Raw genomic sequence first — 72,089 nt, 5'->3', positions numbered from 1 at the left:
CTTTAGGCTTCTCATTTATAAAATAAAAATAATAGTAGTATCTACTTTATAAAGTTATTGCAGGATTTAATTAATTGTTATATGCAAAGTACTTCAAAAAGTAATTGGTAAGTAATCAATGAATGTCAATCAATATTTAAATTATTATTTATCACTTTCTTATATGGTAGAACCCTTGATTCCAAAACAGAGTCCTAAGAGTTACTCAGATTCTTTCACACTTCATAGCCAACTATCCCAATAGAAACAATAAAACCAAGGTGTACTTTAAGCAGGCCCATTTCATTGCCTTAACTGATTTGACTGTTTGTGTCAAAGCGAAGAAATCAAGCTGGTATAGTGAAAAATAATTATACAGCTTATTAGGCTAACATTCGAATTATGTTGTGTATCTAGTTAATCTGAATAACTCTGATTATTCTGACCAATAAAGCCATTTAAAAAAGAATGTTTAATTTACATAGGAGTGGACAAAAGTAGGTTTACAGTTGTTCATATGAAAAATAATGCAATTATTAATAAATAATAATATGAGAACAAACTCTGTGTTTCCTGTACTCACAACTGTACGCCTATTTTGCTCACCCTACTACATTGAAGAAAAAGCAATAGGCTAGGTTTCCTAGAGCACTTTAACAGTGATCTCAGATACTGATGGGAACAGTATTTTAAATTCAACATCAGATATGCTATTCCACAACTATAGAACCTGAATAGGACTTGGAGATAGACTGAAAATAATGATAGAAGCTTTGCTCTTTATATTAAAACAAGAGTCCTCACCCTGACCAATGTGGCTCAGTTGGTTGGGTATTGTCCTGCAAAGTGAAAGGTCTCCAGTTCAATTTCCAGTCATGTCTGGGTTCTGGGTTCAGTACCCAGTCAGGCGTGTATGAGAGGCAACCAATCAACATTTCTCTCCTTCTTTTTCTCCCTCCCTTACCCTCTTTCTAAAAATAAAAAATAAAAATCTTAAAATAAATAAACCAAGACTTCTCTAATAGCAATGTTGTCATTACTTTTTTTTTGTTTCTAAGGCTCCATCCAGACCCATTAAATCAGAAACCCTGTGGATGGGATTTAGTAATCTGCGTTTAAGAAACAAATCCTCTATGATTCTAATGCACACCGAAGTTAGAGAACTTTAGTTTTCAAATATTGTTATGAAACTGTTCTCTCACAAACCTCCTTGTAAAGTATCCTTTGATGGCCAATTTTCTCCTACAGACGTCCAAAGCCCTGAGACTCCCTTTACTCACCTTCCTTAAAACACATAAGTTCTTAAGACGTTTGCACCTGTTGTTTCTTCTGCCTTCAATGCTCTTCCAATGGCTTCTTCATATCTCGCAGGTGACTTCACAATGTAAAGAAGGGGCCTCCTAATATACTTTGCCTCATACTTTTTTAAAACTAAGACTAATCCTTAAGGTAAATTAGTCTCTTTTCTATGTTAAAATATAAATAAGGGAAAAAAAAACAAGAAGTCAATTGCGGTGTTTACTGTTTACTGGATGTCTCCTGTCACTCTCACGGAAGCTCCATGAGGGCTGGGGTTTTTGTTTTGTCCGCAGGTGTTTCCTAAGAGAATGGTGCCTGACACGTAGTGGATACTGAATAAATATTTGCTGAATAAATGAATACAAGGATATTTATTGCAGTATTGTTGGGGGGGGGGGATTGGAGAAAAACTGAATGCCCACAATAGGGAAAAATCAGAATACATTCCTTATCATGAAATGTGAAGCTATTTTAAAAGCATAGGTTAGATCTGTATTTGCTGATTTCAAAAAGGTTCATGACGGAGAAGGGTAGACTAATATGTATCAGGCTTCTTACATTACTTTCCTTGAGAAAAAGAGGAGGGAAAAAGAACATTTAAATAATAATAAAAAATTAATAAAATGAAAAAACGTATGATGTAATATTAAGTAAAATATAAACTGCAAAGTTCTATAATTATTGCATGATGTGAAAAATTAAAGGGATAAGATTAATGATTAGAAAATAAATTAGACAGAAAAATATTTATTATATTTCAATGGGCAATTTCTATCTCAGATTTCTTATTTAAACAGTAACATTTTAAAAGGTTATTTTAGTAAACTAACATTTGAAAAGAAAGAATGTAAAGAAATCTTGACCAGTTATATTTTCACAAAAGGCAACTAAAAATAAGCAATTTCACTGAGCTTTGTAGTAGAAAAGACTCCCTGGTTAATGAATCTTTTCCCACATACAAACACATTCAATTCTGGGATGTATCTCCTTCAGTCTTTCCATAGCATTACTAAAGAAATGAAAGTTTCCTAAAATAGACCTCTAATGTGCAATATAAATCTGCCACTTAAACCTATTTAACATTGGTAACAGTAAAAGTAAAATCACGTTTTTCTCTCAATAATATTATTATCCTATTTTATACAATCAAGATACTTTATAATTACTTTTTAAACCACTTTCATGCACTATTTCCTTATGATCCTTTCGTGAAAAAGTCCTAAGTAACTGGTGGAGCAGATATTTTTAGCTTGATCTTATAAATGAAAAGGAAAAAGTTTGAATGACTACCCAAGGTCTCTTGGCTAGTTATATGGGAACAGTGCCCAGTTACCCTGACTTCAGTGTTTTTCCATTTTTGTCGGTAAAAATGGCAGTTACATTCTTACAGTAGTTTTTAAACATACTAAGGAAACATTTTATTAAGACTCTCCTGTCTTTAGCTGAGGTAATCAATCACCAATTGCTTTTCTTTTGGGATAAAAGAAAATTGGATTTTATAACCACCAGCTCAGTCACTTCCTAAAAGTCCCCAGAGGGAATAAGGATCAGAGTATTTAGAATGGCATCTACATCTCTGCTTATATTTTATAACCACCAGGAAAAAGGAAGTTGATTGGAAACCAATAAAAAAAAGTTAATAACACAATATATGTGAATAAGCAGGCCAAAATTAGTTCTTACAAAACAAAGGAAAAACTTTCACCAAAGTATGTTAAAAATGCCCAACTTCTTTCTCATTTGTTTTTCAGTTGACAGAAATAAAAATAAATACTTATTTTTTTTCCTCTTTTTTTCCCAGAGAGAATTTAGAGAGAGAGCAAGTCACAGAAAGACTAGGAGTAAAAGATAGGAAAACACAAAAGGAATTAATGAATATGATGAGAAAAAGTTCTACGCTTAATGCTGTGTTATCCTAATTCACCTAACCTAGTCCTTTTGATGACTCTTCCCTTTAGATGTGATTGACTTGCGGCTGATGCTTTATATTCTCACTTTCCATTGGTGAAGGACGGCTGCATTTGTAAGATGAATGACTTGTCACAGAGCTACTCTCTGTGGCCACATAAAGAATAAAGAAGACTCCTCTCCCAGTGTTAAAGCCTTCATTGTCAATTGACCTCATTAGTACTACATGCTCCTGTGCCCACAAACATGAGAAAAGAGATGTAAAACATTGGCAAAGATGAGAAGAGAGCCTTGGAGTATGGAGGGTGTGTACCAATGGTTGTAACCTTCTACTGAGACCAAACGGAAACATAGCACATGTCCCAGAGTACACAGCTGACTTCTTATACCTCTGATAGCTCTGGCACAATTCCTTGCATTATTGCACAACCTGCTCTACCCACTCCCTCAAAAAACTTTTTCATCTGGGAAGTTAGATGAGTGGAGTTTGTGCTAAGCCTATGGAAAAGAGAGAGAGAGAGTGAGAGAGAGAGAGAGAGAGAGAGAGAGAGAGAGAGAGAGAGAGAGATGTGGAAACCAGAGAACTGGGGGCTCCAGAACATAAAAAATGATAAAGTGTCAGATTTTAGCCAAGAAAATGTTGTAAGAAGAATGCCTACCAAACTTACTTTGCCAGCTGCCCTGAGCATACACGCACACTCACATAAGCACACACACATTCTGAAGAGTTGGTAGCTGCTTGTGGTGGCGGTGGGTTTTAGTGGATTTGCTTTTTCCCAGCTTTGCTTTCATTTTATATCAAGAGCTGGACGTTTAAAATACCTGTAGGTTGCCCCTGACATTTTTATGAAAAAGATGTTTAGGAGGATATATTATAAATGTAATGCAAATGTATTAAATGGTCATGACAAAAAACGTATGGATTTGGGGGATTTAGTCTGATGGTGGTAATTGTTTTCATATCATATGAGTTTATGGTATGGTCAAAAAATCTCCAAAAAGTAATTCGCTGAATAATTCCTGCAAAGATAACCACTATTAAAAATTGTTCTGACAGTTACTATGAATAAAGCCAAAATAAAAACTTAATAAGATAAAAATATGAAGCTACTTCTCCGGAAAATGACACCCATGAAACTGCATGTGCTGAGACTCGGGGGACAGAGGACATCACCTAGCACAGGGCCACCCCTGCCGGACTCCATCCCCACAGGTAAGATGCTGTCCTGTCTGGAGGTTGGTGTCTTCATCTGTACAATGACAGAGTAAACAGACATAACTTCTGGGTCTGTCATAAAATTAAAAATAAAATAATTTGATAAAAAAAATTCTTTAGAAATTTATAAATTTGTCAATATTTAATATTTATTAATAAACTAATCAAAGATAAAAACCATTCTTAAGATATACAGGTTATTAAGTGCTGGGTAAAAAAATGAAATAAGAGAGCAAGGACTATTATTAGAGTCTACATTTTTACATCTTATCATTAGAAGACAGTAAAGCAGGAATCAACGATGATGGAAGGAAACTTGACTTGGGGTGGTGAACACACAATACAATATAAAGATGATACATTATAGAACTAAATACCTGAAACCTATAAATTTTATTAACCAATTCCACCCCAATAAATTCAAAAAAGAGGATTAAAAAGTGAGACAAATCACACTGTTCAGTAAACTAGAGTGATTCAGCCCGTGTACCCCATAGGTGTGTGCAGGTGTGTATGTGTGATATATCCTATTGGTTCTGCTTCTCTGGAAGTTTACTCTTTGGACAGCAAAGATGGACCTGGAGAACATTATGCTAAGTGAAATAAGCCAGAAAAACACAAGTTACCATATGACTTCATCCATATGTGGAATTTAATGAACAAACTGAACTGACAGACAAAATAGAGACAGACTCGTAGATTGAGAGCAGGATGACAGGTCTGGAGGGGAAGGGGTTGGTACAGAAGGATTGAGCAAAAAAGAAAAAGAACTCAAGGGCATGGACAATAGTGTGGTGATTGCAGAGGGAAAGAAAGTGGGCAGAAGTGAAAGAGGGTATGGGGGAATAAGTGATAATAGAAAAATATATAGAAAAATTAAATTAAATAAAAATTAAAACAAAAAATGCATACACAAAATTGTGCAGGTGGTTCATGGACTTCAGGTTGACAATTCTGTATCTAGGAATTTCTAGAAGCTACTCAGGTCTTTAAATATATGTATGTGAATTATATATCATGTAATGTAGAACATAATATAATATACATCTTCTACAACAGCTTGGGTTTCAGACTATAAAAGGAAATCATATTCTTATGCTATCATTTATTATAGAATTAAACTTACACAAAATAAAACCTACTTAAATTTTAAAAAGAGGGAACATGAAGGAGTCACATGCTGATAGTACATTTGAGTATCTTGATTGTGGTGATGGTTACACATGTGACAAAAATTGCATGGAGCTATACAGATACACACAGAATAGTACATGTATTACTGATGAAATCTTAATAACCTCTATGGATGTGTCAATGTTATATTCTTGGTTAGCTACTGTTCTGTGGTTGTATGCAATACTGCCATTGGTTTAGAAAGAAATTCATGGGACTTCCCTGTAAATTTCCTTGTAACCTCTTATGAATCTATAATTATTTCAAGTTAAACTAATGAAACTCCTTTGTTTTTAAATATCAATATAAACCATTTCTGTATAGGAAATTAGACCCTGTTATAAATAAATTCTTCATTCTAGGGTTTCTTTAACATGCATTTTCCTGGCCCACTCTAAGACCAATTTTCATCCATTTAATTTGCCAACAACTTATTTTCCAAACAATAAGTGCTATATAATGAAATAAAATTATTAGTTGGCAAGCTTACATCTATTAAAGACTGTTTACAGGTTTGTACAGTGACATGTAGCTACAGAAAAGGTATCAAACTTAATGAACACAATAGTCATTCCATTCACACAAATAATGAGATTCTATTATTTTAACAATTTATGGCCCCCTTTAAGGGAAATAAGCTTTAAGACTAAGAATTCCACAGGCTGTTTCACCAACAGAAATTTTTATTGGCTGGGTTGGTGCCCTTTTAATACCAAATTGATGAGCAATCATGGCAGACAATCTTATTAAGCTAGTTTGCATATTTATTAAGACCCAATAGCTTAATAAATTGTTAAAGGGAAATGAAAGTTTATGAAGATCACTGTAAATGTCAGAATAGCACACCAAAGACACAATAAAATTTAGTAATTCACATTTAAGTTCCAACCCAGCTAAAAATATAAAATAGTTCTTTATTATTATTAGTTTTTTATGTGTTGCTTTTTATTGTATTTTTTCCATTACCACTTAACCCCCTTATAGCACATCCCCCCTACAATCACTCTGTCTCACCCATAACAAAATCCAATTTTCTTACAGTAGTGTTCTGTTTACCTAATATTTAGTTACACTTAAGTCCTGCCAGGGGACTAGGATATGTACAATAAATTTAAGGGATTTAGGTTTAATTTCATGAAAGTTCACTTCTACTCTCTTTAGCTGTACATATAAAAGTTGATGGATAGTTAGAGAAAGAAAGGTGGAATTGTAGCTAGGATTATTAATAATACACCACACCAATGAAACTGCAACAACACTACCCCTAAAATTAAAATATTATACTATCACACTGCGGTTTGGAACTCAATGATGAATCAGATCCTCTTGTTTTAAGCAGAGTATTTCTCAACTTAGAGTTTATCTCCACAGTGATGACTATTAATGCTCAAACTAGAATTCTATTCAAGCTTTTATGATGTATATCAATAAAAAGCAACTGATAAGTTGGTAATAATAACAGCTTTTAAAAGCTAGATTCTGTAAGTTACTTGTCAGGCTCCAGTTACAGTCTGGCCCCTTTTTTCTTCCCCTTTTTGAGCTTGTTAGTCTCCGTCTTCTGTGAACAACATGGACCCATGTTCATGGCTGGCCGAGAAAAGATGGAAAATGTAAAAATTCCAAAGCTGTACTATATATCCCAGCCCATCACAACTATAGGACTATTAAAATGGTTTCTGCAGAAATTGAAGAAATTTTGCTAAAAATGTTATATGTTATAATTTTTAGTAACTCACAAACAGAGATGGGACCTGAGAAAACCAAAATGGAATTAAAATTTCTGACTAAACACATTTAGATGGACATTTTTTTCATCTAAGCTTTGATGTATTTTTTTCTGATGGACTTTCTATATAGATCTAGCCAAAAATGGTCATACTTATAAGCCAAACTGTTTCAATCAAGATCTTTTTGATATAATCACATCTACCCATCAATGTATGATGTTTGAGATAGCTAAGAGTAGACAGAAAAATATCTGGATCTAAAACAAACTAGAGGGAGTTTTGTGTCCTTTACTTCCAGCTAAAGCAGTAATTTTCTAGAAGACTCGGTTTACAGTTGATATTAGAGTGGAAGCTTTCTCCTCCATATCAAGCTTTCTTCATGAAATCACATCATGAGGCTCAGAGAAATTGATTTCCCAATCTCACACAATTAATTAACAAAAAAAAAAAACAATAAAAACTTAGCACACAGTTTTGTTCTACATTTACTAGGCTTACTCACAAATAGTCACAATTTACAAATATATATATAGTATGTTTTATTAATTATGCTGTTATAGTTGCCTCTGCCAAGAATCCCTCCTCCCTCCAGCAGTCTCATTCCCCTTAGTTCATGTCCATGGGTTGTGCATATTAAGTTCTTTGGCTTCATCCTTTCCTGAATTATTCTTAACATCCCCCTGTCTATTCTGTATCCTCCTACTATGCTTCTTAGTCCCTAAACCATTTCCATCATTCTCCCCTGGTCCCCCTCCCAGCTGACACCCCTCCACATGCTCCCAATTCCTGATTCTCGTTGTCTAATTAGGTTGTTTTTGTTTTTAGTTTTTAGATTCTGTTGTTAATAGTTGTGATTTTCTTTGTCATTTTAATGTTCATAGTTTTGATCTTTTTTTAAAATAATTCCCTTTAGTGTTTCATATAATAATGGTTTCATGATAATGTACCCCCTTAGCTTTACCTTGTCTGGGAAGCACAAATATATTTTTAAGTAAACTTTAACTTGAAAAAAAAGATTTTGCATTAAAACACAGAAATCCATAGCATATATTCATTGACTTCACTTTTAAACTTCAGTTGGATAACCCCATATGCTGTTGTTACTGTTAGTAACTGCAAAATTATCTTAAATTTATCTTTAATTAATTCAAAGTAGGAAATCTTTGAACAGACACTTTTTAATGACTTAAATTGATTCTGAAGCCAATTATGCCTTATTTTTAGTCTCCCACAGAGCCCAATTCTTAATAATCTTCCTTTTGTACAACTTAGCTATTTGCATGAATCTTATCTGACCTTTTAGAAACTGAGTGTGAATGCTCAGTGGAGGAAGTTCAAACACATAGCTACAGAGGACACCACTTCTATGGAGGCACCATTTGCATACAGAAATGGCAGAGTTATGGATTTATTAGGAAATGCTTCTAAAAGATAGCATTCAAGTAGCTTGCCCTAACGAAATCATTATGACTCAATTTTCTAACGGATGAAAATAAAATGTCTTACTGCAGGAAGACGTTCTCTATTTTAAGAAAGGTGCCTTATGGACTAGCAATGGTCCTGTATAACTCAAGTATCTATATAAAAATCTTCCAATGTTTCTAAAATGGGAGCTTTCAAAACCGAAAGGAAAAGGGGGAACAGGCCACAATGTAACAAAGAGAGCCCAGGACTTCTGGTTAAGATGGAGACGTAGACAGACACGCTGGGTCTCCCTCCACAACTAAGAAGGAATACAACTACCTCAAAACTAGAAACAACCAGAAGCTCCAGAAAATCAAATTGCATGGAAGTCCAGTAAACAAAGATATAAAGAAGAAATACTCATCCAGACAGGTAGGAGGGGCGGAGAGGACGCGGTGTGGTGGCGGCAGCAGCGGTGGCAGTGGCAGGCTGGCAGAAAGAGCAGTCACACATTTAAAAAAGTCAGGAGGGGCATCTGGAGGGTGTTCCCAGCTCCTCTCCAGACCTCACAGCTCATGGTCCCAACACCAGGAAAAATCAAGCCTCATTGCTTCTGAGTATGCAGACCAGTGGGGATCACGGTGGAGGCAGAATCTGCCGGTCTCAGCAGAGTCCGCTTGTTTAAAGGGCCCCCATGGTCCTAGAACATCCGCAGACCCACCCACTCTGGGAACAATGGCCAGGGCAGCAGCTAGAGGGACACAAGTCTGGTGTGAAAGTGGGAGAGGTGCCTGGAAAAGGGGCGAATGCTGAGCAGGTGGCATTGTTCCCTCTCAGACCCCTCCCCCACATACAGCGCCACAACGTGGTGAAACAGGTTGCCCTGTACTGACGAATCCCTAAGTCTCTACCCATTACAATGTCACAGGAATGACAACTCTACCTGGGATGCAGACGCAAACAAACACTGGAGACTGTCAGAATGAGGAGACAGAGAAGTATGGCCCAAAAGGGGAAATGGATCAAGGTTCCAGTGGGAGAACTAAGTGACAAGGAAATAACCAACCTAACAGATGAGGAGATAGACAACCTAAGAGATGCACAATTCAAAACACTGGTGATAAAGATGCTCACAGGCTTGACAGATAAGCTTGAGTATGGCAAATGCATAAGAGAAGAAGTGAAGACTATGCTAAGTGAAACAAAGGAAAATCCACATAAAACCAATGGTGAAGGGAAGGAAACTGGGGTTCAAATCAATGATTTGGAACATAAAAAAGAAAAAAAACAGTCAACCAGTGCAGAATGAGGAAGCAAGAATTGAAAAAAATGAGGAAAACTTCCCAAATTTTGCAAAGGAGATGGACATACAGGTCCAGGAAGCACGAAGGGTCCTGGGTGAGCTGGACCCAGAAGGGACTACACTAGGACGCAGCATGATTGAGATGCCAAATGTGAAAGATAAAGACAGAGTCCTGGGGGTAGCAAGAGAAAGGCAGAGAGTTGCCTACAGGGGGGTGCCTATAGGACTATCAGCTGATTTCTCAGAGGACACTTTGCAGGGAGGAAGGGACTGGCAAGTAGTATTCAATGTGATGAAAAGCAACCTATAACCAAGATTACTCTATCCATATCAAGCAAAGCTATCATTTGGAATGAAAGGGCAGATGAAGAGCTTCCCAAACAAGGTGAAGCTAAAGGAGTTCATCATCACCAAGCTATTATTATATGAAATGTCAAAGGGACTTACTTAAGACAGAGAAGATCAAAACTATGAACACTAAAATGACAACAAACTTACAACTATGAAGAACTGAATCTAAAATATAAAAACAAAATTCAACTAAGCAAACCAGAATAGGAACAGAGTCATAGGTATGGGGATCATTTGGAGGGTTATCAGCTGGGAGGGTCGAGGGGGAGAAATGGGGAAATGGTGCAGGAACTAAGAAGCATGATCAGTTGGTACAAAATAGACAAGGGAAAGTTAAAGAAAGGGTGAAGCCAAAGAACTTATATGCACAACCCATGGACATGAACTAAGGGGGGTGGGATTGCTGGAGGGAAAGGGGATACTGGGCAGAAGGGATCAAAGGGGAAAAAATTGTAACTACTGTAACAACATAATCAATAAAATATATTTTAAAAAAAACAAAGAGAGCCCATACCATTAATTTTTAATGAATACTTTTAAATGTATGAGAACAATTTTTAAAAGAATATAACTAGAAAATTATTAAATAGCACATAGAAAATGTTCAACTTCATTAGTTAGTGTTCAAAGAACATTAACAAGGTTGTGGTAAGACTATAGTACAGGTCTGCTGTTGAGGGCACTGTGAGATGGAAAAGTCCTTTTGAAAAGGAACAGAAAAGTATGTATTTCGTAAGAGACAGAAAAATATTCATGACACCTTGACTAATCATCCCACTCATGAGACTGCATGGATGTGTTGGCAGGTACTGTGGAGTCACTGGCTCCTCCCCAGTCCTCTCTCCTGTGCCATGTGCCACAGCGCTAGTCAAGGAGAATAAGACTGCTGGGAGTATTTTTCACTATTGTTTCTTCCTCCTTTAAAGTAGTAGTTGAAGCTGTAGCAGCCATCCTCTGAACATAAAAGACAGGGACGTTGGCCTTAAAATCAGTGAACCATCAAATCAATATCAACGACCATCACATAACCTTCTTGCCTATGTAGGCAAAGCAAACCCTGGTTTGTCTGAGCTATTCAATGATACACGAAGGGTTGAATTCAATAGGAGAAGAAAGTAATATGCTTTGGATTATTTATTACAAGATTTTTCTATAAGAATAAAAAAGGAAAGCAACCAATTATCTATCTGCTAAGTGGGAGATGTTTAAGAATAGTGATGCAAACAAACCAGATTTAAGTGATCAAAGTAAAAATCATGACTGTGGTGGATTAATTGTATTAATAACCCCAATTATTTTTTTAACTTTTATTAGACTCACACCCTTTGCCAGGAGACTTTGCAGGTACTCTCAACAAATAGGCAAGTCAATTTTCCTGCCCCTTGATTCTGTGTTCAGCCACAGGACTAGCCTTGGACAATGGGGTGTTAGCCAGCATGGTACAAGCAATCTTGAAAAGTACTTGTGTAGCTGTGCTTATCTACATACTTGCATCTCAGCCTTCTTCATGAGAACAATTCCAGGCAAGCCTGGTGGAGGCTGAGACATGTGGAGTGGAGCTGGGTTTCTCAGTTGAGGCCATTCTAAATGATCTAACAGTCAGGCAACTCTCAAACATACGAGGGCACGCAGCCAAGGTCAGCAGAGCTGCCTAGATGGCCCATAGCTGCCACATGACGAAGCCCAGATGAGATGAACTGAGCCCACCCCAGACCAGCTGAACTCTATAGACTAGTGAAGTACGGTCATCCCCCATATGACATGGTACTTCTATAACACAGTTTTGTTCTAACATGGTTAGAGAACTGGGGAAAACTCCCATATAACACAAGATTAGGGAAATCCCCATATAATACTGAATGTGATAAAATTTTGGACTGTATTAATCTAATAAACTCATCCATCAAAGAAATAAAATGGACAACATTAAATGCTTGTTGGAAAAACACATGGCCAGAGTCAATTCAAAGTGAAAATCTAATCAAGCCAGCAGAAAACAGGATGGATGCAATAGTAGAACTTGCTAAAACTTTAGGAAGGGAAGGTTTTGACAATATGACTGTAGAGGATATCCAAGAATTGCTGTTAGATGAAGAAATTGATGAAGAAATTTTGGTGGAAAGGACATCTGGAATGTGCCAAGATAATTTAGGGGATGATAGCACTAATGAAAATGAAGAAGTTAAACAGTTTACTCTAAAAAGCATAAAGAAAGGCCTAGACTTAGCTGACCAGTTAGAGTCCTATTTCTTAAATAAAGATCCTTGCACTGAAAGGAGCACAAAGTTGAAGAGAGAACTTAGCACCATATAACGAAATTTATAAAGATCTCTCAGCTAAAAGCAAGCAATCTAAAATAACAAAGTTTTTGCAAAAAGTAGAGCATAGAAAGCAAGATAATGCTAAAGAAAGTTCAGAGGATGAGAATATCTTGTCAAAAATAAAATGCATTTGGTTAATGGAGCTTAGTAATGATGATGAAGAAAATTAATTCATATTAATATGTAATATTTTTGATGAAAATTGCTTTAATAAAGATATTGCTTTTAATTATAAAAATATAATAGAATGCTTTTTTTAATTTTTGGAAACTAAGCCTTCTTTTTGTACTAGTTCTTTGTTTCGTATAACACAGATTCGCACAACATGGCATTTGTTAGGAACCTAACAACCGTGTTATACGGGGGTTACCTGTAAATCAGTGGTTACTGTGGCATGCCACAGAGGTGTTGTGGATGTTCCATGGTACTTATGTGGCAATAAATAACTAATATAATGCAAAAACAAATTGTGTTAAATATGTATTCATCCATTTAATATTTATTGCACATCTACAATATACCAGGCCATATGTTCAGCGAAAAGAGGCAGGACACACAACTGCATTATTCTATGAGGACAAAGTTGAAAAGAATATAACACATACAGAGAAAGGCTTGAAAGAGTGCCAATACCATACATTATCTTTATTTTCTTTGCTTGATTTTGCTTTCCTTTAAAATGGCCTGTCATGCACCATGTTTGTAGGCTGGTGGCATGCCAAGGACATAGGAGTAAATGTGAATTGAAAGAGCAGAGCAAATGAATGACAAGCACAGTGTAGAAGTGGGTAAGGAGCCATTCGGATGACTGATTGGTCGTCTGTGGTATTAAGAACACAAAACATGTTTGTAGGCTCAAGTGAAACCATTGAGGGAAAGGGAGCATTGGAAGATATGAGAGACAGGAAGACTAACTTGCAAAGTCAGTGAGGAGAGGCTGGAGGACATAGGACAGCCAGCACCCATGAGGGAGGGGCTGAAAAGGGGCTCCCTTTCTCCCTAAGACAGTGGGGAAAGGTGGGGCAGTTTTATGTGCTTTTAACTGAAGAAGGGCAAAAGGGTGATAAAGCTGCCACCTCAAGGTGTCTAATTTCTTTAGCCCCAAAGCAGCAAAATTATTTACTAAGAGTAAAGAGAGTGAGTGGGGTTGGGGCGGGGGTGGGGTGGGAGCAGGGGGATGGGCGGTGGGAGGTGTGGTTTGGGAAGGGGGGACTAAAAGGGTTTGAAAGAAATAGTAAAGATCTGTGAGAGGCTGAGTTAGGGAAACCCAAGTGACTCCTGAATTGTTTTGAAACTGCTTATTACCTGTCTTAAAAGTGAAGTTATGTTTGAGAATTTTGAAAAGCATTTTAAACTGACAGCAGAGAAAAAAAGACCTATATAAAAACAATGCCTTCATTATCATCTCGATTAGTGGCCTTTCTGAAAAGTTTCATTTTTAAACTCCATGTTCATTTATTTAGGATTCAGCATAAATTCAGTAAGGCATGAAAATTTAAGTATGAGATATAAAGAATTAAAATATAGACCAAAAATGCCCACATGAGGAAAAAGTTTAAGTTATCGTCATGCACTCAATTTACAATTATAACTTTAATTAGAACATCTTAACTGCTCCATTACTTGATGTGGTTTTTTTTTTTTCCTAATTCTATTTCTGCTGCCTTAATAGTTTCTGCCCTAAACTATATTAAAAGATTCTGTAGTTTTAAATTCCTTACTAATCTTTTGGGAATGAAATAACAAAACAAAAAAAAATTTAACCAGAAATATACATAGAAGAAATAAAGATGTTTTTGGTGAAAATCATGATTTAACTCCCCTCCCTCCACCACTATCATATTGCTTTTTTTTTTTTTTTTTTTTTTTGAGCATGCTAAAAGAAGCTGATATAAGTGATTTTAAACTCATTTAACTTTGATAAGCAGGGAATTAAAAGTCTTAAGTTTCAAGAAAAGAAGTGGAATGGGGTCCAAAGTTATTAACATCTATAGTTTTCTTGACTTCACCCAGTTGAAGCATGCCTTGAGTAAGCAGTATGGTTACTTTTGAATTCACGTATGGCTATATTTTCAGGAGGGAAAAAAAGTACTTTATATGAACAAACTCAGCAATATTTTTCCAGAAGTTCCTAACCTGCTTGGGGTTATAACCCCCTGCAACAAAATGTACCTTTGTATACACACTGAAATTGTGTACACACTGAAATTTTGCTCGTCATGCAAGGCTGACAGATCACACAAAGCCCCTCCGAGGGTTCTCTTCAAGATCTTGTTTTCGAAGGCTCAGCTGGATTAATGAATCCCAAACCAAACAAACTGCACTTTGGTCCTGTTCATGCTGTATCAGCCTCACTTAGAGGGACAGGTGACTGCTACCATATTGATATTTTACCTTAGTCACCAAAGTGTAATTGATATCAAGTCAAAATGTAGACTTACAGAGAAAAATGATGAAAAGTAGTCCCCCAACTCTAAAACCAATCAGCCGGATTAAGAATTTTGAAAAAGGGGTCAAAGAAAAGATTTTTGCCAAAGGATGCCTTTGGACAAAGCCATAGTCTCAGCCCCAACTACCCCTCATCTAACTGCTCCCTCACCTCAAGTTAGTAAGCAGGGTTTGCAGGGGCTTCCATGGGACACTCAGAGACCTGGTATGTGTGATTTCTGTTCCCTCCAGGGGGCGTTAGAATGGACTGGGAGCTGACTTCTTTCTAACCTGGGAAACCCAGAGGGACAGAGAAGTGACTACTTCAGAGGGGAATTACTGACGAGTACCGCTGCTCATTGGAACTGGCCTGTGCTCCCAAAAATTATCAGAAGAAGCAAACGTGTTCCCGTGTACCAGAGTTGACCATATACAAGTGAAAGCCAGTGTGGAATCAGCCTCGTTCAGTCCAGTAGATGGGGAAAGACTCAGCAACAAAAAGCTGAGGTGGAGTTCAGAAATTCTGAATTTAAGGATTGAGGCTCAAACACCCACTGACACTGATATGCATCCCCCTTCTCCACCCAAGGCAATGCAGGTGGGTGGTCCCTGGTGATGGGAATCCTGGACAGACCTATGAAAGAACCTTAAGAGGGTGAACCTTCAGGTTCCACCTCAGCGAGCTCACGACAGTACCATTTCAGGTAAAAACTTTATTTAATCTTTCCCCCCTCACCTCTTCTCTCTTCTCTCCTTTTTTTCCCCTGTCGGCAATAACAGGAAGTGGTGAGTTTAGAGAATAAGTAAAGAAAGAAAAGAAGGACCATAATTCTCTCCCACTGCAAGAGGCCAGCTGAGGAGAAGGGGAAGAGAGGAGACAAATCAGTTATGAAATTCTGACTGTTGTAGAGGACTGAAGACTCTAGTTTTGGAACTGAGAATGTGGCTTCAATCCATGTGGGTATGTGTTTTACTTAAGAAAAGTCTCTGAACCTGCCCACATTTTTTAGTGGGAAAGCCTTATGCCCTAAATAAAATTTTAGAGAGATCAGGGGAGACTAAAACAAAATCGTATCTTGATCATGCCTCTCAAATCATTTGTTCAACCTAGAGCATGAAATGTAACAGCATTTCAGAGGTTGCAAACTCTTGGCATACGTACGTGAGAAGGATGGAAAATGAGCTTGTTTAGCTGCTAACATGAATATTTTAAAAATTTAATGGGAATGCCTTAGGCAAAGCAGGCACCCTCCACCTCAGTCTGTTCAGCTTCCATCCCCTCACCTGCCCTTCAGAGTTACTCTTTCATGTCCCTGCCTTGTCTGCGAAGATTTTATTTTGAGATGAAAAGGCCTCCACCTTAGAGTGACAGAGATGAATTTTATTTGGATTTTAGCAACTATTAAGTCAAAATCCTGGCTCCAGTATGTATTGGCTTAGTAACCATGGACAATATATTTAATGTTCCTGAAAGGTCTTATCTATAAAATATATTAAATGTCTATCTCACCAAGTTACTTAAAAGTTAAATAAGAAAGAGTATGCAACGCAAGGCACCTACTGGAGTAATGGCTTAGTAAATATTAACTTCTTTTCCTCCTTTTTTTTTATTATTAAGTTATTAGATAGGAAAGTAAGGTTGTATAAGTAACTGTTCATTGCATGTACTGCTAGCTTTTCTTTTAGCTGTTTTGAAGACTTTAGCAAAATTACAGTAAAAAAATTTTTTACCTAATTATAAATAATAACCAAAAATTGAGTTGGCCTCAATTAAAACGATTTCATCCAATACTCTTCAAAACATTAAAGTTAAAAGATGTGACAATAGTATAATTAAAAAGTCAAAAGTCTTGTAATTGCCTTGTTTTTGCAATGAATAAAGGTAAATGCATGAACTTTTTAAATTCTCTTCAAAGGACTGTGTTTACCTTTCACTTGGCCTCAATTTTTATTTGTTTTTTACTCTCATATTAAGGTCCTTTTCAATGACTACTTCAATAACTGCAGCTTCAGGGTAATTAAGCTTTGTCTTTGAGTAAGTAGTTTCAACTGCTGGGTTTTCCAAGGAACTACACATTCTGACTGGCATTAACAACTCACCAAGTGAAGAGTTACAATGGCTTATTGATAGATTGAATTCTAAATGAAGGACCCATTTATGTTGACATGACTAGAAATTGAAGACATAATCAAAGCAGCTCAGGAGTAAGTGTAATCCAAGCAGTTACCTAGTTCAACCGTGCAGTCAGTGTGTGAACCTCTCAATCACATCTCTAATCAACAATTGCACTTCCCTGCCCCTGCCTGGGTTTGGAAACCTCCAATAGGAGCATCTAGTTAAATTTTAAGACAGGTGTAATTTTTAGAGAGTGTTTTTTTACAGGGAACTGAAATCAACTGGATTCATTAGCAGAGATCCCTCCAGTCTCTGCCAGCTTATCCCTACATACAGAGCCATCACTATTTTAGCTGCTCAGAGACCTCAGCTAAATGTCATCTAAGATGAATGTTGCCCAGCTGGTGGTATGCTGTAGTAAAGCTTGTTGATCATTGTTTCTAACAATATCAAAATTGATCTTTTTTAAAGGTGTGTGTGTGTTTAACTTCTTTATGAATGAAATCTGGGATAAGGAAAGTTCCTGGTCAGTGTGGCTAAGGGATGGCATCTAGTAAAAATGGAGTTCTCAACTTACGATAGAAAAAAAAAATCCCTTTTTCTATGTCACCTGAATGTTCTTCAAAATGAGTAAACTGGTGGAATAGAAGCTGGGGACCCCAATGACAAGCAGTAACCTTTGTGATATTAGCTTTCCTATGTAACAGACACCGTACTAAATGCCATATTCTTATTTAAACCTCCAATAAGGTAGGTACTATCATTATTGCCTTTAATAATGAGAAAACAAAGACAGAGATGGGGAAAGCAATTGCCCAAATTTATGCAACTAGTCAGTGAAGAAGGCAGGATTTTTATGCTTTCAGTTGGATCTTAGAGCCTGACCTCTCACTCTGTGCAATGAGTGGCTTGAAGCATCTCATTACCCAAACAATTTAATGCACAGTTCCTAGCCTATATTCTGTGTCTTCTTTTTCAGAGACTACCTGTGCAATCAGTAATCTACTTAAGTTCTTCAGTTCTGTCTTTCGTACGTCTTCGTTAGGGGATGGTGACATCAGAGAGCAGCTCAAGCTGATTTCCAGCAGTGAAGATGGAGCCTATACCAGGTAATTATTTCTTATATTTCTGAATCCTGAGGGAAACAATTCTGACTGCTCCTCAGCTAACAAACCAAGCAGCTTTTCTCAAATGACATCATCTAGAAGAAGGAGAACCTTGCCCACCCCACCCACAGCAACATGGGTCATTCCCTCAACACCCACGAGCAAACACCACACTCATTGATACATGTGAGTAAATAAAAATCAAAACTAAACACACTAAATATGAAATAGCATCTATCATTTAGTCTATACTCTCCAGCCCAGGCAATCTAAGAAGCAAGATAACCCCAGGAGTATATAAGTGGGCTAAATAGTCGACTTTTCTCAGACCGCTCTCAGTTGTGCCAATAAGAAGAGATAATGCGGGGAAACAAGATGGCGGAGGAGTAAGTGGAAGCTACACTAACTCCCTCCTAGAACTAGTCTGGATTTACAATGTAATTTTGGAGAAATCATCTGGAATAACGAACCGAACACCAGCTGGAGAGAAGTCTTATAACCACGGAGAGACAGAAAAGGCCGCTACATCACAACGTGACCGGTAGGGAGTGCGGAGACGTGGAAGGGCTGGCTGGGCTCCCACGGGTGGCAGCTGAAGGGGCTGAGAAACAGCTCAGCAGCCGGGGATTCCCCCTGAGAAGGGCAGGGTCTAAACCCCCAGCTGGGCTTCCCAGCCTACAGCGACAGAGTGGAAAGTAAAATAGTATCAGCTGTGAAAAGCGAAAAGCCACAGGCTTTCTTGCTAGCCGGAGAGAAACAGCAGGAGAAAAAGAGCTCTTAAGTGGATCACATACGAAAATATTTTGGCCACCACTTACCCTGGGCTCAAGCAGAGGGAAGGCAGAGAGGACTGGAGACACTTGGGGAGAATTTGGCACGGTGGCTTTGAGGGGAGAACTGGAGGAGCAGCTGACTGCGTCCCAGTGCTGACTCATCCCCAGTACTGCGGGTAGACCATTCCCCTCCAAGTGGCGTCAGCCTGAGGGGAAGCAAAAGCCCTGCCTACAGGAATTAAGCTGCCACACCCACAGTCCTTAAGCCTGACAGCTAATCACAGATTGAATAGATTAACAATCAAAGAAGACAGACAACAGCAGTAGATCCCTGGAAGTCTCCAACAGGCTGCCTAGGGCCAGACTGGTACATGATCTGACGCCACCAGAGGCAGATCCAGGAAGTGCAGATCATTCCAAGAAGCACCAACAAACAATAGGAGTCAAAAAAATGGGGAGACAGAGAAACAACCTCCCATCAAAAGGAAAGGTAGAATCCCCAGAAAGAGTGCTAAATGAAATAGAGGGGAGCGAACTATCAGATATGGAATTCAAAACATGGATTATGGAGAAGCTGAATGAGCTCAGCGGAAACTTCAAAGAACTCCAGAAAAACTACAAGGAACTCACAGAAAATTACGTGAGCATGAAAAAGGACATAGAAGCTATCAATAAGAGCCAGGAGGAAATGAAAAATACGATCTCTGAATTGAAGAACACAGTAGAAGGAATTAAAAGCAGGCTAGAGGAAGCAGAAGATCGGATCAGCGAGCTGGAGGACAACCTACACAAAAACTCCCAGACAATGCAACAAAATGAAAAAAGACTGAACAAGACTGAAGTGGTTCTAAGACAGCTGCAGGACAACATGAAACGTAATAATATCCGTATCATAGGAATTCCAGAAGGAGAAGAAGAAGAGCAAGGGATAGAAAACCTCTTTGAAAAACTAATGACAGAAAACTTTCCTAACATGACGAGAGAAAGAGTCACGCAAGTCCAGGAAGCACAGAGGGTCCCAATGAAGATGAACCCCAACAGGCCCACTTCAAGACACATCATAATTAAAATGCCAACATTCAAAGACAAAGAGAGAATCCTAAAAGCAGCAAGAGAGAAACAACTAATAACATACAAGGGAGCTCCAATAAGGCTATCATCAGATTTCTCAGCAGAAACACTACAAGCCAGAAGGGAATGGCAAAAAATATTCCAAGCAATGAAAAACAAAGGCCTACAACCAAGAATACTCTACCCAGCAAGGCTTTCATTCAAAATGGAAGGTGAAATAAGGAGTTTCCAAGACAAAAGAAGGCTAAAAGAATACATCTCCACCAAACCAGCATTGCAAGAGATGCTAAAGGGTCTGCTTTAAGAAGATGAAGAAACAGAGAGACAGAGAGGAACACGAGTACAAAGGGGGAAAATGACAATGAATAAGTACTGAAAGAAAGAAGGAACTTCTACCATTTGCAACAACATGATTGGAACTAGAGAGAATTATGCTTAGCGAAATAAGCCAGGCAACAAAAGAAAATTACCTTATGCTGTCACCTGTTACAGGAAACTAATGAACAACACAAACAAATGAGCAAAATTGAACCAGAGGTATGTAAACAAGGAATAAACTAACAGTAACAAAGGGGGAGATGGGAGGGAGAGAAGGGGTAAGAAGGGGAAGGGTCTAGTCAAAGAACATGTATGAATGACCCATGGACATGGACAACTGGGTGGGGACTGACTGTGGGGGGGGGCAGGGTGCAGGGAAGCAAGAGGGGGAAAAAAAGTGAGACAACTGTAGTGGAAAAACAAACAAACAGAAAATTTTTTAGTGGGGGGGGAATAAAAATATAAAGAATAGAAATGCAAGTTCAGTGAATATTAGAAGGACAAGGATTTTCCTTCCGATAAGACAGTCCTACAGATTTAGAGACTTGTATGTGGGTTATGTTACATAAATTAACATGTGTTTTCTGTTTTCAAAGGGCATAAGCCTACAATCTCATTACCTGAGTGATTATCTGTATGCATAGGCCTCACTTAATCCTGTCTGCATTGCTGCCTCCTGAGACTCAATGGTTTGGCTGAACTAAGTGGCTGGGTTGGTGAAGAACGGGGTGGTCTGTGGGCTTCACTTTAAAACTGGTTTCTCTTTTCTATCCTAATGGCTTGGACAGAAAAAGCCCAGAGGCCTGAGATGGGGGAAACCTAAAATATTTCCCTCAGTCCAAAATAAGTATAATGGGCAAAAGGGTTTTGGACAGGTGAGATGTACCTGGCACACCTTCCTCCAAAGAAGCCCTTCTTTTCCCTAATGTGGGACATTGAAAAATTAATACCTGTCTTTTGTCATCTAGTGGTTACGGATTAAATGATGTCCTTTAACCCTGTTGCCCCCAGAATACAACAAGGATGCCAGCCTGTCAAACCAAGCATGCCGTCGTCCAGAGACAGCCAACCAACCTGGAGTCTGCACGATCCTTCCCCTTGTGGGAAGGCCACCCTCCCCTCCACATCCCCACTCTTATTAGGGATTTCTTGACCCACGGGTAGGTAGGACGACGACCATGTCCAGCTTGAAGCAGCTAGAGGAGCTCGAGACCTTCATCCATTGTCCTTTATAAGATTGTAAAGGGTCTTAAGTCTGAGAGGGAGGAATTGTTATTTTTTATTGTTAAAATATTTAACTAATTAATTAATTAATTTTAAAAAAAGAAGAAGAAGAATATATGAAAGGGTGAGGCGGGAGAGCTTGTATGTACGACCCATGGGCATGGACTTGGAGAGGGGATTGTTGGGGAAGGGGGGTGCTGGGCGGAGGGGAGCAAAGGGGAAAAAAAAATTGGAACTATTGTAACAATATAATCAATAAAATATACTTAAAAAAAAAAAAAAAAAAAAAAGAAGAGATAATGCTACTAATGGACATTATTGGATCAACCATTCTTCACTTTCTCCTAATAGAACCCCCAACACCAGCCTTTACTGATAAAAACCTCTACTGATCCCAGTAGGTTCCTGCTTCAGGAATGGGTCCTTGATAATCTTAACCAATCATTGTAATTCCATCCCTCCTGCCAGCAATTAGTTCAGCAGCCTAAATTTAAGCCAGTTAAACACAACACACCATAGGTTCCCTTGAAGACCATTTCTGGCCCACAGATGAGCCAGGACATCAGTTCAGAAAACATACAAAAAACTTGAAGTAAACCCAATAGTTCATTATCCTTTAATATAAAATTCAGGCCTATCAGGTAGCTCTCCTTCCAAAGCAAAAAGATGTCCCAGCTTCTTCCACCTTATTGCTCTGCCATTTTTCATACCAGACTTCCATCTCAAGTACTAAGTCAACCAATGAACTCTCAGACAGAGATTTGAGAGTTCCTAGATAGATGATAAATGATAGATACATAGATAGATAGATTTATTATAGTAACTGACTCACGTGATTATGGCCACAAAGTCCTGTGATCTGATATCTGCAAGCTGGAGAACAAGGAAAGCTAATGGTTTAATTTAGTCCAAGTTTAAAGGCCTGAGAGCCCAGGGAGCCAATGGTATAAGTCCCATCACAAGCACAAAAGCCTGAGAAAGGGGTGGGAGACCAGGGTGCAACTGTACAAGTCCTGGTCCAAGTTTGAAGGCCCAGGAACCAGGAACACCAATGTTTGACAGTATCCCAGCTCAGGCAGAGCAACTTCACCTTTCCTCCTCCTTTTTGTTCTATTTGGGCCCTAATACATTACATGATGCCCACCTGCCCTGGTGGGGCTGCTCTGCTTCACTAAGGCTACTAATTCAAATGCTAATCTTTTCCAGAAACATCCTCCAGATATACCTAGAAATAATGTTTTACCAGCTATCTGGGCATCACTTAGCCTAATCAAGTTGACACATAAAATTAACCATCACAGTATGCAACAAGGAAAAATAGATATTGGGTAACAACTAAAGTATCTGACATGTTGGGGAAGAGTTATTTTCTTCTGGACATGATCAAGGAAGCATGTTTCCTTGAATGTTGCTGCCAACCATGTTAATACAATGAGAGAAGCCAGCCTGAGAATAAAAATGATGCAGAGAAGGGGGAAGAACCAAGAGAATAGCAGGGAAATATAATGAGCGTCCCAGTCTCTTTATGACTAGGGCCCACACTACCTCTTGACCACATGTTATGTGTGACAATAAGATTCTTTATTAGTTGAATTAGGCTTACCATTACTTGAAGTTGAAAAAGACCAAAATTACTACAATGGCCAAAAGACAAAGGTGGAAAAGAAGAGAGAAATAAGTGGACACTAATCACCTCATAATAATTTAATGAGGGTTTTAATTTATCTCTTTAAATATAAGATCAAACTTCTTTACTGGTTTTTACTCTATCCCCTCAACAAATTCTTAGTGGCTTCGAAAATAATGACAATTAGCTTTCTCTAGGAATGTTGTATATCATCTGTGTTTAAAAACAGAACTAATTTGATGCACATAACACATAGCAGGATGGGCTGCCCTGTTCTGAATTGTGGGTCTAAGTGTGATACAAAGCGATACTTCTTAATTAGAGGAATTCATTGTGATCTCTAAGTCTATTGAAATTGCTGAAGCCCTACATGTTAAGTAGTGTTCATTACAGCCACAGAAGTGTGAATAATAATCTAAAATCATCACTGTTCACTAAAAACAATACCTAATCTTAGCATAAAACATAAAAGTACAAGAATAAATAGAAAATACATTTTCATCATGCTATGTGATAACCTACAGTCACTTAAATAGCCACACAAAATGCACTGCAGTCAAGCTAGTCTAAGTTTTAATCCATAAACCTATAACCAAATTAAACTCATAAGTTTATTCCTCAGACAGAGCCACATTTATAGTCTCACCTCAAGGACTGATTTATATTTTTTCCACACACTGGGAAAATGACCACTCCTGTCATTTGTTAGGACAGAAATCATAGCACCTAACCACCTGGTTTTGCAAAGGAAAATCAGTTGTAAGGCACATTCTTCAACCAGACAAAACATAAAGACTCTATCAGTAATATAACAATTACATGTAGCTTAAGCTACACTACAAGACACTCACCACTCCATACCAACCACCCCCCTAAAACATATTCTCATATTTAAAGACCCATGGGTCACTCAGATCTTGCATGACTGATTAGTATTGTCATGTAAATTCTAAAGTAATGAATAACTGCCCACACATTTTTCATAAATGGATACCTCCAAATTCTTATAGTGTGAATTTGAATTTTTCCCATAGCAATCTCACCCAAGTATTTTAGATCATTACTATGTATCCACTTCTAATATCAACTCTTCTAGTACAGCATGAAAGAAAATCTTAGAACATTTCTTTTGAAACGTAGTATTTTCTAATAGCTTCTGATAATAATACTTCCGATATATCCATTTACCTGTACAAGTTGTTTTATAAAACAAGTACATAAATTATGGCAGATTGCACTGATGAGTAAACATTCACACTACCTTCTCTCACCCTTGTCCCATGGAAAAATATACTTCTCAATTATGGGTCTGGTCAAATGACTCTTTGCAAATGGAACTAGAGTGACCACAATTTTTATCTTGTCTAAGCAGAAACTTTCAAAGCCATTGAACATTTCTACAATTTGTTGAGCTTCAGCCCTTCACCATAAAGAAAACTAGCCCTAGGTAATAGTTGCCCCTTTTCCTTAGGTACCAAAATAAAACAGACTTGAACCCAGTCCACAGCCTGGAGCCCAGTCCAGGAGAACTAAGCAGAGCTGAGGAGAACTACAACCATCCTGTAAACACACGAGTGAGAAGCAATGTTGTAAACCTTTTGGTCTTTTTTAATTGTTAACAATATTATGGATGTCCCCCATCCCCTTCACCCCCCCCACCCTGCAGCCTTCACCACCTCATTGTCTGTTTGGGAGCTGTTTGTTAGTACAGAAAAAGCTGAGAAATATGTACCCAATGCTTCAGAAAGTCATTGAAAAGGATATAATAAATGTAACCTTAAACTGGCCCTTTTGAATCTGATACAAGTTATTTGATCAGAAAAGAGTCAGTTGGTAACCCCAAGGGCTCTTTTCTTCTTGACACTTTAATAGGTTTATCTTTTGTCTGCTCTGACACTTCTCAGTAGAGCTGAATAGCCCAAAACTGCTACACAAGTCTTTGAACACCTAAGGGTAAAGGATGGAAAATCCCTACTGAACCTTAAAACTAGCTCCTTCCATTTTAATCCACTTCTCAGCTTCCTTCACCTTAATACCATTTAGCTATGATGTTCCTATATTCCATTATAAGAAACTTTAAGGCTAAAATAGGGACCTTGTCACATTCATCTATGTATGACTTGCCCCAGTGTTTATTAGTACTATCCGCAAAATGGATCTCACATCAAGAGGATGAGAAATAGACAGACAAATCAATCTAGCTATTCCAGCTGTGTTAGATTTCAGCTGCAACATTTTTGGAAGAATCTCCTTCACTGGATTCTCACCAAATGCATTCCGCATGATTTCAACCATATCCCATTTCAGTTTTCCAAATTCATTACCTCTTTTTAAACTCTGTGATGCTATTTACAGGAGCCTCTAGCAGGAATGACCTTCCTTCCTTTTTCACCAGAGAAGTACTTCAGAACACAGTTTAATGTCAACTGCCCTGTCTTTCTCACTAAACATTCAGCTCCATGAGAGCAAAGACTTATCTTTTCTGTTCAAATGTGTATCCCCAGCATCTAGCACAATGCTTAGTATGAGAGAGACACTCAATAAATACTTAATGTATGGATAAATAAATTAATGCAAAATCTCCTGTAGTCCTCCCAGACTGCTTTCAACCTCTCTTTTGTATAATTAAAAAAGGCTTTAGTGAAAGAATTTTAAAAATTGCATGATTATTATCTATCACAGCACCTGACAGTAAGTGACCAGAAAATGTTCGACAAGTGGAATATTTAGGGCAGAACCAGATGAGGACTCTCAAATCTGTGCCCCCATTCTGTTTTAGCACACAACTGAGAACCGGTTTTACAATGAGACATTAAATGGTCCATTTGCTTAGGTTGGTAATCTCAGAACCATGTTTTCTTGAGGATGAGCAAAGACTGCTTGGATTTGACCAGGCACACACTTCCCTTTTTAAAATGTTTTCACTATTTTTGGTCCCTCTTTCTTATCAAACAAATTTCCTTCATTGATACTTCTTCTTTTGCTATTTTTGACCCTCATTTGCAGGGTCATCATAAATCATTCTCCTGCCCATAAGGTGTTAGACTCCACTTCCCAATCTACCACTCGCTAACTTTATAAGCATGCTTTGGAATCTCCTGGAAAATCATATTGCCATGTTGGCAGTGGTTTCTAAGACAACAGCCTGCCTGGAACACTGCACCATAATAAGGTTTCCAGGCTGATAGTAAGTCACTGATTGACAACCTTTGAAAATAGTCCTGAAACCAGTGATCCAAGGTGTTGGGTTTTTTTGTTTTTTCCCCCAGAGAGAAAGTTCTTTATTTTTTTAATAGTTCATTTTTACTGTATTTTTTCCATTACCATTTATCCCCCCATACCCTCTCCCATCTCCATGCATCCCCTCTCCCCTGCAATCACCATGCTTCTATCTGTATCAATGAGTTCTTTTTCTTTTTTGCTCAATCCCTCCACCCCCTAATACCTCCTCCTGAGAGCTGTCAGCCTCCTCTCCATCTATGAGTCTGTCTTATATTTTTTTTAATGAATCAATCCTTTGTTGATAAATTCTTTTCGCTGTTCAACAGTTCTTAAAGCTAATTGTCCCAAATTCAAAAAATAAAAATAAAATAACAGCATTGTTGGATTTCAGAGATATCAAAAAGTGCCTTTCATTGCATTCTTATCTCCAATCTACCTCAAAAAAAATGTACCATCAACATTCTCATTTCTGAAATTCCACCATCAGATATTCTGTTGCTTGGCTTTATTTCTTTGTAAAAGATAAATACCTAAGGGCTAACGTAACAAAGAATTTTAGTCACTTACATCTAAGCATTAATTTTATTTTTTGGAAGCAATGTTAGTCCTAAAAATACAGAGAACCATTAGGAAAGCTTGTGTTTTAAGTTTTGGAAACTGAGGGAAAGAATGAAAGGAAGGAGGTCCTCAAAAAACAAATCAACCCACTTGTAGAAAAAGAGAAGTGGATTAAAACTCAGGGGTTTTACAAGGCAATATAAAGAACTTCTATACATCAATAAGAAAAACAAAATAAGATTTGACAAACTAAATAAATAAAAATAAACCTAAAAACTGGGCAAGGACTTCACAAAAGAGGATGTATAAATGGCCAATCATCCTATGAAAAGATGTTCAACATTTTAAACACTAGTGATACACACAGCATCATGGATAATCTCCCAGAAAGACGGTGGGGGGGGCGGGGCGGGGGGGGAGCCAGACATAAAAGACTACAAACTGCATGATTTCATTTACATGAAGTTCGGGAATGTGAGAAATTAATCTGTGGTAATGTGTTTGTAGGGTGGTGTGATTTGACCGGATGGGGGCATAGGGAAGCCTTGCCAGGTACTGGAAATTTTCCATAACATGGCATGGTGCTGGTTTCATGGCTAGAGCATCAGTTTAAAGTCACCAAGCTGTACGTTTAACACTTGTGCACTTTTCTACAGGTACATCATATCTCAATTTTTTTTTTCTCTTTTAAGTCAAGAGCTTTGGATTGGAACGTGAATGCTACAATCTGTGAGTCTTTGGGTCAACATTTTGAGCAGCAGAATCCAGGTCTTGGATTCTCGTCTTTCAAGAGGAGGGTGATGAGGAGAATTGTCAAGGTCCTTTCCAGGCTTAGGTGAAATCTGTCTGCCTTCTTTGTCCTTGACTCTTTGCCAAGTCAACTTCCAGTTTCCCGATAGAGCTCTTTAGTCTTCTCCTGCTAGTCAATCCAAGATCTTAGAAACAAGATTTAGGGTGTCACATGGTAACACTCATTGTGAAAATGTTCTTCTTGGATATTTTGTTTACATTTTTCTCCTGCTGAGGTTGAACCTTTTGAAATCAATTGCTTACCTAGACTCTATGGGGTAAATAAGAACATCGATCAACTACCTTGCTGGATTAAGTGTTTTCTCAATTTCCTCTATAATAGCCATGGCATTTAGGTCTTTGACCATCCTTGGGACAGAAAAGATAAAACTATTGTCTTCACTTACTTATTTCTTCCATTTGACAGTGACTTCCTTGAAGACAAGAAATTATCTCCTTCATCTTCATTTCCCTGGCATCGATCCCAGTGCCTTGTACATAGTAGGTGCTCATTATTTTTTTTGAATTAAAATAAATGACTAAGACCTTCACAAAATCTTTTTCCAGAAGCAATTTTAACTTGCATTCAACATCCAAGGAGAGTGAATGTGCTGCTTTGGCAATAATTCTGACATTTAATAATCTGGATGTTCCAAAATTTTTGTCTCTCATTTATCCTCAGGGAAAAAAAAAGGAAACAGGGGAGGAATGTGTGTGTTTGTGGGCCCTGCAGACACATTTCAGACTCATCACCCTGTGAGGTGGATCAGATGAGGCAGCAGCAAGAGCAAGGCCACCTGCCCACTGCTGTCTTCTGACTACTGACATTGCCTTAATCACTGAGCCAATGCAATTTCCTGCCACTACCCCTTGCTTTGGTCCATTGGGAGGTCTCATTTGTCACTGCCATTACCTTTCAGATCAGCAAAATATCTATCTTTAGTTAGGCTCTTGTTCAGTGCCTTACTCAGGTGTATAGGAAGCTCATCGTCAGCATGGCAATCCAGTGGTCCTGGGTACCTCAATAGGAAGGTGAATCCCTTCACTCTGGTATATTACCTCTATTTGTAGTGATTTTTGAGGAAACGGTAAACCTCAACTTCATTTCAAAGGAGTAATACTTTATTTTATGTATCCTTTACAATACATTGTATTTTAGATTTTTAATAACTCAAGTATTCTACAGAAAAACCTTGATTAAATGCATGACTTCAATTCAGCCAACACTCTTCCCTCTGATACTTACACTGAGCCCAAACTAGTCCTGACTTCACCTCCCCACTTATAAGTCTATCAGCTGAAAAGCTAATGTATACCCAATACCAAAAAGGAGTATACAAAATACATCTTCTCTCATATTTGACTCAAATAAAACTAGCGTCCTTATTTAACAAACAATCTGTTTAGCACTTACTAGATACTGGGCACAGTTTTAAGAGTTTTTGAAAATATAAACTCATTTATAACACCAAAAGTTCATTTTATAGATGAGGAAACTGAGGCACAAATAATAGAGTAGGTGTCTTGCCAAAGGTAACTTGGCTAGTAAATAAAATTCTAACCCTGTTCATTTGGTTCCTGAGTCTGTGCACTTAACCACTACAGTCAGAAAACAGAGGTTCTTTGCATCTAAATATCAGGCCCAAAGCTTCCACTGTGTTATGAAATTATTAATTGAGTAACTAATTAATTCTTTCCGCCCTTACCTAGAGAAAATTGGTGGGATATGTGTGAGAGAGTATGTGTGGGTATGTGAGGTGGGGGTGTGCACATGTGTGGATGTCCAGTGAACAAGTGATCCACAAAAGTGTACCCTCTACAACTTTCTCTCACATATTACATCTCATGATCACTAATTGGGTCTCTAGAAGCAGATGTAGAAAGAAAATTTGAGGTATAAGATGTTTGTTAGGAATCAAGTGCTGTGAAGGGAAGGGAAAGGAGGCAGAACTTGGCAGGGAAGAGTTAAACTGTGGGGAAGACCCAGCAAAGCTCTGGTCAATGGGGCAGAGACTCTGCAGTAGGCATGGCCCATCCAGGTGACTAGGAAGGGCAGAGACAGCCCAGTGTTTATTCACACACCTTGCTCAGTGACCAGACTTGGGCTGCCCTGGGCAGGGCATAAGCTCAAAAGAGACAACTCTACAGTTAAGACAGACCCTGAAGAAGCTGACAGTCAGATGCTGTCTGCTGAGCACTGTCCGCTCAGAAGAGCATCTAGTTTTTCCTTGAAGGGGATCTGGGTGGTGCTTCTTGACATCTACAAAGTTCAGAGTAAACGCCTAAGTCTACAAGAGCCTAGAAGTCCCATACAATGTGTGGCCCCGTTACCTCTCTGACCTCACCCCCACATCCTATCAGTCCACTGACCTTTTGCCAGGCAAGCTCCAACCTTAGGGATATTCTTCTTTTGTTTCCTCTGCTTTCTCAGAGATCCATATAACTGGCTATTTTACCTTCTTTGTATATTGTCTCAGATATTACATTCTTAGTGAGGCCTTTCCTGATCTGTATTTTAAATCCCCTCTCCCCTCGCCCACCCAACCTGAATCTCTCAATCCTCCTCCTTCTTTATTGTTCTCCATAGCATTTATCACCTTCCGATGTACTATATAATTAATAGTTTGTAGCCTTCTTATTCTTCTTCATCACAAGCTCTATGAAGAGAGAGGGATTTTTCTCCCTGTTGTGTTCACTAATTTATTCTCAGTACCAAGAGCAGTGCCTGACATTCACTAACCTACATAAACGAATGACCACACAGAGAGTAACTCCTGTTACAAGCTCAGGACAAGAGAGACATTTCCATGCCTCAGAAAGAAGGGCCCTGAATAAGCAGATCTCTCATGCCATCTCTATTAGATGCAATGTGGTTGTTATAATTCAAACAACCATACATGTGCTTTAATTGTAGTTCCTAAAATAATCAAGCACTCTCACTAAATTTTCCCACTGAATTCACATGGAGTATACACTAGGCTTATCAGGGCATTCAACTGCAGCCTCTCTTTTCAGCTCTGGTTTATCTCCAGTCCTGCACCCCCTGCTCAGCTACCAGTGGATTCTTGTTCCTCCTCATTCCCTTCCCTACTTGGGGTGATAGCCTTGAGAAACAAGGCTACTACCATCCTTTTCCCATTATACCAGGTTTCATCAGCCAAGATTTTTAGTAAACTCTTCCCTGCTCCATTGGTTAAGGGTGGGGTTCATGGCTCCCCACCTACCACACTGGTGTCTTTGACACATTACCTACCTGCTCCATGCTTCTATCACCTCACATGGTACATGTCACTTAAGGCACTTTGGACACACAAACCTCAATGCCTGACACATTGTTAGGACATAAGAAATTGCAGTAATTATGACTCCATAATTCCAATGTCTCTCTCTTGACTCCCCCCAACACACACACACATCTTTGTCACAGGCAGCCCATTGCTCAATTTTTCTTCTCCCTAAGAACTTCTTCCAAGTCTTACAACATCTTTAAACGTTCTTATAGTCTCCTTGCCTCTTTTTAAAACGTTCCTATAAGTGGAACAATAAACAGACAAAAATCCCTGGCCTCGTGGCACTTACTTCCAGTGGGAAAACAGAAAATAAACAAGGTCAGTAAGTGAAATACAATACATTTGATGGTGATGAGTGCTATGGAGAAAAATAAAGCAGGGAAGAGGGCTGGGGCATAGGGACTCAACTTAAAATTGAGTGGTCAGCCCTGGCTGGCGTGGCTTAGTGGATTGAGTACTGACCTGCAAACCAAAGGGTCATTGGTTCAATTCCCAGCCAGGGCACATGCCTGGGTTGTGGTCAGGTCCCCAGTAGGGGGCATGCGATAAGCAACCACAACATTGATGTTGCTCTCCCTCTCTTTCTCCCTTACTTCCCCTCTCTCTAAAAAGAAATAAATAAGATAGTTTAAAAATAAAATAAATTAATAAAATAAAATCAAACTGAGTGGTCAAAAACACCTTATTGAAAAGGTGATATTTAAATGACCCAGCAATTCCACTGCTGGGATTACACCCCGAGTCCTAAAACCCCAATTCAAAAGAACCTATGCACCCCTGTGCTCAAAGCAGCACTATTTACAATAGCTAAGTGTTGGAAATAGCCCAAGTGCCCATTAGTAAATGAGTAGATTTAAAAAACTGTGGTACATTTACACAATGGAATACTATGCAGCAGAAAGAAAGAAGGAAGTCCTACCTTTTGCAACAGCATGACTGGAACTGGAGACTATTATGTTAAGTGAAATAACCCTATAAGTGAAAGACAAATACTATATGATCTCACTTATAACTGGAATCTAATGAACAAAAGAGCCATTTGGGCAGAATACTATATGCAAAGCCCTGAGTGAAAACATGCTGGGGGATTTGAGGAACAGCACTGAGGACAATACCCAGGGCAAGCATGGAGGGGATGGCAGGAGATGAAGTGAGAGACAAGCAGGGGCCAGGGCACATAAGGATCTTTCTGGTCATAGTAAGGATTTGGCTTCTACTCTAGATGAGATGGGAGCTTCAAGAGGCTTTGAGCAGAGGAGTTAGATGATCTTTCTTTTAACAGAATTGTTTTGATTGAAGGGGTCAGTGCAGAAATAGGTCATACTGCCTTTAGAACCAAACAAGAGGATTCCCTGCCCTGGGCCCTGTGCTTTAAGAAGTTCTGCATGAAACAAACACATGCTAACATGTAAATTTATGATAGTACTCAGGGCATCTTTACTAGAGATCAGTTGCTCAATTCCAGTATAGCACAGCCTGCAATCTAACTATGTATTCCTATGACTACCACCTCTCAGGCCCCAGAGCAACTCTTCCCAGTGCCTCTTGCCCTATTTGCATCAAACAAAAGGTGATTGCTTACAAATGGCCATCATGACTGGTGAGCTGTACCGCTGCAAACATGAGAGATAGATTCTGCTTTGGAGCATGGGGAGGATTTGAACAATGAGTGTGCTTAATTAAGAGAAGGACAACTAATCTACTTCCTCCTGGAGAGCATAAATGCCATGGATAACAAAGTATTACATCTCTGTTGTGCTGAACATTCATTTTCTTGCTTTTTATTGTGCTCTAGTTCATCATTCTTGAGATACTCATGAATTGCTTAGTGTTTGCGACAGTTGCAGACTTAATGGCTTAAACATATTAAATAATGCATATGTCTCTAAATTTGTATTTATGCAAGTCCAGACTGACAATTTATGATGGATTTAGATATCCGAATATTGTTTGAAGAGATAATGCAAATGAATAGTGATCATAGTTTATATGATGAAATTTAAATATTTTGCAATATTTTTTACAATAGTGAAAATATATCATATGCGACCCCAGTTACAATATCCAAACATGATGTAAAATTCATGGTTAGTTTCCAAACCTGATCGCTAATGCAACTGAGCAGTTTCTCCAAGTTGAAATTAATTTTTAAAACATAATGTTAAAACACAATGACTCAACAAAAGTGGTCTAATTGGACAAAGCTGTCAACAGAACATAAATTATGTAAAAATTTTGATTTTGAAAACATATTTTCATTAAATTAAGTTTTAAAATAATATCTGCAGGATAAATCTATAGTAATTCATGAATTAATGTCTTTCTCTTATTACCCATCCAAATATAACCTGCCTATTAAAAGAATTCCCAGACATGCACAATAGTAATTCAGTCATCTTTGATATTTTATTTATTGTCAGTCATATAAAAACCATAGATTTTTCTTATTTTTTTCAATATAGGCATACATTAAAGTAGGAAAATAGACAATATTATAAATAACTAGTTATCAATTTAAAAAATTAAATATATGTACTGTCAGACCACATGCCATGTATATTTTAACCCTAGATGCCTTTTATCTTTGAGCATCCATTTTGGAGGCTATTGCTATAAATAATCCAGGTAATAAATGATGATAGCTTGGGTAGGGTGATGGCAGCAGATTCTGGATACATTTTGAAGCAAGAACAAAAAGGACTTCCTGACAGGTTGGATTTAAGCGTGAAGGGGAAAAATCAAATGACAGGTTTCTGGCCTGAGCAACCCCAGAAGTGGCCATTCTGTGATTACTCACAGGGCAGGATCTGGGAGGAGCACCTCGAGGGGAATTTCAGGAGCTTGGTTTCATCATGTTGAGTCTGAGATGTCAGTCTAACTCTCACCAGTTTCATACTCAGGGCAGGCAGCCAGGGGCGAGGTCTGTGTATTTGGCAGTCATTCGGGTAAGGGTAGGTAGGGGTTGTATTCAAATCCTGGGGATGGGAGACATTCACTCTTTATTTCTGGGCTTTCGACAAGATGGGAGACGTGACACAGTTGAAAAAGGAAACACTGTTGTGTCACTTCCCTCTCACAGCAAAAAGTGGCACAAAGAACCCAGAAGCTACCCCGCAAGCCACTTTAAAAGCTAAGAACTTCCTCGGTGTGGATACCCTGAACAAGTTCATAATTGACCACCAATCCTGGGTCCTTAACTTCAGGCTTCCTATAAAATGTTTGCCACAAATAAACATGGAAGACACTGATGGATGTCATAGATCCTCCATGTAAATCACTGCTTCCTTATTGGTCCTCTGCCCAACTGCCTTTGACATCACACCTTTTGATGTGGACACCCAGTCCTCAAAATGGAAAATAAAAAATTCTAAGTGAAAGCATCACTATTTTAATCATGTGGGTTATCTTATTCTCCCTCTGACAAACACAAACAAAGCCTCAGCTAAGCAATATTACTATCTCAATAAAGAAAAACTGCTGAAGGAAGGGGAAAATGTCAAGACTGAACTTACCCCAGCCTGCTGGGTAGTCTTCATATAAGAAACTAATACAGCATTTCTAAAATTGGCATCCTACGCAATGCTGTTCCACAGCGTGTTACTTGACAAGTCTATACTCAAAATAAAAATGGGATCCTTGGATAAAACAAAATTACATTTCTTTACTGTGGGAATGTTGGAGTACAGTAATGTGCTTTATGAATCTTCAGGATGGAGATATAGAAGATAGCACTTCCAGCATTTGTTTGATGAAGAGCCAACTCATAATAACAACTTCCAGATTTGTTTGTCTGGACGAGCAAGACCAGAAAGTTCCTCATCACCCACTCCCTAATTTGCAAATCTGTCTAACTACATGCCTTCATGAACCCAATTCAATTTAGATTCAATAAATTTACTTCTTTAAAATTGAGGCTGTTGAATTATTATACATTCAGTTATTAAATATTCACATTGCAAGTGAATTCCCAAATGCCCACCTGGTCCAGCAGTGTTATCACTGAATAATAGGAATTAATAATTGTAGAGATGACGATAATAAAGCCAAAGAATTTATCCAAATTAAATGTTCTTCCATGAAGAAAGGGCTAAATGTTTAGTTCAGTAATAATCCAATTTTACTTTTGAATGACTGGGGAACATTCAGTTCTTCTAAGCAAAATAATATGATGAACGTCTATGTCTTTGCTATGATTCAATTAAGCAATATTTTTATTAACTTTCTTTTTACCTTTTACCCAACATATAAGTCCATATAATACATTTTTTAAGCAAGTCTTTACATACTGATTAATTGTAAAGATATTTTAGCTAGTCTTCACCATTCTTTCTGTGTATTCTTCTCAAATTAAACTGATATGGCAATAGTTTCATGTGTTGGAAGTCAACCCTCCCAACAGAATTAGAAACTTTTCAGTGATACCTACCTACCATGATATGTTAGCTGTTAGCCTCACATTCACACAGAAAAGAATGACACACTTTTACATGAGACATAGAAGGTTTTTAGTAAGAATGCATTTATTAATTACAAACCCCATTTATATTTCTGTATACAAATATTAATTACTTAAATGGCTTGACAAATGCCATTATAATGCTAAATGAAAAAGCTATCTTCTAAGATAATAGACATATGCTCTCAAATACAGATATGTAATTATTTTTAAGCTGATGCCTTAAAATAACAATAGCAATTGACTCTAAGTGATATAATTTTTCCTGTATTATTTTTATAGTCATGAAAAAAATGATGAAAGTTACTTTTTCAATAGCACTATTCTATATTACCCGACGTATTCCACTGTCTCCAAACTACAGTGTTAAGACACAAGTTTATGGTGAAATTCCAGGAGTTTCCTCTGGGTACAAAAGGAACCCAGTAAAAACACTGTCATCCTCAGTGCTGACATACACGCCATTCCAATCTTTGGAAACTTCCAGCCAGACTTGGTCCCCTGCACTTAATTTCAGGATGATGAGGAGAGAGGTTTGGTCTATTTCATGACCATAGAGCGTTTCTCTGGACTTGACCTGCTTCTTATTCCAGGCCACCAGGCTGATCCGAGCAGGTCGGCCACTCACTGTGATGTGGTAGGAAAATACATATGCCCCAGGAATACTACAGTTAAATTTCCCGGTGACAGGGCTGTAATTCCCTTGGTCATTATAGAAGACCTTGTCAAACTTGATAGGGACATTGGGAGGAGGGAAAGGCTTTGATAAAGCTGCACTGAAAGCCGACCGTGGGACTCTAGCCACCTCCCCCTTGGAGCCTTTGAGGCCCCGAGAGCCTTTCTTCCCAATAGATCCTCGGACCCCTTTGCTCCCAAGCTCCCCCTTTGGCCCCACAGGTCCCAGGAGACCAGGAGGACCTAAGTCTCCCTTTTCTCCTTTTGTCCCTGGACCACCCCGGGCTCCAGGCAGGCCCTGTGGGCCACGTTTGCCTTCCATCCCAATATCTCCTTTGCTGCCTTTTTCTCCCTTCACCCCCACCTCACCTTTTTCCCCCTTTACCCCCCTCTCCCCAGAATTCCCACAGTAGCCCTTGTCCCCCCTCTCCCCCTTCTCTCCCTTGGCCCCAGGCTCTCCAGTCAGGCCCGGTGAGCCCACAGCCCCTCGGTCTCCTTTATCTCCTTTGGTAGCATTTACAAACGTGTCCCCCTTTGAGCCTTTTTGTCCTTTCACTCCCACCAGTCCAACGTCTCCTTTATCCCCTTTAGGACCAAGTCCACCTGAAATGGAAAATTAAAATAATGTTTAAGGACCACATAGGCTATGAACAGTATGCTAGCATTACAGAGCTCACAAATTAGAAACAACCGACTAACTGGAACTGGAAACCTGGTTCTCGCCTCAGAAAGGGCTGTAGGAGGAGATTCTATTCACGTCATGCATCCGTCACATCAGGGGAAGAGCTAATGCTACCGAGACATCATAGCTTTATTTAGGTCTCACGTATCTAGTTCTATTTTTATTTTACTTTTAAGATAATGAAGAGTGGTAAAACTACAGTTGTCCACCTTATTCCATTATATTTTGCATTTTGACCCAACCCAAGAATTCTCCTAAATCTCCATACTGTCCAGCCAAAGCCAAAACCCTCCAGGCAATGAAACTGAAACCCAGAAAGACTCAGGGATCATTTCCCAAAAACAGCTGGAGAGAGAAACAGAGCTCAAATGCCTTTACTCTGTCTCCACACTCTTAGCCCTATACTCAGACGCCAACATACCAGTACACTGAGTTATTAGAAGAAATATAGCAATGTATATTTCTTTCTTGCCTCATGATAACTTTGTGTACAAACAGGAAGAAAATTAGGGACTATACTGCACACATGATATAGTTTATATCTAGAACAGATATAGTTTATACCCTACCTCGTTCTCCAGGTTTTCCTGGGTATCCTGGAACTCCACTTGTTCCTTGGTCCCCACGTTCTCCCTTAAGTCCTAAAATGATGACAAGATGAACTTTCCTCCAATTATATTAGTTATGATCAAACTAACATCCATTTCACAACCATGTTGCATTTCAATGCTTCCTTTGTCAAAATGTGTAAAAGTAAAACAATATGGTTGGGGTGGTGAACACACAATACAATACAGATATGATGTATTATAGAATTGTATACCTGAAACCTACATGATTTTATTAACCTGTGTCACCCCAAAACATCAATAAAAAAAATAGTAAATAAAGTAAAATAATACAGGAAAAGTTTACTGAGCATCACTGGGAATATTTAATTCCAACTGACAGTAAATTATTTAAAGGAGATTTGGGGTCATGCCAATCTCTCCAGACAGAATTCATCTATTCCCTCAGTGCTTCCACAACTCTTTGGATCTTTCACAAAACTCAGGACATTCTGCCTTGTGTTATGTATGGATGTGCTTGTATTTTTTCAATTATGAATTTTGAATGATAGTTATATTCCCTACAATGCCTAAGAAATTGTGCCATGCACCACATAAGTTTAATACAGAGTACAACATTCTGCAGTTGGTTAAAACTAATCATAACAAACCCATCTAGGATAAAAATACAGTAGTCCCTCTCTATATCGCAGTTCACTTATCGCGGCCTCACTGTATCATAGGATTTAAAAATATATATTATATTTAATTAGTTATCGCAGATTTTTTGCTATATCATGGGATTTCCGATACTGTATATGTATGTTGTTCAAGTTACATAGGTTTAAGAGTGTAGAATATGTTTAAGAACATAAGTATCGTTTATAAAAGTGTGGAAAAAGTTAATAAGAGAGTGGGAAAGGTTAATAAGGGACTGGGGATGGTTTATAAGTGTTTGGGAAGGGTTTATAAAGCCTTAAAATATGTATAAATACTAAAATAAATGTAAGGTTCCTACTTTGTGGATTTTCACCTATCGCGGGGGAGTCTAGAACGTAATACCTGTGATAAATGAGGGAATACTGTAAACTGTCCTTGACACAGAACATCAAGGAAAGCCAATTTTTATTTTCTTTGGAAAAAGTTTTTATATACACTTTGGATAAATTATAGCACTATGAGAAATTGTATTTACAAAAATTTTCATCTGTGTTTTTAGATATTTGCCATATACCACAAAATAGATTTTTATACTGGACCTGGCTGAATCCCATCCTGTTAGAGTATGGCCACACTAGATTTATTTTTATTGTAAATGATAATAGCTAACTCTTACTGATCATCTACTTTACACCAGATAATATTCCAAATTTTAACATGATTTTTATAATTTATAGTCTTTTAAATTTAATTTTAATTTGTATTTGATATTAATATAGTCATTCATATAATGGGGGGGCTCATATAACAGAGAACATTTTGCCAATTATAGAACAATATTTATTTAAGAAAGTTTATAGCATCTCCTTTCAAGAATGGTGAGAGTTTTTTTTTAAGGTTTTATTTATTTACTTTTAGAGAAGGGGGAAGGTAAGGAGAGAAGCATCAGTGTATGGTTTCTTCTTGTGAACCCCCAACTGGCGACTCGGCCTGTAGCCCCGGCATGCACCCCAACTGGGAACCGAACCAGCGACCTCCTTGTTCATAAGCCAGCATTCAGTCCACTGAGACATACCAACCAGGGCAAGAGATATTTTTGTCACCACTTTTATTACAGAAGAAATTAAAGTATGAAAAAGTTCAGAAATTTGTACAGAATCAAACATGACAGCATATTACATTGGTTGGCATTGATTAAGCAACCACATTATTTATATATAACTAACATTTTTTGTTTCCTTTTTGTCAAGAAAAAGAAAGTCCTAAATCAAGTTAAGAATCATCAGAAGAGACTCGCCCAAATTTCACAAGAGCAACTACAGAAATCCTGCCTAAGTCATTCAGCATAGTTCTCTAAGCAGCTAGCTTCTCCATGGCCATTTCACATAAAATTTAAAATTTAGAAATTAACCCTTTGGCCATCAGGAAAATGTCTGCATGCATTTGGAGAGAAACCAACCCTGAATGAAAGTGAAGAGCCAATTCTATTCCCAGTCCTTTTCAACACTCATGTACTGAACATCCTTGCAGTTACTCTGTTTCTTAAGTTCATTTAAGGATTTTAAATGCTTACCCTGAATTTCCTCAATCTGGTTGCGATTAGCCAGAATGCAGTCACTTGAGTCATTTATTTATTTATTTTTTAACTTTAGATCTTAACTAAGAGTCTAGACTAAATCTGTAAGTAAAAGGAAAGTGGAGTTGCCATGCTATAGTCTGGCTGAATGAATTTCTACTTTTGATCCTTCATCAAAGCACATTATTAAGAACCTTATCTTATGATACTTTCCTGCTTTCGTCTTCTACTTCCAGAAGTCTAGCTAATGTATGAATCACTGGGGCGGTTCACCACTCATCTTTATTTCACAGGGTATTCTGCTAATATAATTCAGCCACAAAAGGATTAAATGTTTCCAAGAATGAATATCAGGCAACTGACAAGTGTGAAGTAGCTCTCTCTTACCTTAGCATCTTTTCTGAGTAATTACTTCACTGAACATTCCACTGGAAATGAGTTAGGCAGTTCCTGAGCCATGTGGAGGGTGATGTATAGATGATATTAGGTCTTTTGACATGTGACACTGAGGCTAAAATATTTAACTTGATGGATAGATGGTATTTCTATAGGCTGGCAGTATTCACTGAGGAATTTCTAAAGGTCCCAGTGAATCTGTAACCTTCCATCAATACCTTGAGCACTTACTGAACTAGGATTTCTCAGGCAGAATGCCCTCTTTACTATAGGATGATAGAATTTCTAAGCTAGAAAAGACCTATGAAAGCACACATGACTACAAATCGTTTTGAAAGTAAACAGGGTATAAACAACTATCTAGTCTGTTCCCCTCACTTTTCAGATGAGGTCAAGTGACTGGTCACTGTTATGTGCTTGATATCATCCACTTGCATTCAGTTCTCTTCCCACCACTGACACTCCCCTCGATTTTAGTGTGAGCCATGAGGTATGTCATATTCTCCTTTGCAGACAGGCTATCCCCCTAAATGGAATAGGATTGCCTACTCTAGTTAGTTTTGTCTAATATCTAATTAATTTGCATCATGAGGAAGATATAAGGAAGGACCCTTCTCCAGAACTGATGCCCAGTCACTGGGTCAGCTGGGAGGCCAATGAGAAGTAAAAAAAGGTATGAATGTGTGCTGCATGTGTGTGTCTGAGTGTGATATGTTACCAGGCAAGTTTAAAATGTCTCAATTGACTATTTATAAAGTTAACATTTTTATGTCGAATATAACTTGCAAGATGCTTAACCAAATTTTACAATTTAAAAATTGATCCACCTGTAGGAATCCGGTATTTAATTAGCAAATTGCTGTTCTAAAAGTGATACAGAACATCCCTTGAGTATTGACATGAAATGTATATAATTACCTACCCTTCTCTCCTTTCTGGCCTTTTGGACCTTGGGGTCCAATGACTCCTGGTGGCCCTGGGACCCCCATATCACCAGCCTTTCCCTTAGGACCTAGAAATGAGATTTTAAAACAATCAAAATAAAAAAAAATATTCTCTTTCAAAATGTCATATAGTTCAGGAGGGAATAATGCACTCATTTTTTAAGACACGGCTGTCAGTGTCCTGGGCAAGAATAAACTACTAGAGAGTTCTAAGGACAATATTTATACCTAATTTGCAATTCTGTACTACTTGAATAGATAAATTGAGCACATTAATACTTGTCACTGGATTCATGGCTGTGATCTAATGATTCAGGGAAGCAGTGCTATATCAAACAACTAAATAATTACCTGGCTCTTAACTTCATGTGGCCCACACTTTCAAATTGAAAGTAAAACCACAATACCTAGCACTTTTGGTTTTCCTGCTCATTCATTCATGCATTCATTCAGGAACTATTGCTCAGGCTTCTTATAAACCAAGCACCCTACTAGGTGTTAAGAATCAGCCATCAACATTCCAGGAGTCCCTGGAACAAACTAATGGTTGCCAGAGGGGGAGGAAGTAATGGGATGAGCAAAAGGAGATTAAAAATTACAAACTTCCAGTTATAATATAAACTATGGGAATGCAATGTAAAGTTAAAGAAAATAGTCAATAATATCATAACTATATACAATGACAGATGGTTACTAGGCTTATGTGCTGATCACTTCATAATGTATATAAATATTGAATCACTATGTTGAAACTAATATAATGTTGTATGTCAACTATAGTTTTCTAAAAGAGTTATACAAAAACTTTTAAAAAGCATTCCAGCAGCCCCTACCTTCATGGAGCTGAGAGTCCATGAACGATAAACGCTGAACCAATAATCAGACAAATATATAGAAATTGCCGCCCTATAGTTAGTGACATAAAGAATCAGAGGATACACCCCTAAGAAAATGGCATAAGCTAAGACCCAATGAACAAATTAGGATTTGAGTTATTCTCAAGTTTATTTAATGATGCTCTCGTACTAGATTTTGAATTTTTAAGTTGTGTTTTTGAAAACACTGATAAAGCCAAAATAAATACCTCTCTAGTTATGTCAAAAACAGGATCCTACCAGGCTCAGAGTATTTCATGAGGCAGGAAAAGTCTCCCACCACAGCTGGAGGAAACAACAAACACAACTGTTGAGCCCTAACACATGAATTCATTCAGTTGTCTTGCTGACGCTATGAAGTTGGGATGATTCGTACCCCCATTTTTCTATTTTGGAAACTGAGACTTAAGGAAGTTTCCCCAAGGTAGGACCATGACAGACTCAACATGCTGAGCTCCTAAGCACCCTGCTCTTTGCAGAACCAGTCAGACTAAGACATATGAGCGCCCTCAGTAAGCTTAATGACTTGGCACACCCTCAGAGTATTTGTCACCTGTATTTACAGGAAAGGCTGAGCGCTGAGAACAAAGTTCTAAGAACAACGCAGCTAAGTCCACCACTGGGTAAAACACAAGCCTTGATGTTACAGACCCACAGCATTAGAAAACAGTTTAGCAACCAGCTCTGTTTCCTTGACCGTGCCCTTGCGGGTTTTTACTCCCAAGCAGCTTGCCAACCAGATATGATACTAAGAGAAATTCTGGGAAATATAATTTTCCCAGTCTCGTTACATTTCCAATAATGTTTTTGCAACCCTGAACTCTTAGTGCCCCAGACCACTGCCCAGCTCCATTTCCCTTCCATTTCAGCTCTACATAAATAGTGAGCACATTTTCTGAAAGGTTCCTACAATGGGATGAAATGAATGAAAAAATTAATGAGGATGTGTAATTCCTGATTTTATGACTTTAAATTCTTCAAGCAAGACACAATAAATATTTATATGTAATTTTTTTTTCAGGGTACAGTGAGTTTGCAATTGGCATTCTGATCTCATTTTTACCTTGAATTCTCTCTGCTATATGACATGTAAAAGCTGAAATATATTACAATAAAACTGAGAGTATATTTATAATATATATATGAAAGACATCTGAAATTTTGAAATATGTAACCATGACGTTCAATGGAGAAAATTGCTGGGCAAGGATACAGTGTTGACTCAGAATTTCAATGAGAAGCAAACGGAATCCTGGCTTTATTCTCCACTGCAGAGGCATTCCATTTCTAATCCTAAATACAAATAGCACTCCAAAAACTCATCAGTCAGCACACAGTCCTACCAGATAACAGAATTTTCATTTTTCTTTCTTATGCTGGCCTTTAATGAAAAGATTATACTGGTAGTGAATGTGTATAACTTGAAGAGCTACACACCAGTGCTGGGGTTGGTTGGCCCAGTCCTGCTCTAACCAGCATTGCCCAATAAAAGTTCCTGCAATGATGGAAATGCTGTCTGTCTGTGATGTCCAATAAGGTAACCATTGGCCATGTGTGATTACTGAGCACTTAAAATGTGGCTAGTATAACTGAGGAACTGAATTTTTAATTTTTTTAATTTTAATTTTAATATTTATTAATAGCCATGCATAAGGCTAGTGGTTACTGCTTCAGGCCACAAAATGCCCATTTGCCTTTGTCACAGTGTTACACCTATGCCTATATCCCTGTTCATGACAATGTAGAAACCCCCTTGGGGCAATTCCACCTCCAACCACCCACCTCTCAACTCTAAGGCTGTGTAAGGGAGAAATATGGCTTTATATATTGTCAAATACCTGGCTTTCCAGTCTCTCCAGGTTCTCCTTTCTGCCCCTGTACAGATGAACAACAATCACAGCAATTCAAAACGAAATCAGAAGTATCAATAGTGACTTTTTCAAAGTGGAAGGGTGTGGCGGTGTCAAAGGCAGGATTTTGGTCGGAGGCTGGTTCCACCGTTTCAGCCACTTCTGTGAAGGGAGTTTCTTCTTCTTCTCCTGGAGGCTGGCCACTGGGTGGCTTCAGACCCTTCAGCATCTCTTTCTCCTCAGATTTCTTTGTAAATGTGATATATGGCGTGGTCTTTGCTATTGTGTCCATACCAGCCATAGCCAAAATAATTAAAACAGCACAAAGCCAAGAAAACATCCACATAATCAAGGCTAGAAGAATGGAAATATATACACATGTTAAATGAGATCCAAGTAAAAAGTAACATAAATAAGTATTTATATAAGAGAAATATATATATATATATATGTATAGGATCCATACGAATGGGTAGTATGTAGTATATTAAATGATATTTTTATGTATTTTATATGTAAATCTGTGTTTGAATCAAAACAGAATATTTTATTTACTTAAAGTATTTATTATAAGGAAAATTTTGCTTCAATTTTTGTTTCTGGTTGCTTTCCTTGTATTACATGTTCTAAAATATTGTTCTCAGTCATTCTAATTATCTTGCCAAATAGCAAACATGATCTATAATAAATGCAACATGACTTAATAGCTCATATACTCTGTGGAAAACAAATATGTATAATTTCCTGACTGACCTCACTCAGATTTATAGGAATCAAATACATTCGTATTAGAAGAAGATGAAAAATATTGAGCTCAATAGTTTATTTCAGCAAACTCAATTATTTTAAGAAAAATACGAGTGAAATAGTCCTTAAATCTACTAGGGATAATGGTCCTGTTGTGAGAGCAATCTTTTAGTCTCCATTGTAATAAATGGAGAGAGTGAGAGAGTGAATTTAAAAAAAACATAAGTTTAAATATACGTTATGTTCTTAGATTCTTCACATGTCGTTTAATTCTCCAATTCTTTGCTTTATAGTTTGAGGAGTTTTTTTTCTGAAAATTCATATTTATCTTTGTATGGTTTTAATGGGGCAAATAGTGGTTATTCTTATTAAGGCTTTTATCAATGTTCAAAGTGATATAAGATTCCCAGTGAAGTGAAGTTTTTATAGTTTATTCCCCAGCAACTCCCAGCATTCCAGTGGCTGCTAACAGAAAAGCCAGGGTTAAAAATGAATGTTTTTCTTTCATCAGAAAAGGAAGTAGTAGATAGGGCAAAGAGTAAAAGAGTAAAGAGAATGGAAATAAAGATAGTAATAATACCTACTATTTATAGAGCCCCTACTATAAGTAGGAGCCTTACATTCATCGATTCAATCAGTTTTCAAAACAGCTCTGCCAGGTAGGTGACACATTATCATTCCTTCACCTTCACAGATGAGGAAGCTGGCACCAAGAGGTTACATACCTTGTTCAAAAGCATACAACCAGTAAGTTATAAATTCAGAACTTAAATCAGGTCTGTTTAATTTCAAAGCCTCAACCCTTTCTCACAAATCATGTGGCATTTATAAGGATGAGATTAAAAAACAATAAATCCTAGGGTAGGATCAAAGGAAGGGCTACAGAGAAAACTGATATAAATCAGAACAGAAAACAGATGAGAAAAGACAAAGATGTAAAAATCCCAAAAATGTTAACTTCTCTTAACCAATATTTATTGGAAAATTAACAATGCCCAAGCCCTGAGAAATTATATGTGGTAACCGAATCAAAGCCATGGGCTCTGTCCTCAAGGAGTTTACAATCTAGTAGGAAAAATGATGAACAACAAAAGCAAAGAGGAACGTGTGAAGGGCAGATGATCACACTGCATTGCTCCAAATACAGAGCCCACTCCTTCACTGCCCCCACCTTTGCAACAGTGAGCACAGAAAACATGGTTGCTATGTATCAGTCAGCTAAAGTAAGCCCCAACAAAAACTAGACAACATAAATAAATATTCAGTTTCTATACATAATAATTAAAATTTCATTAGTTCATACAATTCCATTCAATGAAACATTCATTTGTTCAACAAACATTTACCTGAGCATCTGAGATGTGTCAGGTCCTGTGCTGGGCCATAGAATATAAAGAAAAGTAAAACCAGGCCCAGTCTCGGAGGATCTTGTCTGCAGTAGATATCAAAATGAAGCAAATATCCAATACGCAAAGTATCCAAAGTGAAATAGTGGTAAGTTTTAATTCCTCACCACTTTGCTGTAAGTTAATGCTGAGTGTTAATGCTCTAAAACATTGTTTATGTTCTCTTTAACATAAGTTACTTTTTACCCTAAAAATATGTGATAGCCTCTTGATAATCCAGTCCTGAGGTGGCAAATAAGAGATACATGGTGGGACAGGGACAGAAAGGAAACTAACATTGAGAACAAGGCAGGCATCATGCAAGCACTTTATAACTGTTATTGCAGTTACATCACACATGAGCCATGCAAAATAAGATTTACTTTGCCCATATAAAAGATTATGAAACTCAGGCACAGAGAGATGAAGCAGCTTGCACAAGATCACAGTGTTAGTAAGCTGTGGAGCTGGAATTAAAAGCCAGACCCCTTTGACTCCAGAGTCAGCCCATGCACTTCCCACATGCCGCCTGGGGATTAAAGAATGGTAAGACATACTGCAGAATGAACTGAGTTGGACACTTCATGGCACTCAACTCTAGACCCTTCAATGGAAGAAAGGAAACACAAACCTAAAATTAGTGGATATGAAGAGGAGAGATGAGAAGTCTGGCTCTGACAGTGGGACATATTAATGCAGGACATACACACTTATAGAGGGAACATAGCACACTGACCAGAGAATGAAGAGCTACAGAAAGGAACAAGCAGAACTAACCAATATTAGGATAGTGTTCAGCATCCCTGTTCGGAGTATGTTTTGTCCTCATACATGTTTTCCTTGCGTTGTGGTTTCCTGTTTCCTAATTTAAACATGGATGTTAAAGGATAATGTAGTTACTACTTTAAGACCATGATGAGGCGCCCCAAGAATTTTGGAGATGACGAAAGCATGAAGCCCTTTGAAAAACAGTGAAGCAAATATTGACAGCAACCTGACTACAGTGTACATATGCCATTAATTTTTAACTGAAAATTTTTTCATGTTTATATAAAAACATACACAAAAATTCCATTACTCAAGCAAGTAAGTGCTTCTTACCAAATTTTAAGCCACTCAAGAATAAAGAGCTAAAAGGAAATTAAGGTCTGCAGTCAACCTATATACAGTAAGCCCTTCATCCTGAAGGTTGCCTAGACTGTAAGCACTTAAAGAACAGAAAGTCAGGTCTCTTGTTCTTTGTGTTCCAAGTGACTCGCATAATACTTGCAGGTAATATATCCCATAAATGTTTGCTAAACTAAAGTGAAGTAAATGATTGCATTATCGTCTCCAATTTTCCACTTGTACCTATACTCACACTCTTTGATACATGAGTTTTATACAGTTTCCCAGAAAAGAAATGAGGTCTATACTCCAATCCTTTGACTTAGAGTTTAACCATGTGACCCTGGACAATAGAATGAGGTGTAAATGACAGGGTGCCATCTCCAAGACTAGGTCTCCAGAGCCCTGATCTGTTTCCACTTGCTCCCTTGGACTTTGGCCATTGCCATGAGAAGGCCATGCAAGACCAAGCTTACTGGTCCAAAGAAGATAAGAGACACATGGAGCAGAGCTGTGTCAAGTAAGCCACCCTAGCCAAACACAATCTAAATGATAGTTCCCAGCTGACCCACAGACACATGGACAAGCCTAGCTGAGACCACTGAGGCCAATCTAGATCAGACAACCCTCACCTGTCCCACAGACACTTTCTAGTTATCCACTGCTGTGTTAACAAAGCACCTCAAACTCAGTGACTTAAAAACAACCATTTTATACTGGGAAGAGGGGAGCAAGGGGAAAAGAAATGGGACAACTCTAACAACACAATCAGCAAAATATTCTTAAAAATAAAAATAAATTAAAAGATAACCATTTTATCATGGCACACAGTTTCCTGGATCAGGACTTTGCTCCTGGATGAGTTAGGTTATTCTTCTGCTCCATGAGGTATCAACTAAGTTCACCCAGCAGTATTCAGCTGGCATATGGACTAGTCTGGAGAGATCTAACAACACCTCCAGTGCTTGACAGAAATGGAAAACACTGGGTTTATCAATCACACAGTCTCTCCAACATGCCAGTCTCAAGGTAGTCAAATTTCTTCAATCCTGCCTTGGGGGTCCCAAAGACAGTATGGTAAGAGCACGGAAGCTGCCAGTCTACTCAGGCTGTACCTGAGAACTGGCGCAGTAATTCTGTGGTCACAGCAGTCACAGAGGCCAGCCGGACTGCAGGGGAAGAAGAAATAAATAATCCCTAGCCATTTTGTATCCACCATTCAAGCTATAAATTATAAACCTCTTACAATTTGGCAAGGTTAGGCAGCAAAAGCTAACTGATTATCAAGAGTTTCAGCCTCTAGCTTAGGCACTTAACTTGCTACAAAACTGACTAAGCAGCCTCCAGGCAGCACCATCTTGCCTTTATCCAACAGCAGACATCCTGTGTGCTCTTCCCTCCACCCCACCCAGGTCAGTCCATCCCCATAGTTCTAAGAGTTGAATCCACTGAAAGTTCATAAGCAGAAGCCAGACCACTACTGCTTGAGATGTTATTAGAAGGGATCTTGAAGATTCTTCAAACTTGAATGTTCCTTCTAACCTTCAGATTCTATAACATGGTTTTGTAACAGAAGACACTTTATCAGTATACAAAAATTAGCTCATGCCATAAAATTCCATTCTAAATACAGGAAATATTACACTTCTTCTAATAATGTACTCTCTTCACTCATTAAAACAGTGCCCTTTTGGGAGGACTTTTTTCCGGTTTTTTGTTTGTTTGTTTGTTTGTTTGTTTTTTGAAGACTTCTTTTTTCCCAAGTGAGACATTTATACTAATTTAATGTACATTTGTAAGATGATTAGAAAGCTCTATGTTGAGGCTTGGGCCATGGATAATAAAGAAATGTAATAACTGACTAGCAAGTAGCATATACTGTAGTATATGGACTGAAAGCCACTGGCTTTGTAGGCTGTCAGTCCTAAGTACAAAGTACAGCTTATTAGGTGTTCAATTTGGAGCAAGTTAGTGTATCTTTCTAAATCTTGGTTTCTTATTTCTAAAATAAAGATCATAAAACTAGCTTCATTTCATACGGTTATGAAACTCAATGAGATAATGCATGAAAAGCTCTTAACATAGTGCCCTTAGTAACTGTTGGCCATTATTTTTAGTGAGCATTAGATCTAATGAAATTACCTAGCCAGAAATAGTATTTTAATGCAGTGACAAGTATTTCCTGTTCTCTGGTACGGTGCCAGATGGATTCCATTTCCACCCTTTTTTGTGCACTCTCCTAAGAACTACTTTTTCCAGAATTTTTGCCATCTCGGTTCCAGTTCAGTTTCTGCCATGCGAGACACCTACATGGGACCTAAATGCATTGACTTTGGCCGAATCGCGGTGTTGTCTGGCACTCCAACGTGATTGCCTGCCTTGGTTCTGTAGGTGGCTGTGACCATTGGCAGCAGTGCCCGGCAGCTCCTACCCTGGGCATCAAGAGCAAAGTCCTGATTCTCTGAAGGCCTGAGGCAACCAGCAGCAAGCCTGCCCACCTGTGCTTCTCCCCCTTCAATGACTGCAGAAGCACCTAATTACATGAGTTAAATCCCTCTATGCAGGACTTGCCTACAGGGGCCCCAGGCTGAATCCTATTATTTTCTTCTTTACTTTTGCCTCCACCTTTATTATAAACTTTCAGCCTCCCTGCCTTGTTCTGCCTTACATCCAATCCTACATTTTCTTTTTCTTTTAAACCCGATTATGCCTCAACCATCTACATCTTGATTTATTAGAAACCAGCTATATCCAATTATGTCCCAAAAGTTTTGTCAAAATATCCTCCCACAATTTTCTGAGCCTGCAAATATATCATCCAACCAGTATTCTGTTCCAGTTGCATTCTTGAATGCTGATTCCAGTATAAATATTTTTTAATTATATATAAATATATAATTTAGGCACATGAATATGTGTGGATATGTTGTTGGGCTGTAACAGTAAGGACATTTCTTGACCTTATGTAGAGCCTTCTTCCCTTCTGACTTACAGTTATATAGACTTATATGATGAACTTTTATATGCACAGTACTCCTTATGTAAATAGATACTTTTAATTTTCCACATTTCATTCTGACCAATAGTCCTTGCTATGTTCTTTTCTCCTTCATTTTCTTTTCTTTTCTTTTCTTTTTTTTTTTTTTGGTCAATAAATGTTTATTGAACACCTGTTCTGTGTCAGACATCATAGTATACGCAGGAGTTATAACAAAACATCTGTTCTTATAGAGCTTACATTTCAATGGGAACAACAAATACCAGAGGGTAAAAATATCACTATTTTTGACTGTCATGAGTGCAATGGAGGAAATAAATAGGTATTTGATAAAAAGAGACATGGAAAGATTGTTTCAGACAGACAGCTAGAAAAAGCCTGAGGATGTAGCACTTAAGCTGATAGGAAAGCCTGAGGAAACGCTGTTGATGAATCAGAAGCAGCCTGTATCAGGAGTTTTCCAAGCAGCAGGAACCAGATGTGCCTTTTCGCAGGAGAGAAAGAAGGTCAGACAGTCTGGACCAGGTGGAATGAGACAGGAAGGGACTGGCATGGGCAGCCGAGACACACCTTGTAGGGTTCTATAGGCCATCTTAAGGATTTGGGGTTTATTCTACAAGCTATAAGAAGTCACTGAAAGTTAAAGCAAGGGAGAGACCCCACCCCACCACCCCAGGCTGTTATGTGAAAGATGGTTGCAGATGGGACAAAACAATAAGCAATAAAAGCAAATGGGAGCTGTTTGAGTCCAGGCAACAAGGGATGAAACCTACAACAGTTTGCTGACATTTTGTCACAAGTTCAAAGATCAACCCATTCTGGAAAATTGTCATTACTGTACTTAATTTCTATCTGAAATGGGCATCTTCCACTTGGTTAATTAGGATTTAACTTTATATTTTGACTCTAGGAAGTTCCTTAGAATTGTGGTTTTAATATATATCATTTCGGGGAAAAAATGAGAATAAGAAAAAATATATATGAGTATGTTGTGGGAAAATTCCTAAAGAATATGATTAATAATTATTTTTCTTTAGAAACACAGGTTGAGGTCTAGTTATTGGTTGAGGTTTTAGTTTAGTGTTATAAGAGACCTGAGCCGCAGTCAAGAAATGGGGTGACTTCAGGGCTTGTTCCGACGTCAGTAGCACCCCATGACATTTCCATTTAAACAAGTAACCAAAAGTGGAGCTGCGAGTTAGGAGCAGAAGCCAGGAGGGATTACTAACATCACATCCATTTCAGACATGTTTACACTAAGGCAGAAGGTCCAACAACAAGAGCGTATTAAGTAAGGATGTCCATGGGAAAAGAAAACAAAAAACAAACAAAAAGAAAACAGGGGTGACAGTTGCTGCCACTACTTCCTTCCCCTTCTATGAGAGGGGCACCTGCCAATCAACCCTCTTCCTTTTTAAGGTGCCTGGTATTGATTGAGCTCTCAACACTACGTGACCACAAGGGTGAACTGTTAGAATTTCAAACAGCTGTTTTCTCCTGCCTCAATTCATCCAGCAAACTCAGGCCTTCTAGAGCTCAGATCTTTAGTTCATTTGCAAATATAATACTACCAAAAGAAGGAGGAGAAACATTATAACTACAGATTTCCATTTCCCACTTTATTTTTAAGTGCAGTTCCAGAGTAATTATAATCACTCTGGTAAGCTTTGCTCATCCCTTTGTGTTGATAGATGCACCAAAAGCATCATAATTTCTATTATCCAGTGGGAGGCTATTTTCTCCCAGAGTATCTAAATAAGTGAATCCATTACATTTTTATTAAGCATAATGATTTAAACATTACATTCTACCAAGTTAAATGCTTCTTGCATTTAACAAATGTATAGTAAAATAAAAACATATTCTCAGCATTCTTTTATTAAATAAAAAGGATTGACTTTGATTAACAGTCTAACACCATAAAAAATAAAGTCTGGCAGCAAATGTGGATACTTTTCCTCTATGAGCATTTTCAGTTACTTCTCTTTTCCTCCCACAAATCAAGGTAGCATGACAGACACCAAGCAGAATGATCCAAGTGGCAGGTGAGGCCCAAGGCACCAGATTGGGGATGGAAGGAAAAAAAAAAAACTGTACTCAGGGGAGCTGGGAGCAATCAAGCAGGACAAAGTAATAACTCAGGTAACTGGTAGGTGGAAAAGTGAACTCACCCACATGAACGAGTAAACAGGTAAAAGTGCACATTAAATTTAGACATGAAAATAAACTCTGGCTCTGTATTTCCAAAACCTAAAAGAAACCGTTAAGGATGGGATCAGGCAAAGACGAGAACAAAATTATGACTGTTCTGTTTCATCTTATTTCCCCATGCAGGGATGCTGAGTCAGGCTGCTGTAGAGTTTTCTTATTTTAGGGATAGAGAGAAAAGAGGCAGGAGAAGCCACGGGGTGCACGTGTGGGTACGCAGCTAACAACAAGCCTGTAGTCAATTTTGCAGACGTGACATATCCCACTGACATGAAAATGCAGTGGGGAGCTGAGTGTAAAGGGTGGGAGATGGCATATGTGGGAATTCTCTGTACTTTCTGTTCAATTTTTCTGTCAAACTAAAACTACCCTGAAAAAATAAAGTCCATTCATTCAAAAGAGAAAACGGCAATGGGGTCCAAACATGATTGATTTGTTCACTTATTTGCTAATTAGTTGGCTCTGGTAGCAGTTAATAATCTAGCAGAGTTGTTGCTGAAAAACTGAATTTTAACTGAATGTTAACAAAAATCTACATGGAGCCAAACTGGGATTTTTTTTAAAGAATTTTTATCTCCTTTTTTAAAAGATGTTATTTATGTATTTTTAGAGAGAGGGGAAAGGAGGGAGAAAGAGAGGGAGAGAAACATCAATGTGTGGTTGCCTTTTTTGTGCTCCCAACCAGGGACCTAACCAGCAACCCAGGCATGTGCCCTGACTGGGAGAATTGAACCAGCGACCCTTTGGTTCACAGGCTAGAGCTCAATCCACTGAGCCACACCACCCATGGCCAAACTGGGTTTCATGTTAGAAACTCTCAGAGATTTCACTGAGACTTTTCTATTTCCTCAATATAATTATACACCCATTAAATTAAGTATAACCCAATTTAAGCAAACTACTTCACATTTTTGGAGACCCAGCAGAATGCGTGCTGTGGGGTCTTCCTTAGCAAGGACTTCTTATGGGAAAGGAGTATAAGTGAGCTCACTCCTGTGAGAAACACTCACAATAAAACACTGGGACACAGGACTTCAGCAGCAAAGTGAGGTGTTCATTCACAAGTCGGCAGAGTCGGGCACACAGCCAGCCAGGGGCATGCACGCTGACAAAAAAGGAGCTGGCTGTTTTTATCCTAACACGAATAAATACCCCTTCCACTCTCCCTCTCCTTCTCCTTCTCCATCTTTGTTTTTCCATGCTGGATACTCCGGAGTTACAATCTAATGCGATTAACTGAGGTTGATAATTCACTCAGGGTGATCTGGTTATAGGTCTGTCTCCAGCTCTTCTTTGAAATTTTCCTATCTTGTTTACTGGGCTGTCTGCCTACATTTTCCCATTTCCAGGAGTTTGGTGATGAATATCTCCCCCCCCCGCTTTGATCTCAGATATCCTTTGGCCTCAGAAGTATCTGTGCTGAGCTGCGGAATGCCCTCTTCCTGACTTGTAATGTGCTGATACCGTTAACTCCGTCTCGGAGAACCCCTGATTCAAGATTTAATTACATTTAACCTTTGGTGCTAATTATTTTCTACTGGTTTGAGAGCCACCATTTCCTTGCCCCATACACTCCTGTTCTACCAGTTCCATCGGAAAATAGCAGAGGTTCCCAGAAGGCAGGTTCCAGGGTAGCTTCAGGATGCAGAATCTAACAGATTAGAGGTCTTAACCTTCACCCATTTTTCATCAATTTTTTTTTTTTTTTAGAGAGAGGAACAGAGAGAGAAATAAAGGAACATCAATGTGAGAGGGAAACCTCAATTGGTTGCCTGCTTATACACACCACAGCTGGGGTTCCTGACTGGGAATCAAACCAGCAGCCTTTCAGTGTATGGGACAACACGCCAACCAACTGAACCACACTGGCCGGCCAGGGCCAGATGGAAAGAAAAGAAGTTTGTCTTAGAAGCAAAAGGCATCTCTCAGAGAACCTGAGAGACAGAATTTTCAGCACTAGCAGCTTACCTTTCATCAATAGCCTTGCTTATCAGTGCTGAAAGATGTGTTGGTCCTTTTCTCAGCTGTCTCACATGCTCATATGGAGGGAACTTAAATATGAAGCAAAATCACTAAAGACATGGAAGAGACAAGTGCTTTATTATAAAAATGTTTTAGTCTACCCAGTCGGTCGGTCGGCAACCGTCCGTCTCGAGAGACGATGGTGCAGCTTCTTAAGAGTCTATCTGCACCGCCGAGAATGGCTGTGCAGTCCGACTCGGGAGTGACACGGTATCTGTCTCCTCCCGTGTTAAATCGACATCTTGTGATGACGCTGGAGTGTCCTCTCCAGTGAAGCTGAAGCTACAGAGCCTGGGCAGGGTGATATGGAGGGTCTGCTGTTGCCCATGCAGCAGACCCCCCCTCTCTTCGCAGCTGAAGGGTCCAAGGGAAAGACGGAGTCAATACAGCTTGGCTTCAGGTGAGCCGCAGGAGTTGCCGGTGTTGACTACAACGTCAAACCGCCTTAGGGACTCTGGCTCCGGATTTTCTGTCGGGGTTTACTCCCTTAGCCTTTCCCCTGAAGAGGTATGCCGCAAGGCAGCGGAGGTTTTTTGGAGTCAGAGTTTTCCTTCTCTGATGTGCCCTGACTGGAAGATCGAACCAGCGACACTTAGCTCGCAGGCCGACGCTCAATCCACTGAGCCAAACCAGCCAGGGGGAGTCTACCCAGTAAGACTAAGTTATTATAACAAGTATTTCCAATTACCAAACTGCCATTTGTCTTTCAATTCTTCAGTTTTAAAATCTCCCTTTCTCTTTTTTCTTCTGTTCAGTTTTGAACTTATTGCAGTGCTCTGGGTGTCTTATCAACAGACATCAGGAAAAAAACAGAAGTTCGAGGCTGTCAACAGAACACTTCACATATCCCCAAAGATATCAGTCCCTATCTTGCCCACTGGAATCTGAACTTGTATGAGAGCTGTTTAGCATCGAAGACTAAAGTTAGAGCAGACCCTATAGGAACATTTTAATCAGAAGTCACAAGAGAAATCATAGGCCTATGGGTACTAGAGTTGAGTTTTACCCTGTCTCCTCACCACTCACAAGGCCATTGTCACTACCTGTACCTTCATCAAGAAAAGGTGAAAGACATGGAAGGATATTGAGGGGTTGTGATGATATGCTGATGTTAGAGCTTTCCTGGTTTGCTCTAAGTACATCGTTTGGCTTTAAACTCTAAGACTTCATCATGGATCTGGATTGTGTTAACTCCATAAAGGGGAGACTGAGCTTGTCACTAACAGCTTCATGAGACCTGGGGTGAGTCACTTTACCACCGGGGTTCAAGTGTCCTTATATTAAAAAAAAATTAGTCTGGACTAGATGAGTCGATAATAAACCCTTTTCTAATTCTAAAGTATTAAGACCCTTTTCTCAACAAATCCTGGCTAAGCATAGCACTCCAGAATTAAATATTGTTCCATCCTCATTTTGTCACTTTGCCCATGGCTTATTCCAGGACTATTCCAGGAGTCAGGTCATGGAAGTCTCTGCAAGTGGCAGTGGATGTGGAAGACCCATTAGTGGTCAAGGGCTCTCCTAGAGAGTTGAAAATCCCAAAAAAACAGGTGTCTCTGATAAACATCAGGCTTGATATCAGCCCAGAGAAAGAACAGAAGGGAGTCTGTCCCTGGAAAAGCTAGCAAGAGGTTACTGCTTCACATGAAAACAAGCAGCCGCTTCCTCTTTCAGAGCAGTCTTGCTATTTAATACCCCAAAAGACCAAGGACAAAGAATGGCATTGTATAAGCACTGTAACTCAAGCAATTAGCCAGGTAATGGTCTGTGGGGTTCATTATAGCGGAATGTCAATTAAAACACTTGAAAGGAGATTATGCAAAGCCCTTAGATTTCAAATCTTATAAACTCCCCATAAGACTAAATTATAGTAAATGTCATAAAACTACGGTAGGTATCACATAAATGAAAATAAAGTTTCTTTTCTAATGTGGTCTCTTGCTTAATATCTCATAAATCCCAGAAATTGAAAAGAGCAGCCAAGTATCTTATCTTCAACCAACAATAAAGAAAATGGGATAAAGGATCTCATGTTTTAATTGAATATTTTCCTCCCTACCTTAGCCTAATTAAGTCATATTTTGTATGTCTCTAGTTAATTGGTTTTACTTTAAGATTTCAAAATATAGCTATTAGTATCATTTTGGATTTCAACCAATAGACTTAAGAAGAGAAGAGGAATGGATGAAATGTGAATTTCGGAAGGAAATTATTTCTTAGGAAGATCTTTAGACACGAGTTCTTTTGTTTAATGACTTGCCTGACTTCATTTTCACAGGAGCATAGCATTTCCTTATTTTTTTGTTTTAGTGCAGATGCATTATTAGAAAATTTGACTTCTTAATAATAGAAAGTAAACGACAGAGTTCTCCATGAAATTTCAAATATGCAAATATAATTTAGCATCCAAATAGATGGCCACAATGTTTTGCCCTAAACATGGAAAGAGGGACATAATACATAAAAATTAGTTTCTGTCCTAAAAATCCTCAAGTTTAAGCTAACAGTTAATTTTTATTCATAAATTGTAAATCCTTTACAGAAGGGAGTAAAAATAAAAGGACCAATAGATCCAGACATGTAATGTTCCAATAATTCTATCACAGGAAACTAAATGCATATTAAATTTTTATTACCATTCATAATTGTTCTTCAAAAGACCACCAGCATATTTTTAAAAGCAAAATATCTTTTCTTCTTACCAGATAATTGTTATGATAGAAACCATATTTTTGATACAACTACCTATATCATCTTAGCTGAAGAAATGCCATGGTGTTACAATCTAAACAAAACCTAACTTTTAAGATCCTCATTCCATATCATTTCTGAATGGGAATTAAATACAAGGTAGGGAAAAAGTAGGTTTATGGTTGTTTTATGGAAAAATACAATAATTAATAAGTAATAATACAAGAAACTCCATTTCACATACTCACAACTGTAAACCTACTTTTGCCCCACCATGTGTTGCATGGAACCAAATATACATAGTTCTACCCCAGTAATGTCAATAGCTTATAATCTCCCTTTAGAACTTAATTTTACTTATCTCACAGATATTGACAAACTTAGTGGCTTTAAATTTGAGAATGATTCTATACTATATACCACAACCTTCCACATTGCAAAAATCAATACAAAAAATAGATTTAATACCAGAAAGAAAAGATTGCCTCCTATCAATTGCATGCTCTTATCATTCCTATTCATATTCTTATTTCCTGGAAGCAAATTATATCAACAGGACTTCTTAAAGCCTGGATCTTATTGCAAAAGACCAGATGAAAGATAAAATAAATCAATGTTCGCAATCATCTCCTACCTTATAGATGTTTCTTTATCAGCAATCCCTCTTCTGGATGGCCCATTGGAAAATTCAATCTCAGTTACAATTAGAAAGGGGTCTGTTTTATTTCATTCAAGATTTGTCCCCTACCCAGTGAGAGGTGAGTGTCCTATGATGATGGGAGTGGTGACTTTTCTGAAATCTGAAGAAAGACTCTGAAATCTGATGAAATGCAAATGCCTGGGGAACACTGAAGCCAGAGCTCCTTTCTGGCTGGACCTTGTCTGCCTTTCCCCTTGGTTTGCAGAATTGTCTTTTATCCTAATACTTTTAGGGCATGGCACCATAATGTCAAACAACTGTCCTATGTAGTAGGTACTACAGGTTGTTGTTGTTGTTGTTGTTTTAAGGACCCTCACTGGAATCCATTGTTTGGGCAGCATCCGGGTGTTCAGAGGCATCTGCTTCCATTGCTGAGGAAGCCCTTACAGCAGGAGAACAGCCACCGGGGTGACATTCGTGAACACACACACACACCATTCTTTCCTTTAGTGCCTGAGCCTGCCTGCCACCGATTGAGAGGTGACCAGGACTTGTAATTATTGACCAGGTTCATTTCTAAAAAGACTTCTTCGTCATCATTTGGAGGCTAAATAAGATGCTTCCAAGAACTTCTAAATTACAAAAGTACTATCGGTCTCTGGACAGGTCACTCATTCATTCCTTAGCAAGCAAGAATCCATGAGAGTCTACCAAGAGGCAGACCCTGTTCTAAATATGAGGCACAGAGCAGCAGAGATTGACAAGGCCCCAACTTTCATAAAGGTTATATCCCAAAGGGAGAGACAACCAAACATTAAAACATAAAGATGTAAACAGTAAATATTAAATACTAATGAGCTAATAAGCCTTCTGCACAAATTAAAATAAAGTCTGGAGAATGACTGAGTGGCTTCTTTACATTGGGCACTCAGGGAAGGCCTTTCTAATAAACTGACATTTAAGCTACTGCCATCTGAATGGCAAGGGAACCATTGAGATGGAGGGAGTCAGAGAAGGTGAAGAGCATCCCAGGTGCAGAGACTGAGATGGCAGCAAACATTGGGCTGTAGAGCAAGACAAAAGGGATCAGAACCAAATCAAACCCCAGAGCAGCAAAATGGTATGTGACTGAATATATTAACATATCTAAGTCAGGAACTATGGAGCAGGACTGATCAGACATCAAAACACAGAAAAAGGAGTTTGTGAGGCACAAGCAGAATTAGCAGCCATCTAGCCAGGTCCAAGGAGCCTGAGCCAATGGGACTTAGATGTTACAGACCCATTAGCACATTGATCCACATTATGACTGGATGCAGCTGATTAACTTCACCAGATGCCATGAAATATTTGATTAATGCAAATCCTTTCCTTCTGATTCCACACTCACCAAGTGCTTCCTGATTCTGCCCTCAGAATGTGCTGAGTGTATCACTCTTAATAATTTGACATAGTGATTGCTCACAGTAAGTACAAAGTGAGTTTCTAATTATCATTTGGCTTCCCCTGTAGCTTGCTGACTTGGAAAGAATACCATGGTCAGGATGATACAAGTACAACAGCTCATACGGTTATATTTCTCATTGTAAATTAACAGGCATTCTGGAAGCTATCTATCTCCTCCTCTTTAGTGTTTCCAGGGCCCTGATTTCCTTTAGACATTGACAAATGCATGTTTAATCAAGCCACTACCTGAAGTATCCCAGCCCAGACCTGGCTGGCCTTTTCTTAGCAGCGACTGCTTCTTGATGCTAATGATATACACAGTAATCAGTCCCCCTTATTCACAGGGGGTATATTCTAAGACCGCCAGGTGATGCCTGAAACCATGGAGAGTACTTAACCCTATATATACTGTATATATTGTTTTTCCCTATGCATATATACCTATGATAAGATTTAATTTATAAATTAGTCACTGTAAGAGACTAACAATAACTAATAATAAAATAGAACAATTATAAAAATATACTGTGATGAAAGTTGTGTGAATGTGGTCTCTCTCTCTCTCTCTCTCAAACTATCGTACTATACTCACTCTTCTTACAATGATGTGAGATGATACAATGCCTAGGTGACAAGAAAAATTAAGTGCTCAGAACAGCATGCCATTTAAAAGTTATGAATTATTTCTGGACTCTTCCACTTAATAGTATTTTCAGACCACGGTTGACAGTGGGTACCTGAAACCACAGAAAGCAAAACTGCAAATAAGGGCGGACCACGGTATGTGTATGGTCACTGCATCTTCATCTAAAATGCCTGATGGGGTCAGCATGGCCTGATGGGGTCAGCCCGGCCTGACGAAGAAAGCCGCAGCCCTGGAAAAGGCAATGAAGCGTGTGGCATCTGAGTTTACCGAGCTCTCTGAGATCCTTGGCACACATCACGTTCCTCTTCTATCAAATGGAGGAGTCAGGCTAGGGCTTTTTTCATAGGTTGGTAATTAAATAAGTAACATATAAATACTGTATTTTTCCTTTACATGCAAAAAACATTACAGGGAACAGCTTCCCAACTGCTCCCTCCTACTCCTGCTGCCCCAAAGTGAGCCTGTGAAGCGCTGGTACCAACATAAATCCTTCCAAACTCTTAAGCATGTTTATCATATGTCTGTATGTGTATGTCTAGTCATAAAAATAGATAGTATTGTTTGCCTTATGTTTAATAAACAGTTCCACATTGTACATCTTGCTCTTAACTTGTTTTCACGAAGGAATATACTTTGGAGACTTTCCCTCATCAGAACATGGATCTCTCCCTTCGTCTCTGTAATTGTTGCAGAGCACACCATTATATGAATCCACTACACTTTTGTTCACTGTTTATCAATTGGGGGTATTGAGAAATTTTCTAATTGTTAACCTCTACAAATTATTGCAATAAATATCCAAATACATTTTTTATTGTGCTCATAAAAAAGAATTTCTCTGGCATAACCCCAGGAAGAAGTACCAGATGATTGCATCCGAGTCTAGCTCTAGCTAGAGTCCACAGACCACCTGACTGTGGACAGACAACTAGAAAAAGGGAGAGTTTTTATATCCAACATAAGTTAAAGTTTCTTTTAAAGCCAGTTTTAAAAAATCAAATGAAGCCTCACTGAAGAGACTGTGATATGAAGCAAAATCTGATGGCAGCAAAAAGTGCACAAGTGCTCTTTGTCACTTTGTTTGATGGTGGAGTGTATGTTGCCAGGTAGGTGATTTTAACCAGGAGGTGCCTCCTTGAATGCCACTGGCTTCCCAGTCATTCAAGGTCCCAGAGAACATGGGCCCAAGGCAGCTGCCCTAACTCACCACGCCTGCAGTCATAGCTTCACCAGCAGCTCTGGAATAAAAATCAACCCTGAGCTGTGCCTCTGACTTCCGATTTGTTCCTCAATAAACTGCACTTTTCCTGTGACTGATCATATTAACCTGAAAGTTGACATTTTTGCACTAATGCAGCCTCTAAATGCTAACTTTTCTTTAATAGCCTTTTCATGTACTAAATTTTGAAAAAAAAATTTGTCAAGGTGAAATTCAAATTGTGAGTGGTTGAAAATCATATATAAACATATTTGTATAGTAAATATATATATGTATGTACATGCATATCATATATATATATATCATAGGACACATTTATAATATATATTGTTATGATTCTACATATTAAGCCAGATGAATTCATAAAATATTTTGTGTTCTTCTTCAGGGTAGCATTTATACTCAAAATAATTTATGAGGTGGAAAACAATAAAGGCCAGAATAAAAGGCCTTTTATAAAAGTTACCTCGCCAAGCAGATTATATTTCTGACCCTGAATTGAAGGACCTTGTAGGCTTTCTTTCTTTCCAAGTAAATCTGCGCTATTGGGCTTCGGTCCAGATAGGCTCTCTGCTTTAGCTTACTTTATCTTTTACTGACCTTTACTCACCAGATGTGTATCTCATGTAACAGGTCTGTACACTTGACCCTGACTACTTTGATCAAACACAAAAGAGAAAGGAATTAAAGGAAAACGCTTCCCTTACTACATGTGCAGCAGGAAGTCTTCACATTTCAAAGACTTTTGTTTTTAACAATAAAATTTTTCTTTAAACTTACCTATTTAAAAATTAAAGTTTCATGGATAACAAGGGATTTTGGAAGTTCCATACAGTTTGAAATTAATTTTATTCTTTATAAAATTTTAATTGCTATGAAGTTTTGTTTCATCCTCCCTCTTGTGGAAAAATATCTTTATTTGTTTTTAGCTCTGGTGAAATGGTAGAGAGCTTTCTCCCACTTTGTAATTTAATGTGTAAATAAAGTCAAATTTTAACAACTAGACATTTCAGCATACTTAGTCGTCATTCAGATTAACTAGCACAAGAAAAAAAGATTATCCTTTTGGTTGCTTCAGACCTTTTCTTTTTTTTTTTTTTAACCATTCAGTTTCTTTCCCATTGAGTCAAGCAATAAGAGACTTACTGTTTCTTCAATAACATATTTTAAAAATGCGTTTTTACGTCCTGAGTATATTCAAGTTTTATAACACTGAAAATTTTTTCAAAAGGTGGAGTTCAAGAATATAGGCAAGTCTTTCACCAGGGACCTTTGAAATGTAGTGATAAATCAGCAATTTAATTTAAAAACTAAAAATAGTTTATCTTATACATTTTCTTAAGGTCTGACAGATTTATACTTTCCCTCTATAAAACCAATTAATATTTGCTAACAGGCACCCATCACTAATATACCTGAGCATCTAAGTGTTTGTTTTAAATACACAATAATGTGCCAACTAAAATAGAAAGCTTTCTCAGTTATTTGAACTCTATGAAAGCAGTGACTCTGTGCATATGTAATCCTAGTTATCCACAAAACGACCACAATATAGTGATGGATCAAAAATGAAACATAAGTATTACCTGATCTGTCTCCAGGTTCCAGGTCATCTAAACAGTAATTACTCAAATTTTACTTATTTTTCCATCTATGTCTCAAGACTCCCCCGAAGTACTTTTAGGATTCCCTGTGGGCGTCTTGCCGCCAGGTGGCCCCAGGGAGACCTGCATGGCCCACTGTGCTGGGCTCCTCTCCAACTCTCTGCTAGACAACTCCTCTGCCCCTCCAGCAATGGAGGGTGGTGGTGCATTGCGATGCTGGGGAGATGCTTCTCCCCATTGTGTATACCCTCGTGGAAGGGGCTGAGAGTAAACTGCTTGTTTTCTTGATGTCTCAGAAAGATTTAAATGAAAAACATTTTCTGTTTCTCTCCCCTGCTCCACACAGAATTCAAATGTAGGACCAAAGAGGGCTAGACTGAGGATAAATCTAAACATGGATATGTTGCATTAAAATTACCCTTTAGAAGTGGAAACATATTGCCAGAATGAATTTCTCTCCCAGGAAGCTTCTTATTCTTAGTCCTTATGTTTCTCAGCTTCCAATTTCTTAATGTCAACCCCACATTTTCCACACAACTCCAGAAATATCTAGATTCCACTCTAAGACCCCTAGTCCAGGGGATTACCTACATCTAAAGTAACATGAAGATATCATTAAAACATTTTCAAAGCTATTTCTATTTGCATATTTCAATGAAAATTTCCAACTCTCACAGCTGAGCTCTGGAGGTACATTGTAGTAGACATTTGTAGATTTTCTGATTGCTCAGCTTCTCTTTTTTAATTTGGCAAATTTGTATGCCCTGCATCTTCAAGGAAACTGCACCTCCCTCTGAGCCTGGACTCAAGCACGGACCCAGGCTCTGCCGTTAAGGTGTTATGTACTCAGTGAGACCTCAAGTCTGAAGGGAGCAACTTGAGGGAGGAGTCCAACGTGCTAGGGAGGCTTACAGCAAAACTGTGGCTTCTCGGAGATTTTTTCATCTATGCAGGGCTCTGTAACAAAGTGGGAAAAAAACAGTCTCTCCTCGCTGTTCGCCTTTGTTAGTAGCATTCCAAAGCACCCCCAGGAGCAGCCTTGGTGTTTTACAAGCCTGTCTCTGAAACAGCTCTTCCTGTTTCTCACACTTTTCGGAATGACGTGCGACTCAACATGAATCCAATAGCAACTGCACTCTGTTCGGGGTATGTCCTCCTGACTGATGACTAAGTTGTTTTCACTGGGTGTTTTCAGCAAAAATGACTTCCTTTTCCCCAAATAAGATTTCTCAAGCCTCCTGCAAACAGATATCTGGTGGGCCCAACCTACAAATTCACTCTAGCCATATTCAAACCCCATTTAGAACCAAGCTTGAATTTCTGCTTTATCAATGCCTTAAATTAGAAAATTATTAAAGGATGAGCGGGTTTAAAATTTTGTTTTAATTTTTAATTATCAAATAAGCAAAGTGTTCTACTTCAGTATTTTAGAGTAACAAAAAGTTCTTTTTAATACTAATATAGGTTCAGACCCCAGCCTACAATTTTCAAGAGGCCCCATACATATCCCGGTGTTTTCCTGAGATATTCCCAAGGAACTCCAGCATTCTTACTTCATGTAAAGTGTTCATTTCCAGTTACAACTCTCTGAGCCTCCTCAGACAGCACCACAGCCCCTGCAGTTTCTGCCAGTGGCAGTCGGAGTCATCCAAACCAATGTCCTATTTGTTATTGCCATTGCAGGTTTCTCTGGGTGCTGGGCCAGGCAAGTTCAAGGATGAACCATACTCTGTGCCCAGAACCAGCCCGTCATACAATGGCTCTAAGCCTGGCCAGACTACAACCCCTTGACTTCCCAGAAACATGACTTAAAAGCAAGCTCTATGCTACTGGCAGACCATCTCCAATTCTTAGTTATGCAATCCTTAATGAACCCAAATAGAAGATTAATAGTGTCAATTGAATACCTTTTAGGAAAACTATTCCCGTCTCCTCTTTTAGAAGTAAAATATGTACATCTCTAACTGACATTACTAAAGAGACATAATATGTACATTCTCGGTTTCAAGGTAACCTCAGACCTTTATCCAAGAGGAATGGGTAGTTATTTCCTTATCTTACAGATCTGGAATGAAAGAGCTTATTCTAGATAATTTTCTTAACAAAAGTAGTAGGTTCCAAAGGTAAAGACATCTTTAAAGACCTTCGTAAAACCAACTGCCAGCAATCCTGAAAAGAACACTTGTCTCGGTAAATCTTTTAAAAGATTTAAACAAACAAATCATGCTTAGTTAACAAAAGACCATTTTAAAAGTTTTTTATATTAAAATTTAAACCTGCATTTTTAAGAAGTGCTACTTGCAAATGATACAAAATTCAAAATATACAAAGTAACATTCTCCTCCATCCCATTTGCCTTCTCAGAAACAACAATTCTTAGTGATATTTTATGATTCCTTCCGGAAATTGCAGAAGAATCCATTCTGGGGAAGCTTCCTGAGTCAACTTCTTCTGTTCAACTTTATGTGTGTTAATATTTTAGCAAGTCCCAATTTCTGTATTTTCTTCTAGTCCCTAAAACTGTTTCAATCTGCTACCTAAACATCAAGTAGGCTCTTTCATTTACTGTATTCTTCTCCAGTGCAAGGTGGTGGCTCTTTTGCCCCTTAATAGTAGCTATGTTCTGCAGAGTGGGGAGGTTGTATTTTTCGTTAGATTTTTCTTGCTTATTTGTTTTTCTTATCTAATACAGAAGTGAGCAAACAGAGGTTTACTATGGTGGTTTGTATGGAAAATAATACAATAGCTAATAAATAATAATGCGAAAATAAACTGTTTCACATACTGACAACCCTCATATTGTTGACTACGTATTCTAATTGTTTAAGTTCACTGAAATTATGCACTTTAGTGCAAAAAGCATGTTTAGGATAGCAAGGACTGTGAAGAGTCTGAGATTTTAACCTATTTGCAAAATGACACTTAGCTTCCCACAGTCTAACGGATGCTGGTAGAACACATGAAACTCCCAGGTCAGAGACAAAGGGTAGTTTATTGCTCATAGCAATAGCCAGAGTACCATCATTTGTGCCAGCTCCCCAACCCTCAGTTCCCACAGTGTGACATCAAGAAGACAAGGTGAGCCCTGACTTGTGGGGCTTAGTGGGTCACCATCATCCAGAGAACTGAAAAGTCGCCGGTTCAATTCCAGTCAGAGCACATGCCTAGGTGCAAGCCAGGCCTCCACTGAGGGCATGCAAACTATTGATGTTTCTCTCACACATGGATATTTTTCTCCCTCCCTTACCCTCTCTTTAAAAATAAATAAAAATAAATAAAATTTTTTAAAAAACAAACAAAGACAAAATGATACCTGCATATGAAGTAAAATGCAGCACAGGAAAGGAACCCTCAGCACAAGGTTCCCAAAACTTTTATAATGGAAAGTAAAATTGTCTGACTTCTACTTCAAAAACAGACACCTTTATTCCACTGGACAATAAGCAGACTCCCCATTGCTCTGAAGGGAGACACTATCTCTATCTCCCCAGGCTGATTGCTACATGAACATTCTGGGAAAAAAAATAGTTCATAACAAAGGTAGTCAGTTCCTATGCTTATAAGATTTGCAGATGTGAGAGATTACAGAGAATTATTTCCAAATATTCAGTGCCTATGGTCTATTAGGCACTAGTAGGAATTTTAATCCCTTCATTTAGCAAGCTTTTATTGAGCACTTACTTTGTTCCAGGGTCCATGATCAGTGTCCATTAAAGGAAATAAAGTATGTATGTGAAGGAATTTTTTAAACTATGGAAAGTAAGTGTTAGCTATTTTTCCTGTTACCATAGTTGATTTTTCATTTTAGTATTTGCCTATAGTAAGTATTATGTCCATTTCTATTGCTGGTTTTCTTCCAGTGTTTATATTGGCCTTTTACCTCCATAGCTGGGAGTTAGCTGAACAGTCAGAGTACCAAAGCTCCAGCGCTGTGGTTTCCTCCTCCCAAAACAGACTGGCTTCTCTCTGCTCATAGCCAACTTTCCTGGGGCTTGCAATCTTCTCCTTTCAAAAAAGGGATGAAGGGAGAAGCTGATTAGGCTGGAACTCAAAAATGTAAAAACTCTCATCTGTGAATTCAGACAATACTGTACTTAAGCACATTTTAAAAATGTTAAACCATTGGATTGCTTTCTAATTTGAGTTAATCCATTTTTCTTACCCAGAATTTGAAATATGTTTAATTATATAATGAATAAAAACTACTTGCAACTTTGAATATTTTTAACATATTCATGTAACAAAAATTTTAAGATGAAGTCATCTATTTTGTAAATTTATATATAATACATAAATAGTTTATGTAATACCAAATAAAAAATACTTTAAAAAAACATGTAAATTTCTTGGGTTTTGTTGTTTTCATTTGTTTTTATTATTTCCTTTTTTACAACTCATTAAAATATAATTGACAGGAAGCAAACTGCATATATTTGAAAGTATGCAATTTGAGGAGTTTTATCATATGGACTTTTATCATATATCTATAAAATTATAACCATACTCAAGATAATAACCATTCACCACCTAAGATTTCCATGTGCCCCTTTGCGATCCCTCCCTCCCTCCAAGAATGAAAAGGCAACCTATGAAATGAGAGAACATAGTCACAAACCATTTTTTGATAAGGGGTTAATAACTAAAACATAAAGAACTCCTAAAACTCAATAGCAAAAGATAAATAAAGAACTCAATTTTTAAAACAAGCAAAAGACTTGAATAGACATTTCTCAAAAAAAAAAAGGTATACAAATGAACAAGTATATGAAAATTGCTCATCTTCACTAATCATCAGAGAAATGCCAATCAAAACCACAATGAGATGTCACCTCCTGTTAGAATGGCCTTTATTTTTCTTTTAAATCAGGAAATAAGTGGTGCAGAGGATGTAGAGAAATTGGATGCCTTGGTGGGAATATAAAACAGAGCAACTGCTATGGAAAACAGTATGCGAGTTCCCAAAAAAATTATAAAATACAACTGCCATATGATCCAGAAATCATATTTCAAGGTACTTATCCAAAAGAATTGAAATCAGAATTTCCAAGTGATATAGAGACAACTGTGTTCACAACAGCATTATTCACAATAGCCAAGAGGTGGAAGCAATGAAAGAATAAGAAAATGTGGTATATACATACAACAGACTATTATTCAACCATAAAAAGGAAAGAGATCCTGTTATATTCTACAACAAGGATGCTCAAACCTTGAGGATATAATTTCATTATGCTAGATGAAATAAGCCAGAAACTAAAGGGGATATATGCTGTATGAGTCGACTTACATGGATGAGGTATTTGAAGTAGTCAAACTCATAGAAATAGAAAGTAGAATGGTGGTTGTCAGGGGAAAATGAGAAGTTACTGTTCAGTGGGTATAGAGTTCCATTCATGCAAAATGAAAACTTTCTAGAGATCCGTTGTACAACATTGTGCTTATAGTTAACAATACTATACTATACACTTTAAAATTTGTGATGAAAGATCTCATGTTGTGTTACTTTTTACCACATTAAAAATACGTAGGAGAGACAATTATCAAATAAATACATAAAATGTCAGGTAAGGGTGAATGCTATGAGAAGAAAAATGCAGGGTAAAGAGATAAAGAGAAAAAACTAATTATACACATATGGGTGGATCTATTTCTGTTACATTGATCTACTTATATATCATTATATCAATACATCTTTCTGAAAATTTATTTTAATGAGGTATGATTTAGATACAGAAATCTGTACATATTTCACTTCAAATATCTTACAATTTTATTTCTCAATTACACCTCAATAAATCTGGAAAAACAATACTTGGAGAATTCGATGAAAAATAAAAAAGAATGGGGGAAAATCTGTACATAATTAATGTATTCAACTTGATGAATTTGGAGATAAATACACACCCATGAAACCACAATCTACACTATAAACTTATCTATCTATAAATTATTTTTTAAAGACATATTCACCACCCACAAAAGATTCCTCCTGCCCTCTTTATGTATGTAGGTGACAAGAACACTACACATAAGATCAATTCTCTTAGCAAAATTTTAAGTATACAATACAATTTTGTTAATCATGTGAGAATCTAAATAGTCAAACTCATAGAAGCAGAGATTAGATTGTTAGTTGCCAGGGCATGGGAGGAGAGGGAAACAAGAGGATTTGTTGAAAAATACAGAGTTTCAGTAATGCAATGTGAATAAATCCTAGAGATCTACTTTTTTCCCTTTAAATAATGTTAAGCTGTAAGATGTTAATTTACTTGAAAACATACTTTGGAGATTTGCTTTTAAGCTCTTTGGGGCAGGTTTAGAACATCTTTTTAGCCTAAAATAGGACTCAGCAAACATTTTTTGAAAAGACTACATAGTTAATAGTCAGGCTTTGTGGGTCACCTATGAGGGGTGACCCAAAAAAACCAAAATTTATTTATAAAAATTGTGTATTTATTCTTACATGTTTAAACTTCAGTCACCCTCAAAGTACTCTCCATTTGATGCAATACATCTATCAAGATGTTTTTTCCAGTGCTCAAAATAGCTTTTAAACTTATCAGTTTTGATGTCTTTTAGTGCTTCTGCCATTTTTTATTTCACCTCTTTTCACATCGGCAAAATATTACCCTTTGAGGAGTTTTTCATCCAGGGAAACAAAACAAAAGGTTGTTCAGAGTGAAATAGGGTGAATAGAAAGGGGGGTTGTGGGGGTCATGCCATTTGGGGTTAAAAACCGCTGAACGCTCAGTGCAGTGTAGATGCACTTGTCAATCACCCATCATGAAATGGGCAAACGCATTGAAAGAGTCTTCAAAAAAAATTCGCTGAAGCTGAACAAAGCCTCTCACAACAACACCAGCTAGTACACTGATACAAATGGGTTCCTAGAACATTCACCTAGAAAAGGAAGCCTGTACTACAAGAGGCCTGCCCTCCAGAAGGTAATTGCAGGTTTTTTGGGTCCCCCCTCATATAATCTGTTGCACAGCCTTCTTACTTGCTTTCAACATGCTTTAAAAATGTAAAAAACAGAAACAGTCTCATAAATACAGAGGACAAACTGATGGTTGCCAGAGGGGAGGAGGGTGGGAGAATGGGTGAAAAAGGTGAAAGGGAATATAAACTACAAAATTGAAGCTATAAAATAAATAAGTCACAACAATGTAAGACACAACATAAGGAATAAAGTCAATAATATAGTGACTTTGTACAGTGAAAGGTTGCTAGACTTATCATGGTGATCACATCATAATATACACATATATTTTATACCTGAAAGTAGCATAATGTGGTATGACAACTATATTTTAATAAAAAATAAATTTTAAAAAATGTAAAAGCCACTCTGAGCTCATGGGCTGTACAGAAAAAGGCCAGATTTTATCTCCACGCCACAGTTTCTTTACCCTTTGAGTCTCCATTCAGTGTCCTGGAAATAAAGAGTCCTGTCCACTCTGGCTGGTAGAAACACAACCGACTTCAGGCACTGTGTGCATTCCATGCACTATTCTGCCTGATCCTTCCTGGGTAAACATATGAGAGCCAGGTCTCCTCTTCAGTGATTTACCCTTTCCATGGTAAGTGTCTGGCCTCCGTGAACGCTGCACTCTGTTTCCTCAGCTAAGGGAGAGCTTGGGCTCCCCTCCCTGCAATGAAGCCCGGAAACTTGCTTCAGCCTGTAACTTGAGCAATCACAGGGCTCCCCTAATTTGTTCCCTTCTCTCACAGATCACTGCCCTGCACTGCTTATTGTCCAGCAAACCATTGTTTCATATATTTTGTCTGGTTATTTCATTGTTTAAGATAAATCTTGTCCCTTTTAATCTATCATGAATAGAAATGACAGTCAAGAATGAACAAACTGAACAAACAAAGAAATTGGGGACAGACTCATAGATGGAGAGCAGGATGACAGCTAGTGGGGGGAGGTGAGGAGGTAGAGGGATTGAGCAAAAAGGAAAAAGGACTCACAGACATGGACAGCAGTGTGGGGATTGCTGGTGGGAGGGGGTATAAGGGGACTAAATGGTAATGGAAAAAATACAATAAGATTAAAATTTTTTAAGGAATATAATTTTAAATATTAAAAATTAAATATTGATTTAAGCTCAAGTAAAAGCTTCATAGCTTTTTTCCTATGACTTATGCAAATCTAATTATGCTCACATATTACACGAGCCAAAAGAAGATGATATTTTCTTTGGATAACATTTTTTATTAAAAATAAAATATGTAAGAATAAATAAGAAAATATCTATTATTACTGGGATGACAAATATTTATTTAATTATAATATTTCCTAAGAATTGAAAAGCTGTGAAAAATTATCATTAGCTAAAAAGAGGAAACTATAGTATATGCCTCACTTAGACATTATTACTACAATATATTTATATTTGTTTAAAATTTTTGAAATGTGGGCCTGACATCATATTTGATAAGTAAGTAAGCTTTATATTCAGAAAAGCAATAAATAATTTTAGGATTCTAAACAATTTGGTTTTTAGAAATAATAAAAGAGTTTCACTTAGTTAAAAACTAGGATAGCAATTTTAATGTTATATATTTAAAGCCTTTAAATGTAGAAAGTAAATAAACTAAACTTATATGGGTCTTTTAAGAACCATTAGGTAATTGCTCTAAATACCTCTAATGACTTCTTGCAGACTTTGTTTAGAATGCCAATTATTCCAAATGACATGTTCACCATAATTTTGTCTCCCTCTGTTTTAAAACTATTTCAACTTGTAGTGATGTTGTCTTCCAGCAATTAAGCTAAAAATGTGCCTTAAATATTCAACATTAGAACCTAAATTACATGAGCAATAACATCTCATCCATGAATTTCCAAGAAAAAGGTTTTTTTAGCATTTAACTAACAACTTATTCCACTAACTGAAAAAATAATAATAGTCTTGATAAGAGTCCTCCATTAAAATGCTACTTCTAATTTGGAATAAATTCATAGAAAACAAGTCTACTTTCATTAGAAGATGTTAAGGTCATTCTGGTGCTATAATCAAATAATGCCATTTCATATTCCCATTTATCAATGAAGCATATCTTTCTCCAGAAAAAATTTTAATAGGCAAAAAATGGTATTTTGTTTATTTAATGTGCATTTATTTAGTTACTGGTAAAATTAAACATTTTTTTAATTTAATTTTATTTATTTTTATTGTTTTTCTATTACAGTTGTCCCAGTTTTTCCTCCATTGCTCCCCCCCAACCCAGCCCGCCCCTTCTCCCACAGTCAATCCCACACGCTGTTGCTTTCTCCAGAAATTAACTTAGCTCAAGCTAGACCCTCTGTAAAGCAAGGATGTGTAATATGCACAGTTCCTGCCTTCATGGAATTTACAATCTGGTTGTAAGGCAACATATATAAACATAGGAAATTAATAATGCAAGCAATATAAACAATTATATTTAGCTTAAAAATGCCATTTATTATAAGTCTATGATGTCAGCACTTTTACACATAGTATGCCTAATCCTCTGAAAAATTC

At 37.9% G+C, this 72,089-nt stretch overlaps 1 protein-coding gene across 1 annotated transcript; it reads right to left on the bottom strand.

Moving 5' to 3' along the window:
* Positions 1–35,904: 35,904 nt before the first annotated feature.
* OTOL1 (otolin 1) lies at positions 35,905–54,375 on the bottom strand. Its single transcript, XM_090274291.1, has 5 exons — positions 54,278–54,375; positions 43,853–44,218; positions 41,118–41,207; positions 37,585–37,656; positions 35,905–36,936 (listed from the first exon to the last, which is right to left on the bottom strand). Exons 1-5 carry the CDS (start codon positions 54,282–54,284, stop codon positions 36,038–36,040), a joined length of 1,434 nt encoding a protein of 477 aa, XP_090130417.1. The 5' UTR covers positions 54,285–54,375; the 3' UTR covers positions 35,905–36,037.
* Positions 54,376–72,089: the final 17,714 nt, after the last annotated feature.

This window comes from Furipterus horrens, unplaced genomic scaffold (assembly GCF_987537825.1).
Source record: "Furipterus horrens unplaced genomic scaffold, mFurHor1.1.pri manual_scaffold_1, whole genome shotgun sequence".
In the NCBI taxonomy this organism is placed as follows: domain Eukaryota; kingdom Metazoa; phylum Chordata; class Mammalia; order Chiroptera; family Furipteridae; genus Furipterus; species Furipterus horrens.
This window is presented reverse-complemented; position numbering and strand designations above follow the sequence as displayed.

Bases quoted from the DNA above. Each gene is read 5' to 3' on its own strand.
- OTOL1 (XM_090274291.1), bottom strand. The intron at 37,657-41,117 runs GTAGGTAATTAT...TCATCATTTTAG, and splicing joins AGGCCAGAAAGGAGAGAAGG to GACTTAAGGGAGAACGTGGG. The intron at 36,937-37,584 runs GTAGGGTATAAA...TTTCCATTTCAG, and splicing joins AGGAAAACCTGGAGAACGAG to GTGGACTTGGTCCTAAAGGG.